We start from the raw sequence: 72,089 nt of genomic DNA, 5'->3' as shown, positions 1-72,089 counted from the left end.
GGTCCTTAAACAGTTTTGTTGGTATAGGATCAAATAAACAGGTTGTACTTTTTGTAGACGTTACGAGTTCCGTCAGCATGTCTAGTGAGATACTCTCAAATTCTGTAAATCTAGGTAATACCTCAGTAGTGGCGCCCACCTCAATAGCAGGGTGTAGTGGCTGGATTAAGGCATGCTGGGATATGTTTAACCTGATGTCTTCTATTTTCTTCTCAAAGTAATCCAGGAAATCTTGTGCTGTAAAAGGAGAGCGAACTACAGGTGGTTGTCCATGAATAAGTGTTGCCACCATGTCGAACAAGAACTTTGAGTTATGCTTGTTTTTGTTGATCAAATCAGAGTAATAGGTCCACTTTGTAGCCAGTAGTGCATGTTTATAGTCTAAGACAGCATCACGCCATGCGAAGTGGAATACTTCTAATTTTGAACTACAATAATGTGTCAAATGTCTACAGATTAATGCTAACGGTAATGTTAGCTCTTTAAACAGAAGGTATGCACTGCACGTCATCAAGACACGTGTAGCAAGATGAAGTCCGGATTGAAAAGACGTTCTCGCTAGCTTGGCTAACAGGGAATTCCCCTTTGGCTGACCTGGTAGAGTTCTGGTCTTTAGTTGGAGCAGTCCGGTGTAACAGTATAGTTCCCCCCTCTGGATAGCCCCCCCCCATTTGACAGGCAACATTCCACTCTTGGAACTCCGAAATGAGTTTAGACTGAAAGTGCTCGTGCCACTTAACACTCTTGATGGCTCTGACCTATAGATGTTTTACCTGATTGTATGATCTCCTTCAAGTGTCTGTTTTCTATGTAAATGTAACTGTGTGTGTGTGTGTAACTCTGCCTCTTGCCCTGGACACTCTTGAAAAAGTGATTCTTAATCTCAGTGAGTTTTAGCCTGGTTAAATAAAGGTGATAAGGCCCAGTCAGGACAGAGTAACCTTTAAACTCTATATTTCGTGGATGTTTTATGGTCCCAGATGAAGCAGTTTGATTGACGGTGAACAATATTGATATTCTTTCTGTATGTATCTATAACTATCTACAATAGTAACATTTCCTATTCTGAAGTATCTTTAAGTCCCCCTTCCAAATATACTCTACAAATATATGGACCTGATTTACAACCAGAAATATGTGATGGAAAATACTCCAATTTAGTTTTGCATAAAATATCCACAGTGTGTGTATAGAACACACAGTAGTGTGTGCACACACACAAATACATACACAGACACAATAGTCAATCAATCAATTTTTTTTTTTTTATATAGCGCCAAATCACAACAAACAGTTGCCCCAAGGCGCTTTATATTGTAAGGCAAGGCCATACAATAATGATGTAAAACCCCAACGGTCAAAACGACCCCCTGTGAGCAAGCACTTGGCTACAGTGGGAAGGAAAAACTCCCTTTTAACAGGAAGAAACCTCCAGCAGAACCAGGCTCAGGGAGGGGCAGTCTTCTGCTGGGACTGGTTGGGGCTGAGGGAGAGAACCAGGAAAAAGACATGCTGTGGAAGAGAGCAGAGATCAATCACTAATGATTAAATGCAGAGTGGTGCATACAGAGCAAAAAGAGTACAATAGTATGCAAAGAAACAATGAAAATGAGGGGCCTATAAGTTTTTAAGCTGAATTTAGTGTTTGACCTTCCTGTGACCTTGACCTTCAGCTTGATCCTTTTGTGTACTGCAAGGTACCTTACTAGGGCTGCTTATATGTGAACTTGCAAGAGTCTGCAATGTAAACTGAGCTGCACAGCAAGTTAAAGGTGAAAAATGCAATGATTACAAACAACATACATATTGACAAACATATCTTGCAAAACTTCCTTTTGGCAAGATATTGGGGTGGGGGGGGGTAAAATATCCAAGGACATGTCCCCTCCCAGCCACAAAGGTCCTACGGTCACAATTGGCATTGTCGGCAGGATGTGGGTAGTCACAGAACATGCTTAAATGCACCTGCGGCTTCGGGACTAAGTCAAAAATGGTGGGGACAGTCCGGGGTTCGATCCCACCTCCGTCCCGACCGCAAAGGTCCTCCGGTCACACGCCCTGAGAGAGTATACCGCCATGTTGGATGAAAAATGGCTGAAAGGAATCAATTGTTTACAGCAGCCCAAACATTCCAAAATTCTGCAATCGAAGAGCAAAACCCTTTTTGTGGTGAACACTGAGGATCGGTTTATGACCAACATTGTGCAGACTGAACTTCTGGACCCGTATTTTTTGCAGATGCATTCAGAGCTGCTGGTATGTGAATATGTCCCCAATAGTCAGCACCCGGACACCTGCAACTGTTTAGTCAGATATACAAGTATTTGTTATGGGGGTCTGTGAACAAGATCGTAGTAAGGTGTTATATACGAGGTCTGTTAGAAAAGAATCCAACCTTTTTATTTTTTGCAAAAACTATATGGATTTGAATCACGTGTGATTGCATCAGACAAGCTTGAACCTTCGTGCGCATGTGTGAGTTTTTTCACGCCTGTCGGTTGCGTCATTCGCCTGTGAGCACGCCTTGTGGGAGGAGTGGTCCAACCCCCTCGTCGGATTTTCATTGTCAGGAAATTGGCTGAGCGACTGCCGCTTTACTGCATCAAAATTTTTCCAGAAACTGAGAGACAGCCAGGTGGACACCATTTGGAAAATTCAGATGGCTTTCGGTGAAGATCTTATGGGGATCACACAGATTAAAGGAGCATTGCAACCGGATTAAAGACGGCCCACAGCGGTGGAGGGCGCGCTGCGCTCCGAGCAGCAATCGACAGGCTGAAACGACCAGATCATTTCCAAACTGAACGCTGTGTTGATCCGGGACGTTGTCTGACTACCAGAGAAATGGCAGAAGAGGTGGACATACCACTTTTTCGGCACATTACACTGTTACAGGAGATTTTGTAATGAAAGACGTGCAGCAGAATTCGCGCATCAGGACGGAGCCGCGTAATGGCACAGAACAAAAAGCAACGCCATGATGAAGCCTCACAGGACATGTTGTGGCATGTCCAGCTCGTCCACAATTTCTCGGATAGTCACACGACTGAAAAGCCACCGAAAGCCGTCTGAATCTTCCGAATGGTGCAAGAGCTGAGCATGTTAGGGCTTGTCCTGTGAGACCAACACGGAGGTGCTTTTGTCCTGCGCCATTAGCGGCTCCATGGCGAATTCCTCCGCTCCTCTTTCCATGACAGAAACTCCTGTAACAGTGGAATGTGACGAAAAAGTGCTATGTCCACCTCTTCTGCCATTTCTGTAGTAGTGAGACGACGTCCCGGATCAACACAGCATTCAGTTTGGAAATGATCTGGTCGTTTCAGTCTGTCGATGGCCGCTCGGAGCGCGGCGCGCCCTCCGCCGCTGTGGGCCGTCTTTAATCTGGTTGTAATGGTCCTTAATCTGTGTGATCCCCATAAGATCTTCACCGAAAGCCATCTGAATGGTTTCCACCTGGCTGTCTCTGTTTCTGAAAAAAGTTTGATGCAGTAAAGCGGCAGTCGATCAGCCAATTTCCTGACAATGAAAATCCGCTGAGGAGGCTGGACCACTCCTCCCACAAGGCGCGCTCACAGGCGAATGACGCAGCCGACAGGCGTGGAAAAAACTCACACATGCGCACGAAGGTTCAAGCTTGTCTGATGCAAGCGCATGATTCAAATCCATGTAGTTTTTGCAAAAAAGAAAAAGGTTGGATTCTTTTCTAACAGACCTTGTATATGTAGTAAGTCCCTTTGACTGCTCCTTTGCACTCAGGGTCACCACAGCAAATCCAAGGTGGATCTGCATGCTGAATTGGCACAGGTTTTACGCCGGATGCCCTTCCTGACGCAACTCCACATTACATGGAGAAAATGTGGCAGTGGTGGGATTTGAACCTGGAACCTTCTGAACTGAAACCAAGCGCATTAACCACGTGTGTGTATATATATATATATATATATATATATATATACACACACACACATATACACACACACAGACACACACACAGAGAGAGAGAGTTGCTTGTAAAAGTTTGGGCCCCCCTGATAATTTACATGATTTTATATAAATCATTGGTTGTTTGGATCAGAAATTTCAGTTAAATATATATCATATAGCAGACGAACACAGTGATATTTGAGAAGTGAAGTTTATAGTATTTACAGAAAGTGTGCAATAATTATTTAAACCAAATTGGGCAGGTGCATAAATTTGGGCACCCTTGTCATTTTATTGATTTACATTTAGCATTAATTACTGGAACATAAAATTGGTTAGGTAAGTTCACTGACCCTTGACCTCCTTACATAGGTGAATCCAATCATGAGAAAGGGTATTTAAGGTGCCATTTGCAAATGTTTCCCCTCTTTCCATCTCTTCTAATGAGTGGCAACATGGGAACCTCTAAACAACTCTCAAATGACCTGAAAACAAAGATTGTTCAACATCATGGTTTAGGGGAAGGATACAAAAAGCTATCTCAGAGGTTTCAGCTGTCAGTTTCCACTGTGAGGAACATAGTGAGGAAATGGAAGACCACAGTACTATTTAAGGCCCCAAGTGGCAGGCCAAGAAAAATCTCAGATGAGCTGAAGTGAAGGATGGTGAGAACAGTCATAATCAACCCACAGACTTGCTCCAAAGACCAACAACATGATCTTGCTGCAGATAGTGTCTCTGTGCATCATTCAACTATACAGCGCACTTTGCACAAAGAGATGCTGTAATGCAGAGGAAGCCTTTTCTGTGTACACACCAGAGTCGCTTGAGGTATGCTAAAGCACATTTGGACAAGTCAGCTTCATTTTGGAATAAGGTGCTGTGGACTGATGAAACTAAAATTGAGTTACTTGGACATAAGGGGCGGTATGCATGGCTGAAAAAGAATACAGCATTCCAAGAAAAACACTTGCTACCTACAGTAAAATTTGGAGGTGGTTCCATCATGCTGTGGGGCTGTGTGGTCAGTGCAGGTACTAGGAATCTTGTTAAAGTTGAGGGTCACATGGATTCCAGTCAATATCAGCAGATTCTTGAGAACAATGTTCATCAATCAGTGACAAAGTTGAAGTTGCGCTGGGGCTGGATCTTTCAACAAGACAACGACCCTAAACACTGCTCAAACTCTACTAAGGCATTCATGCAGAGGAACAACATTGTGGAATGGCCATCTCAGTCCCCAGACCTGAATACGTGGTCTGTCCATAAATTAACGGTCCTTTTTATTCTTTTTAAAAACTATATGGATTTCATTCATATGTTTTTACGTCAGACATGCTTGAACCCTGGTGCGCATGCGTGAGTTTTTCCACGCCTGTCGGTGACGTCATTCGCCTGTGAGCACGCCTTGTGGAAGGAGTGGTCCCACCCCCTCGTCAGATTTTCATTGTCTGGAAATGGTGGAATGAAAAGGACTTTTTTTCCATCAGAATTTTTTCAGAAGCTGTTAGAGACTGGCACCTAGAAACCATTCGAAAAATTTATCTGGCTTTCAGTGAAAATTTTACGGGCTTCACAGAGAATAAGGTCTAACAACAGCTTTAAGGACCCCTTTAAGGACGGTTGGTGCGCCGCGCTGCGAGCTGCGACGATGCGGCACAAACCACTGGATCATTTCTAAGCTGATGGCTCTGTGGATACGAGACCATCGTGTGCTCTTTCTCTGGGTATCACAAGAGCTGGACATCAGCCATTTTCTGGCAGATTTCACTTTTAACAAGAGATTTTGTCATGGAAAGCCGCGCGGAGGCTTCGCGCGTCACGACCGATTCGCTGATGAAGCGAGACAAAGGAACACCTCCGTTTCGGAGTGTTAGAGGACAAGTTGGGACATGTCTCTCTCGGCTTTCAGTGCTTACCAGTCGAGTGAGTATAAAAGAACTTGTGGAGAGCTAGACATGCCCCAACTTGTCCTCTAACACTCCGAAACGGAGGTGTTCCTTTGTCTCGCTTCATCAGCGAATCGGTCGTGACGCACGAAGCCTCCGCGCGGCTTTCCATGACAAAATCTCGTTAAAAGTGAAATCTGCCGGAAAATGGCTGATGTCCAGCTCTTGTGATAACCAGAGAAAGAGCACACGACGGTCTCATATCCACAGAGCCATCAGCTTAGAAATGATCCAGTGGTTTGTGCTGCATCGTCGCAGCACCGACCGTCCTTAAAGGGGTCCTTAAAGCTGTAGTTAAAGTCCTTATTCTCTGTGAAGCCCGTAAAATTTTCACTGCAAACCAGATACATTTTTCAAATGGTTTCTAGGTGCCAGTCTCTAACAGCTTCTGAAAAAATTCTGATGGAAAAAAAGTCCTTTTCATTCCGCCATTTCCAGACAATGAAAATCCGACGAGGGGGCGGGACCACTCCTTCCACAAGGCGTGCTCACAGGCGAATGACGTCACCAACAGGCGTGGAAAAACTCACATGCACACAAGGGTTCAAGCATGTCTGACGTAAAAACATATTAATGAAATCCATATAGTTTTTGAAAAAAATAAAAAGGTACGATACTTTATGGACAGACCTCGTATTATTGAAAATCTGTGGTGTGATTTTAAGTGGGCTGTCCATGCTCAGAAACCAACAAACCTGAGATGTTTTGTAAAGAAGAATGGTCCAAAATACCTTCAACCAGAATCCAGACTCTCTTTGGAAGCTATAGGAAGTGTTTAGAGGCTGTTACTTCTGTAAAAGGAGGATCTACTGAATATTGATGTATTTTTTCTGTTGGGGTGCCCAAATTTATGCACCTGCCTAATTTTGTTTAAAGAATTATTGCACACTTTCTGTAAATCCTATAAACTTCATTTCACTTCTCAAATATCACTGTTTGTCTGCTATATGATATATTTAACTAAAATTTCTGATCAAAACAACCAATGATTTATAAAGGAAAATCAGGGAAATCATCAGGGGGCACAAACTTTTACATGCAACTGTCCACATTAAATACCTTTCATACCAAAGTAATTTGATTTATGCAAGTTTCTGTGTTTATTGATGTTCATTCACAAAACGCTGGTTTAACTTCCACGATTGTTAATTAAACAGCCTGATGGAGCTCCGACAGACAAACGGTTTGATTCCTGCTGTCACATGTTGACGGACCCGTTGTGAGATTCGACATCACAGTTCATGAAGGAGCAAACACAGCTGCCGTCGCTGCACTACCTCATGTCCACAAGCTCAGGACAGCAGGACTAATGTCTACAGATGCATGCTAACGCCAAGTCATATTTAACTTTTGCTTCAAGTAACAGTTGATCTCATTTTAGCAAACTGAAGCTAACAGACTGACGGGTAAAGACGCCCCACGTGTCAGTTAATTTGTCCCCTGATCAAGTGTCATCTCTTGTTCATGTTTGTTCATTCGTGGGGAAAAAAAAAAACAGCTTAAGTCATTTTTGAAATAAAAGGGCCCTCATGTTGATGGTGGACACTAAGTGAACAAGACTCATGGTCTTTCCAGAGACTTGGTCACACTGTCCTTGGATGAGAACCTTCATCGTCTCAGTGGTACCGGCCTCAGACTCTAGGGGGAGCTGGAACCTACAGAATCCAGGGACAAGAACCGACACCAACAGGCGTCAAGGCTCGCGGATGACTTCCTGTTATGTGTAAAATGGCCAAAAAAAAAAAAGATTATTAAATCTGCTGAATTTCTGGTTTTGAGCTTTTCAGTTGGGGCAGGGGAGGAGGCAGCACTCAAAGAGTTAGTTTCTGTGATATTTTTATCAACCATGACCGAGACAACAGCTGTGGCTTTGTTCTGGTTCTGAAGCCGTCAGTCACCACCCAACCCCCTACTTGCTCCCTGCATATAGGGTTTATATATATATATATATATATATATATATATATATATATATATATATATATATATATATACACGCAACCCCTGGCAATAATTATGGAATCACCGGCCTCGCAGGATGTTCATTCAGTTGTTTAATTTTGTAGAAAAAAGCAGATCACAGACATGACACAAAACTAGTCATTTCAAATGGCAACTTTCTGGCTTTAAGAAACACTATAAGAAATCAGTAAAAATAATTGTAGCAGTCAGCAAGTTACTTTTTTAGACTAAGCAGAGGGAAAAAAATATGGAATCACTCAATTCTGAGGAAAAAATGATGTAATCATGAAAAACAAAAGAACACTCCAACACATCACTAGTATTTTGTTGCACCACCTCTGGCTTTTCTAACAGCTTGCAGTCTCTGAGGCATGGACTTAATGAGTGACAAACAGTACTCTTCATCAATCTGGCTCCAACTTTCTCTGATTGCTGTTGCCAGATCAGCTTTGCAGGTTGGAGCCTTGTCATGGACCATTTTCTTCAACTTCCACCAAAGATTTTCAATTGGATTAAGATCCGGACTATTTGCAGGCCATGACATTGACCCTATGTGTCTTTTTGCAAGGAATGTTTTCAGTTTTTGCTCTGTGGCAAGATGCATTATCATCTTGAAAAATGATTTCATCATCCCCAAACATCCTTTCAATTGATGGGATAAGAAAAGTGTCCAAAATATCAACGTAAACTTGTGCATTTATTGATGATGTAATGACAGCCATCTCCCCAGTGCCTTTACCTGACATGCAGCCCCATATCATCAATGACTGTGGAAATTTACATGTTCTCTTCAGGCAGTCATCTTTATAAATCTCATTGGAACGGCACCAAACAAAAGTTCCAGCATCATCACCTTGCCCAATGCAGATTCGAGATTCATCACTGAATATGACTTTCATCCAGTCATCCACAGTCCACGATTGCTTTTCCTTAGCCCATTGTAACCTTGTTTTTTTCTGTTAAGGTGTTAATGATGGCTTTCGTTTAGCTTTTCTCTATGTAAATCCCATTTCCTTAAGGCGGTTTCTTACAGTTCGGTCACAGACGACTCCAGTTTTCTCCCATTCCTTCCTCATTTGTTTTGTTGTGCATTTTTGATTTTTGAGACATACTGCTTTAAGTTTTCTGTCTTGACACTTTGATGTCTTCCTTGGTCTACCAGTATGTTTGCCTTTAACAACTTTCCCATGTTGTTTGTATTTGGTCCAGAGTTTAGACACAGCTGACTGTGAACAACCAACATCTTTTGCAAAATTGCGTGATGATTTACCCTCTTAAGAGTTTGATAATCCTCTCCTTTGTTTCAACTGACATCTCTCGTGTTGGAGCCATGATTCATGTCAGTCCACTTGGTGCTACAGCTCTCCAAGGTGTGATCACTCCTTTTCAGATGCAGACTAACGAGCAGATCTGATTTGATGCAGGTGTTAGTTTTGGGGATGAAAATTTTCAGGGTGATTCCATAATTTATTCCTCAGAATTGAGTGATTCCATATTTTTTTTCCCCCTCTGCTTGGTCTAAAAAAGTAACCGTAATTGACTGCCACAATTTTTTCCCTGATTTCTTATAGTGTTTCTTAAAGCCAGAAAGTTGCCATTTGAAATGACTTTAGTTTTGTGTCATGTCTGTGATCTGCTTTTTTTCTACAAAATTAACCAACTGAATGAACATCCTCCGAGGCCGGTGATTCCATTATTATTGCCAGGGGTTTTATATATATATATATATATATATATATATATATATATATATATGTGGAGAGCTGGGCATGTCCCAACTTGTCCTCTAACACTCCAAAACGGAGGTGTTCCTTTGTCTCGCTCCATCAGCGAATCGGTCATGACGCACGAAGCCTCCGCGCGGCTTTCCATGACAAAATCTCTTGTTAAAAGTGAAATCTGCCAGAAAATGGCTGATGTCCAGCTCTTGTGATAACCAGAGAAATTGCACACGACGGTCCCGGCTCCACACAGCGATCCGTTTAGAAATGATGTGGTGGCGGCTCGATGGTGGCTTGGAGCGCGGCGCGCCGTGTGCCATTGTGGGCCGTCCTTAAAGCAGTAGTAACACTCCTTATTCTCTGTGAAGCCCGTAAAATTTTCACCGAAAGCCAGATAAATTTTTCGAATGGCTTCCAGCTGCCTGTCTAACAGTTTCTGAGAAAATTCTGATGGAAAAAAAGCCCAAATCATTCCGCCATTTCCTCGCAATGAAACGACGAGAGGGGTGGACCAGTGCTCACTCAAAGCCTGCTCACAGGCGAATGACATAACCGACAGGCGTGGAAAAACTCACGCATGCGCACGAAGGTTCAAGCTTGGTTGATGTAAAAACATATGAATCAAATCCATATAGTTTTTGAAAAAAATTAAAAGGTACCATACTTTTCTAACAGACCTCGTGTATATATATATATATATATATATATATATATATATATATATATATATATATATATACACACACACGAGGATTCCTCCATGCAGATCTCCTCTAGAGCAGTGATGTTTTGGGGCTGTCGCTGGCCAACACAAACTTTCAACTCCCTCAACAAATTTTCTATGGGGTTGAGGTCTGGAGACTGGCTTGGCCACTCCAGGACCTTGAAATGCTTTTTACAGAACCACTTCTTCATTGCCCGAACGGTGTGTTTGGGATCATTCTCATGCTGGAAGACCCAGCCACGTTGCATCTTCAATGCTCTCACTGATGGAAGGAGGTTTTGGCTTAAAATCTCATGATACATGGCCACGTTCATTCTTGCCTTAACACGGATCAGTCGTCCTGTCCCCTTTGCAGAAAAGCAGCCCCAAAGCCTGATGTTTCCACCCCCATGCTTCACAGTAGATATGGTGTTCTTGGAATGCAACTCAGCATTCTTTTCTTCCTCCAAACACGACGAGTTTTACTAAAATGTTCTATTTTGGATTCATCTGACCTCATGATATTCTCCCAATCCTCTTCTGGATCATCCATATGCTCTCTGGAAAACTTCAGACGGGCCTGGACATGTACTGTCTTAAGCAGGGGGACACGCCTGGCACTGCAGGATTTGAGTCCCTCTCTACGTAGTGTGTAGCCTTTGTTACTTTGGTCCCAGCTCTCTGCAGGTCATTCATCAGGTCCCTCTGTGTAGTTCTGGGATTTTTGTCCACCGTTCTCATGATCATTTTGACCCCACAGGACGACATCTTGCGTGGAGCCCCAGATCAATGGAGATTATCAATGGTCTTTTATGTCTTCCATTTTCTTACAATTGCTACCACAGTTGATTTATTCACACCAACCTGCTTGACTATTATAGATTCACTCTTCCCAGCCTGGTTCAGGTCTACAATGTTCTTCCTGGTGTCCTTCGACAGCTCTTAGGTTTTGGCCATGGTTGAGTTTGGAGTCTGACTGTTTGAGGCTGTGGACAGGTGTCTTTTATACAGATAATGAGTTCAAACAGGTTCCATTAATACAGGTAACAGGTGGAGGACAGAAGAGCTTCTTAAAGAAGAAGTTACAGGTCTGTGAGAGCCAGAAATCTTGCTTGTTTGTGGGTGACTAAATACGTATTTTCCACAATCCATCCATCCATTTACTTCTGTTTTATCCGGAGTTGGGTCACGGGGGCAGCAGCTCAAGCAAAGCTGCCCAGACCTCCCGAACCACACACACCTCCCCAAGCTCCCCCGGGGGAGCCCCAAGGCGTTCCCAAGCCAGCTGAGAGATGTCGTCCCTCCAGCGTGTCCTGGGTCTTCCCCGGGGCCTCCTCCCAATGGGACGTGACTCCCAATTTTCCACCATAATTTACAAATAAATTCTTTAAAAATCCTACAATGTAATTTCCTGGATTTTTTTTTCCTCATTTTGTCTCTCACAGTTGAAGTGTACCTATGATGAAAATTACAGGCCTCTCTCATCTTTCTATGTAGGAGAACTTGAACTATCAGGGACTGACTAAATACTTTTTGGCCCCACTGTATATACACACACCAGTTTATTAGGTACCTGCGTTTGTTAACACAAATAGCTATTCAGCCAATCCCAAGGTAGCAACTCCATGCATTTAGGCATCTTGATGTGGTGAAGACTCACTGAAGCTCAAAGTGAACATCAGAACAGAGAAGAAAGGATTTAAGTGACTTTGAATGTGGTGTGGTTGTTGGTGTCAGACGGGCTGGTCTGAGTGTTTCACAAACTGCCGATCTACTGGGATTTTCAACCACAACCATCTGTGGGGTTTACAGAGGATGGTGGTGCAAAAAAGAGAAGATATCCAGTGAGCAGCAGTTGTGTGACTGAAAATGTCTTGTTGAGGTCAGAGGTGAATGGGCGGACTGGCTGAATGGACTGACTGTGTGATGATATCATGTCAATATGGACCAACATCTCGGGACAGTTTCCTTGTTGAATCTATGCCACCAAGAATTAAGGCAGTTCTGAAGGCAAAAGGGGTCCAACCCAGAATTCGTCAGTCACTTCACAAGCAACCTTTGAACTGGGATGGCAGCGTTGCACCACTTATGTGTGACCTTTAGTGCCCCTTCACACACAACACAATGTTGGACAAAAGACGCAGAAACCGGAAAAAAATCCGCTAACAAAAAATGAAATGGGAAACAGTGAAACATTCCACCTGCTGTCAGGTTGAACAGGTGCGCACAATAATGTTGGGGTATCATGCATGGTACTGCGGTAACAGTGCAAGCACCCAGAAAATCATGCACATAGCAGCAGAGCAAAATATAAAAAAACAAAAACAAAAAACACACAATTTATACTTAAGTCCTGTTATAAGTAGAGGACTTTGCTTCTGCCTGGACGTACACCAGGAAGTAATGAAATGACGTGGATTACTGTTCCTCCTTTTGTGTTTTACACGACTTACCTGATGTGCCCCTCTCATGAAGACATCAGCTGGGCTCCTGTGTCATGAACACATCCACCAGCATGGTGTGTCCAGCGCACAGTGATCCGCTGGTGACTGCGTTGCAAATGTGTTTATGTGCTTTAATTATTACAATGTGGGGAAATCCCGCAGTGACACGCATCCCGCGGTCATTCTCAGCATGGGACGATATTCACCAGTGTTGCGGTGCGCTGATGCGGCGGTCAGCTGAGGTGATGCGTTTTAATTTACTTCCACGTGATGACAACATGCCGACATCCGCGCCTCACGGTAAAGTTATGCAATGTCATATCCTACGAGCTACTACAGGTGGTCTCCAGCACAGATATCTCAACAGCCGCAGGGGGACACGCCCACCTCTGTCTGCGGACATCACCAGCTCACTGAAGCAATGATGAAGTCACGCAACACTCGTGTTGCACTTTGACAATTTTTACAAACAGCGGGAATGTGGTCGCCTGCTCTCTGCTCTCAGGCTGGGAGCACGAACAGCCCCGCCTTCTTTAAGTGCCCAGCAAGTGGTGCTGGAAGTTCGTGTGCGACACCTGGAATTTGGCTGACACCTGCCGAGAGACAGTCGCATAGACACTTGCTGTCTTTTGGCAACTGGTGTGCGTGAGCAGTTGTAGCGACATCTGTATGAGACGTTTGAGGCGGCTCCGATTTTTGATGAGTGGCATTTGATTCCTCCTTTGTGCGCCATTCTGCCTCAATCATGTTATGTGTGAAGGGGCCCTACACAGGAACAAAATTAAGTCAACATGTGCATACTAATGTGGAAAGAACAAAGGTTTATTTACAAAGAATTCAAACTTAAAAAACTGGACTTGATGTAACAAAAGGGGGTGGGGCTCCGAAGACAACTTCAGATGAGATCAGCCACTGCAGTGAGAGAGAGAAAAAGAACCAATCACAGGAGAGTCCTGCTGGGTGGAGTCAAAGGAGAACTCAAAGTGCTCACTGTTCTAATTGGCTGTGATGTCGTACCGTTCATGGGCATTTCATCAATCTGGGTGGAGTAGTACTGCTCGATGTCTCTCAGGATCCGGATGTCGTCGTTCTTCACAAAGTTGATGGCCACGCCCTTACGACCGTAACGACCTGACCGACCAATCCTAGCAGAGGTCAAAGGTTACATCAGACCATTCAAAACATGATCAGAACTGGCACAAGAGCACACAAAACAAATGTCAGCATGTGGACACGGGGCTCCAGAGTGCTACATCGCTAACCAAACGTTAGCTTGATGAAACAATGTTTGGCTGAATTTTTAAACAACTCAGTGGATAACTATTTAAGACAAAGTTGTGCAAATTCAGTACATTTCAGAGTAAGAATTATACTCCTGAGATACACACACACACACACGAGAATATGAACAAAGTGAAGTAAACAGCCAGTGAGTCCAGATAATCTCTTTATGAATCCCTTGGGATAACTCCCCCAGGAGGTTTGGCTGATGTGTTCTGACAACTACTCTGGATATACAAAAAAATAAAAAATACACCTAACATGAACACATGCAACAAAACAGGAAAACTGCAGTTTGTGTTGCTGAAAAAGCACCGATTCAATACATCATACAACCAGCAAAAAGAACAATGCAACAGAAAACTGCACAAAACAGACCTATTGATAGATGCAATAATTCTGGCCTGTAGATCACAATCAACCTAAATCCGACGGCCTCTTAAATATCTGGGGAAGAGGAAAAAGCGTGGCTCCAGGAGAGGTGCGAGGCACAGACTGTGGAGACGCCGCAGCAGATTCCCGCTGCCTGTCATCACTGTCTAATGTCCGCTCGGTAAGCAACAAACTGGATGAACTTGTGCTGAGAGCCCAGCATGACAGTGAATTTACAGAGTAATCTTGTGTGTTTGACGGAAACATGGCTTAAAGTTCCCATGATGCACTGTTTCTTTTTATTCACATCTTTTTGCTCTGTATGCACCACTCTGCATTTAATCATTAGTGATTGATCTCTGCTCCCCTCCACAGCATGTCTTTTTCCTGGTTCTCTCCCTCAGCCCCAACCAGTCCCAGCAGAAGACTGCCCCTCCCTGAGCCTGGTTCTGCTGGAGGTTTCTTCCTGTTAAAAGGGAGTTTTTCCTTCCCACTGTCGCCAAGTGCTTGCTCATAGGGGGTCGTTTTGACCATTGGGGTTTTACATAATTATTGTATGGCTTTTGCCTTACAATCTAAAGCGCTTTGGGGCAACTGTTTGTTGTGATTTGGCGCTATATAAATTAAATTGATTTGATTTGATTTCACATTGACGTATTTGTAGAGCTGCTCATTGTAGTGTATTGTCTACGCCAAGTTTAGCAGCTCTACGTCGGGTTTTTTCTCCCTACGCAGCAGTATGTTGAGGGCTACGTGGGTAGGATGGAAGAAATTAAACATGTTTAATTTTGTTCAGCGTAGAGCGCTGGACACAGTTTTAAGCAGGTCTGCGCAGCACAGGGTTACTGCATGCAAGTCTGTGCAACACGGTGCTCCTGTATACAACCAAAAACTGAGTGCATGAATCCAGAGGAATCAGCTGGAGAAGAGGATTATGCAGCTGCACCGCCTCTGTGTGATCAGAACAGCTGATGGATGTGTGTGCTCATAACAGGGAATCAGACCTCAACTCATAAATCCAGAAACAGAACCGAAACAGCAGGGGTCTCTCTCTCTTTCGCTCTGTCTGTCTGATCAAACAATAAGCGCTGTGACTTTAAAATAAAAGTGCACTCACTGCATGTCGGTGCGATCATCAAACGCCCTGATCGATCAGGTCTGATCAAACCAGAGGACCTGATCGGAGCAACCGGAGCTTTAAAAGTTTAGAGTCACAGCGCTTTATTCACAGCAGCCTTGACCACAGCCACACTTGGCATCATCAATCAATCAATCAATTTTTTTTATATAGCGCCAAATCACAACAAACAGCTGCCCCAAGGCGCTCCATATTGCAAGGCAAGGCCATACAAGAATTATGTAAAAACCCCAACGGTCAAAACGACCCCCTGTGAGCAAGCACTTGGCTACAGTGGGAAGGAAAAACTCCCTTTAAACAGGAAGAAACCTCCAGCAGAACCAGGCTCAGGGAGGGGCAGTCTTCTGCTGGGACTGGTTGGGGCTGAGGGAGAGAACCAGGAAAAAGACATGCTGTGGAGGGGAGCAGAGATCGATCACTAATGATTAAATGCAGAGTGGTGCATACAGAGCAAAAAGAGAAAGAAACAGTGCATCATGGGAACCCCCCAGCAGTCTACGTCTATAGCAGCATAACTAAGGGATGGTTTAGGGTCACCTGATCCAGCCCTAACTATAAGCTTTAGCAAAAAGGAAAGTTTTAAGCCTAATCTTAAAAGTAGAGAGGGTGTCTGTCTCCCTGATCTGAATTGGGAGCTGGTTCCACAGGAGAGGAGCCTGAAAGCTGAAGGCTCTGCTTCCCATTCTACTCTTACAAACCCTAGGAACTACAAGTAAGCCTGCAGTCTGAGAGCAAAGCGCTCTATTGGGGTGATATGGTACTACGAGGTCCCTAAGATAAGATGGGACCTGATTATTCAAAACCTTATAAGTAAGAAGAAGAATTTTAAATTCTATTCTAGAATTAACAGGAAGCCAATGAAGAGAGGCCAATATGGGTGAGATATGCTCTCTCCTTCTAGTCCCCGTCAGTACTCTAGCTGCAGCATTTTGAATTAACTGAAGGCTTTTTAGGGAACTTTTAGGACAACCTGATAATAATGAATTACAATAGTCCAGCCTAGAGGAAATAAATGCATGAATTAGTTTTTCAGCATCACTCTGAGACAAGACCTTTCTGATTTTAGAGATATTGCGTAAATGCAAAAAAGCAGTCCTACATATTTGTTTAATATGCGCTTTGAATGACATATCCTGATCAAAAATGACTCCAAGATTTCTCACAGTATTACTAGAGGTCAGGGTAATGCCATCCAGAGTAAGGATCTGGTTAGACACCATGTTTCTAAGATTTGTGGGGCCAAGTACAATAACTTCAGATTTATCTGAGTTTAAAAGCAGGAAATTAGAGGTCATCCATGTCTTTATGTCTGTAAGACAATCCTGCAGTTTAGCTAATTGGTGTGTGTCCTCTGGCTTCATGGATAGATAAAGCTGGGTATCATCTGCGTAACAATGAAAATTTAAGCAATACCGTCTAATAATACTGCCTAAGGGAAGCATGTATAAAGTAAATAAAATTGGTCCTAGCACAGAACCTTGTGGAACTCCATAATTAACTTTAGTCTGTGAAGAAGATTCCCCATTTACATGAACAAATTGTAATCTATTAAACAAATATGATTCAAACCACCGCAAAGCAGTGCCTTTAATACCTATGGCATGCTCTAATCTCTGTAATAAAATTTTATGGTCAACAGTATCAAAAGCAGCACTGAGGTCTAACAGAACAAGCACAGAGATGAGTCCACTGTCCGAGGCCATAAGAAGATCATTTGTAACCTTCACTAATGCTGTTTCTGTACTATGATGAATTCTAAAACCTGACTGAAACTCTTCAAATAGACCATTCCTCTGCAGATGATCAGTTAGCTGTTTTACAACTACCCTTTCAAGAATCTTTGAGAGAAAAGGAAGGTTGGAGATTGGCCTATAATTAGCTAAGATAGCTGGGTCAAGTGATGGCTTTTTAAGTAATGGTTTAATTACTGCCACCTTAAAAGCCTGTGGTACATAGCCAACTAACAAAGATAGATTGATCATATTTAAGATCGAAGCATTAAATAATGGTAGGGCTTCCTTGAGCAGCCTGGTAGGAATGGGGTCTAATAAACATGTTGATAGTTTGGATGAAGTAACTAATGAAAATAACTCAGACAGAACAATCGGAGAGAAAGAGTCTAACCAAATACCGGCATCACTGAAAGCAGCCAAAGATAACGATACGTCTTTGGGATGGTTATGAGTAATTTTTTCTCTAATAGTTAAAATTTTGTTAGCAAAGAAAGTCATGAAGTCATTACTAGTTAAAGTTAATGGAATATTCAGCTCAATAGAGCTCTGACTCTTTGTCAGCCTGGCTACAGTGCTGAAAAGAAACCTGGGGTTGTTCTTATTTTCTTCAATTAGTGATGAGTAGAAAGATGTCCTAGCTTTATGGAGGGCTTTTTTATAGAGCAACAGACTCTTTTTCCAGGCTAAGTGAAGATCTTCTAAATTAGTGAGACGCCATTTCCTCTCCAACTTACGGGTTATCTGCTTTAAGCTACGAGTTTGTGAGTTATACCACGGAGTCAGACACTTCTGATTTAAAGCTCTCTTTTTCAGAGGAGCTACAGCATCCAAAGTTGTCTTCAATGAGGATGTAAAACTATTGACGAGATACTCTATCTCCCTTACAGAGTTTAGGTAGCTACTCTGCACTGTGTTGGTATATGGCATTAGAGAACATAAAGAAGGAATCATATCCTTAAACCTAGTTACAGCGCTTTCTGAAAGACTTCTAGTGTAATGAAACTTATTCCCCACTGCTGGGTAGTCCATCAGAGTAAATGTAAATGTTATTAAGAAATGATCAGACAGAAGGGAGTTTTCAGGGAATACTGTTAAGTCTTCTATTTCCATACCATAAGTCAGAACAAGATCTAAGATATGATTAAAGTGGTGGGTGGACTCATTTACTTTTTGAGCAAAGCCAATAGAGTCTAATAATAGATTAAATGCAGTGTTGAGGCTGTCATTCTCAGCATCTGAGTGGATGTTAAAATCGCCCACTATAATTATCTTATCTGAGCTAAGCACTAAGTCAGACAAAAGGTCTGAAAATTCACAGAGAAACTCACAGTAACGACCAGGTGGACGATAGATAATAACAAATAAAACTGGTTTTTGGGACTTCCAATTTGGATGGACAAGACTAAGAGACAAGCTTTCAAATGAATTAAAGCTCTGTCTGGGTTTCTGATTAATTAATAAGCTGGAATGGAAGATTGCTGCTAATCCTCCGCCCGGCCCGTGCTACGAGCATTCTGACAGTTAGTGTGACTCGGGGGTGTTGACTCATTTAAACTAACATATTCATCCTGCTGTAACCAGGTTTCTGTTAGGCAGAATAAATCAATATGTTGATCAATTATTATATAATTTACCAACAGGGACTTAGAAGAGAGAGACCTAATGTTTAATAGACCACATTTAACTGTTTTAGTCTGTGGTGCAGTTGAAGGTGCTATATTATTTTTTCTTTTTGAATTTTTATGCTTAAATAGATTTTTGCTGGTTATTGGTGGTCTGGGAGCAGGCACCGTCTCTACGGGGATGGGGTAATGAGGGGATGGCAGGGGGAGAGAAGCTGCAGAGAGGTGTGTAAGACTACAACTCTGCTTCCTGGTCCCAACCCTGGATAGTCACAGTTTGGAGGATTTAAGAAAATTGGCCAGATTTCTAGAAATGAGAGCTGCTCCATCCAAAGTGGGATGGATGCCGTCTCTCCTAACAAGACCAGGTTTTCCCCAGAAGCTTTGCCAATTATCTATGAAGCCCACCTCATTTTTTGGACACCACTCAGACAGCCAGCAATTCAAGGAGAACATGCGGCTAAACATGTCACTCCCGGTCCGATTGGGGAGGGGCCCAGAGAAAACTACAGAGTCCGACATTGTTTTTGCAAAGTTACACACCGATTTAATGTTAATTTTAGTGACCTCCGATTGGCGTAACCGAGTGTCATTACTGCCGACGTGAATTACAATCTTACCAAATTTACGCTTAGCCTTAGCCAGCAGTTTCAAATTTCCTTCAATGTCGCCTGCTCTGGCCCCCGGAAGACAATTGACTATGGTTGCTGGTGTCGCTAACTTCACATTTCTCAGAACAGAGTCGCCAATAACCAGAGTTTGATCCTCGGCGGATGTGTCGTCGAGTGGGGAAAAACGGTTAGAGATGTGAACGGGTTGACGGTGTACACGGGGCTTCTGTTTAGGGCTACGCTTCCTCCTCACAGTCACCCAGTCAGCCTTTCCCGACTGCTCGGGATCTGCCAGGGGGGAACTAACGGCGGCTAAGCTACCTTGGTCCGCACCGACTACAGGGGTCTGGCTAGCTGTAGAATTTTCCACGGTGCGGAGCCGAGTCTCCAATTCGCCCAGCCTGGCCTCCAAAGCTACGAATAAGCTACACTTATTACAAGTACCGTTACTGCTAAAGGAGGCCGAGGAATAACTAAACATTTCACACCCAGAGCAGAAAAGTACGGGAGAGACAGGAGAAGCCGCCATGCTAAATCGGCTAAGAGCTAGTAGCTACGCTACCTAGCAGATTCCTAAAAACACACAAAGTGAATAATGTGTAAATAATTTAGAGGTGATTCAGCAGAAGGAGTGCTTTAGTTAAGGCACCAGACAGGCCATGAAGCAGTACAGGTAACGCACGGCAACAGTGCTAAAAAATAAAATAAAAATCCACCAGACAGGCTGTGGAGCAGCACAGGTAACGCACGGCAACGGTGCTAAAAAAATAAAATAAAATAAAAATCCACCAGACAGGCTGTGGAGCAGCACAGGTAACGCACGGCAACAGTGCTAAAAAATAAAATAAAAATCCACCAGACAGGCCATGGAGCAGCACAAGTAACGCACGGCAACGGTGCTAAAAAATAAAATAAAATAAAAATCCACCAGACACGCTGTGGAGCAGCACAGGTAACGCACAGCAACAGTGCTAAAAAATAAAATAAAAATCCACCAGACAGGCCATGGAGCAGCACAAGTAACGCACGGCAACAGTGCTAAAAAATAAAATAAAAATGAAAGCGTTAGCAAGCTAGTTAGCTTGCTAAAAAAAAAAATTGATATGGCCAAAAAATTGAAAAAAGTGCTCCGTCGCGACGTTTCGACCGTTAGAGGTCTTCTTCAGGCGTTGGAGCACGGTGAAAAAGTCTTGAAAAAGACTGTTAGTTCAGAGTCCAAAGCAGCAGGTAGCAGTCTCTGTGTAAACAGTTCGGCGTTCGGTGCGGAAAGACACAGGAAGTCGGTGTAATCATCTGTACACAATGAAAATGATCCACCAAGACAAAATAATAAAAAATAATAATGTTACATGACTGTTTCTGACGTGCACCACCGTGCAGGAGAGAACAGCGCGCTTACACAGAGGCAGAAAATAGCAGCTTTGGCTACATACATGGCAGTAATTCAACTGTAAAAACCTCATGATACAGTCCACTGTTTGTTCTGCACAGCTGGCAGGAGTGAACTGGTTTTAAATAGCGGCAAGGTACATGTGACTGTGTGAACACATTAAAAAGCGAGCACAGGCAGCTGCAAGCAGATCTACGAACACGGAAAAAGGCTGAGTACACGCGCATTTCAGGCGTATTTAAATGAAACACAGTGCCACAATACGCAGCTCTGCGAATACGCCGGTGTGAAAGGTGCTTTACATGAAGTTCTGTGAGGATAATGTGTCAGAGAATAAGACTGAAAATATTCCCAAATAACAAACCCTGGGTGTCCAAACAATTGAAAATCTGTCTTAATGAAAAGAAGGTGGCCTTCTGCTCTGGTAATGTGCAATTAAGGCAGCAAAAAAAGGAGACAGCTGAGAGGGAACATACGAGGTCTATTAGAAAAGTATCCGACCTTATTATTTTTTTCAAAAACCATATGGATTTGAATCACGTGTGATTACATCAGACATGCGTGAACCCTCGTGGGCATGCGAGAGTTTTTTCACGCCTGTCGGTTACGTCATTCGCCTGGGGCAGTCTTTGAGTGAGGAGTCGTCCACCCTCTCATCGTTTTTTTCATTGTTTAGGAATGTCTCAGACTGCTGCTTTGTTTGATCAAAATTTTTCCAAAACTGAAAGGCACAACTGAGTGGACACCATTCGATAAATTCAGCTGGTTTTCGGTAAAAATTTTAACAGCTGATGAGAGATTTTGGTCTGGTAGTGTCGCCGTAAGGACGGCCCACGGCGCCTGATGGCGATCTGCGCTTCGAGGCGGCAGCGTCTCGCCGTTTCAAGTTGAAAACTTCCACATTTCAGGCTCTGTTGATCCAGTAAGTCGTCAGAGAACAGAGAACTTTCAGAAGAAGTCGGCATGAGGAGTTTATTCGGACATTCCATTGTTAACGGACATTTTGTAATGAAAGAACGTGCAGGCAGAGTCGCATGTCGGGCCGGACCCGACCGCGGGGGGTCGCGACAGGAAAAACACCTCCGTTGGAAACCTTAACGGACAAGTTGGAACATGCCCAAGCTGTTAAACAATTTCTCAGTTACTCACTTGTTGAAAGCCATCAAAAGCCGCCTGAATTTTACAAATGGTTTTCAACACGGAGGTGTTTTTCCTGTCGCGGCGCACACAGATTCGCCGAGTCGTCACGGAAACGACTCGGCGAATGTGCGCGCACGTCTTTCATTACAAAATGTCCTTAAACAGTGGAGTGTCCGCATAAAGTCCTCATGCCGGCCTCTTCTGAATCTTCTCTGTTCTCTCACGACGTCCTGGGTGAATTAAGCCTTAAATTAGGATGTTTTCAGGTCGAAACAGGCCGACGACGGCGCCTGGAAGCGCTGCACGACGTCCCGCTCTGTGGGAAGTCCTTACACCGACAGAAACACCCCATAATCTCTCATCAGCTGTTAAACTTTTCACCAAAAACCAGCTGAATTTCTCGAATAGTGTCCACTCGGATATTCCTCACAGGTCCAGAAAAAATTTTGATAAAGCAACGCGCGCCGTCTCGAGCAGCGTGTGAAACAAAGGAATTCAGCCGAGAGGGCGGGACCACATCTCACTCAAGGCCTGCCCACAGGGAAATGACGTCACTGACACGCATGAAAAAAAACGCATGCACACGAGGGTTCAAGCATGATTGGTGTAATCGCATGTCATTCAAATCCATATAGTTTCTTTTTATAAAACTGCCGGTTAGTTTTATAAGATACCTCGTATTTAAGGCAAAAACTGAGTACAAGAATAAAGTAGAAAGTACATTTTTCAGTGGCAACATAAAACAAGCCTGGGAAGGTCTAAATACACTGATGGGCAAATCCAGTAAGAAATGTGATGCTCCTACAAGCATCGATCAATGTTTTGTTGATGAGTTAAAGCAGTTATTCTGTAGATTTGATAAAGTGGATGATAAACAGGACTGTGATGAGATCTGTAAAGTCTCCCTGCAGGAGCACCCACAGCCGTCACTGAGGATGTCACGGCTAAAAGTCTGTTTAAACTGAAGCCAAACAAGCCCACTGAAGCCCGTTACTCAAAGACTGAGCTCCTCAATTCAAAGGAGTCCTCTCCAGACTCTAATTCCCTCCTTGTCACAGGACTGCCCAAATCCTGGAAATTCTCCATAATAAAGCTGATCCTAAAAAAGCCAGGAGCAAGCAAACCTGAAGATCTTCGGCCCATTGACATAACCTCCATATTATGTAAAACTATGGAAAGAGTTTGAGTTGACCTCCGGTGACCCTCTGCAGCTGGCCTATAAGAGGGACAGAGGTACTGATGGACATGATGTCAAAGCAGCGTCCGCTTGTTAAAGCACACGCTCGGGTTTTGTTTGTAGACTTCAGTGCAGCTTTTAACTCTATGAAATGACACGTTCTTCTGAAAAGGCTGATTTAAATGTTGAAAAGGGCCTGATGCTCTGGATCAGAGACTTTCTGTCCTGTCGCCCTCAAAGGGTCTGTCCTAACAACATTCTGTCACTCATCAGCACTGGCTGCCCACAGGGTGGCGTCCTTTCACCGTTACTCTTCTCTCTTTTTACAAACAAATTTGCAGTGAATGACAAACTTTAAAGTGATTAAATATGTGGATGACACAGCCCTAGTCGGCCTGCTACAGGACTCTGAGTCCTCTGGCGAAGCCTCCTATCTCGCTCACACTAAGGCTCTTGAAGCTTGGTGTCTCAACAGCCAGCTGGAAATCAATGTGTCTAAGACAAAGGAGCTTGTTTTTCACACAAAGCAAGAACTGACTGTGCAGCCAGTTTCACTCGATCGCCAGCTTGTTGAAACGGTTGAAACTTTTAAATATTTCGGTACAGTTCTCGACAGTCACTTGAGCTTCTCTGAAAACACTGATTTTATCTTTAAGAAATGTTCACAGCAACTCAGTCTGCTTAGAAGATGAAGCTGTCTTGGTGTCAATCTGCAGATTTTAGAGCCTGTGTGTTCTGCACATATTGAGAGTATTTTAACATTTCATCTTTGTGTTTGGTCACTTGAGTTGTAAATGTAAAGACAAATTAAACAGAATTGTAAAACCATATTCACAGTGAGAGGACAAGGAGGAGCTCAGAGAGTCCTGACAGACAGATCTCATCCTCTGTCCTGTCAGTTTGAGCTCCTGAAGTCTGGGAGGCGCTACAGAGCTCCTCTGGCCAAAGGTTCTTTTAAAAAAAAAATCTTTTATACCAAATGGCGTCACCATAATGAACTCAAAAAAGTGACCACTCCACAGATAAAACCTGAACTGCTTTACTTGCATTTTATTTATCTTACTAGGTCTTATACTACTTCTTCCTTTATTCCTACACTTTTATTATATCTTATCTTTGTTTTACTGGATTTATTATATATTTTTATGCATGACAATGTCTGTATTTTAGTGTTGTGTTTTTTGTGCTGGTGAGCCAAAGACAATGTTCCACCTCGGTGGACAAAAAAAGAATTATTCTATTCTAAACCACACCACACTGCAATATTCCATTTTCCCCATGAAGACAGTTTACACGCCGCCGTCGTCCTACAGATTTGCTGTTTAACCATGATGGCTAGTGGACACACTGAGTGAGGCGGCGCTCTTATTTGAACACAGTTCACCTCCTCAGGCCTCCTCATGTTTTTGGCAAATGCATATGTGCTGCTTAATCGCGTCACCAAGCGGCGCTTTGATTCACTGTGAGAACACATCCAGGAAAAGGTCCAATCAGGACTCTTGTCTCTTGTGACAAACAGGGCCTGTTTACCAAAAGAAATGAAACACATGGTTCGTCCACAAGCCGTGGCCCCGAGCATAACCCCCCACCCTTCGTATTTACACTGATCTCAAAAACGTTTCCCAGAGAGACAAAAAAAAAAAAAAAAAGAAAGCAGACAGAAACACACAAAGCACAGAGGCGCACTGCCATTTACACACTGAACAGTTTGTGTGCGGTCAGATCTGTTGCTTGCTGGCTGCAGTAGTGATGCCACGCCCCTTTCCAAAACATTCAAAGATTTTCCAAAAGTGCTCAGACCACCCACAGAGTCAATAAATGGGGGGGTACCTGTGGATGTAGAGCTCTCTGTTGTTGGGCAGGTCGTAGTTGATGATCAGAGACACCTGGGGGACGTCCAAACCTCGAGCCCAAACGTCCGTGGAGATCAACACGCGGCTACAAACACACACACAGTACATCACGTGACTCGACAGCAGTTGGCGATTGGTCCACGGGGCGGGGCGTGGTTTTACAGGATCAGGCCTGGGATCTCATGGCGACCACAGGCCAACCATTACCTGGCTCCAGATCGGAACTCCTTCATGATGGACTCCCTTTCCTTCTGGGGCATGTCTCCATGCATGGATGACACGGTGAAGTTCGCCTCCCTCATCTTCTCAGTCAGCCAGTCAACCTGAACACAGACTCACACACTCAGCTTCCCACAAGGCTTTGCTGCTGCAGCTTCACTGACAACCTTCAAGTCACCCTCCTCAGTGTGCCGCTCTCGTTGGAGTGGCAACACCCACAATGTGTCTCTTTGTCCCAGATTGATCTCTTTCAGTGTAGCTTCTTGTTCTAACTTTAACACCAAGTTTTTTTGGAGTAGGGAGATGAAAATTGGTACACGTGTGACTTGCATAGACGTACAAAAACGTCTCTTGCACCATTGGTCTACTCTAAACAGGAAGCCAGCCATTTTGAATTTTCTTCTCATTCTGGCACACGTATTTGAACAAACTCCTAGGGATTTTGTCCAATGCACTTCAAATTTCTTTCACAGCATCCAGAGATGATACTGATCAGAAGTTATCAAAAGCTTTTCTCTATGTCGAAGGGTGTGGCTGCTATGGCGCCGCAATTTTGACTAGGGATGGGTATTGATAAGATTTTATCGATATCGATGCCATTATCGATTCTGCTTATCGATCTGATTCCTTATCGATTACCTTATCGATACCTCGTGAATTTTGTACTAAAAGTAGGCTTTACAGGTTTTCTATGTATTTCCTTGAGTCTTAAAGTAAATAAATATGAAATTAGTCACTGTATCCTTGATCTCTGGACATAAATAAAAATAAACAAAACTGTGTTTCGCTTTGAAGTTATTAATTCAGACTGGACTCTATCGTTCTATCTTGACTTGTCAGAGAGCCGCGCAACGTTTGGAGCTGTGTGAACAGAACGGAGGATGATTCTTGTTTCTTTCTCGCAAGGAGACAGGAGTCCCAGTTAGTAACTTTAATCCGCACAAAAGTGAATCACAACTCATATTCAGGGATGAAAGTGGTGAAAAACAAAAAAAGCTGAAACCCAAAATTACCCCCCAACACCACCTGCAGGAAAATGTTTCAATTCTAGAAGCTCTGAAATGCAATCTGGGACTATTCCAGACAATAAACTGGAGTGAGTGCTAGGGGTGTCGGAAAAAATCGATTCACGTCCAAATCGCGATTCTTATTTATTACAATTCAGAATAGATCCAAAATGTCCAAGAATCGATTTTTTAAAAGCATTTTTTAAACATAATCTTACTTACTCGCTGCGTGTACTGTTTGTCAGGCAACGGCTTCCGTATTACAGCATCTCCGCGAGGGTGGTCCGGCGTGATTCAAACACTCGTGAGCTGCAGAGTTCAGTGGCTGTAGCTTAGCATGGCGGACGAAGCGCTAATTCAGCCAGCACCGTCTTTGCTGAAGGCAAATGTTTGGGCGCATTCTGGATTTTATTATTTGCTGCGTAAGAAGGAGCTTGACATGACTTACGCAGTGTGCAGAATCTGCGAAATGAAAGTCAAGTACTTCGGAAACACTTCAACTCCGCAAGCCCACATGCTACGCTATGACCCGGAGCTAAAAGGAGCGGAGCAGCATTATCTGCCGACCAGCGCTTCACAAACCTGCCAGCCAACTCCGAATGAGCAAAGCAGATAAGTAAATTTACATCTAGAATCACTTGATTAACCTTGTAAAGCTGCATTTCCTTGAATGTAAACATTTTGTAATATAACTATTTCTCACAGCTCTTTGAATCGAAAATCAATTCTGAATCGAATTGTCACCCCAAGAATCGGAATCGAATTGAATCGTGAGTTGTTGTACGATTCACATCCCTAGTGAGTGCAGCATCCATTTAGGTGAGAGGAAAAAAAAATATATATATACAACTTTCCTTATTCAAATTCATTCCAGTAGTATTCTGCTCTTACTAGGATGCAGCAGTTTGGCAGATAGTTCTGGAGGAAATCACTGAAGAAATTAACAAACTGAAAATATGGTTTGACCGAAACAAACTGTCATTAAACTTAAACAGGGATGAAATGGAGGTGTGAGAGTCACTCGGTGTTCACAGGAAACATTTATTTATTTCTGTATGTATTTAAGTATTTATTTATATTCATTGTTAGTTGCTATTATATATTTTCTGTTGTGTTTCTATTCAGGTTCTTTTTGTCTCTTTCTCTAAAATTGTATATAATAATCATTAGATTATTAATATATAAGCAAAAATAAATTTAAGGAATATTACAATTTGAAAACAAATGCACCCGAACGTGATGACGGCTGCAATTGCTAAATGCTAACTTTTAACATTGAAAATGCCATAGACATGCTAACACGTTAGCGTCGCTCCCGTTTTTAAGTTATAAAATACATCTATCAACTGTTTCAGAAGACCATAACAGGTCGGTTTAACATAGAAAAGGTAAATAATACTCACAGACGTATGCTCTTTAGGGTTTTAGCGGGGGAAAATTAAGCGAAAGAAAGAAATAAACAAAGCAACCGATCGAAGCATTGCTTCAATCTGCGAACCACTGCTTCGATTGGTTCAAGGTTCAAAGCAAAGCCATGCCGCAGAAAAGTTGATTAAGGTCCCGCTGCAGGGTCTGTAATCAATGTAGAGAAATGATCATTTTGCTGACAAACACCCGCCAAAACAACGGCCACTCTGAAGGACCGAAACAGAATCGTTAAGCACAAAGCTTATTGATGTCATGGAAGACATACAGGGGGGCGTCATTTGCTGCTATCGACAGATCTGTGTGTGGTCTTCGGAGTGACATTGCATCAGAATTTTGGCTCTCTGTTGGGACTGTTTACACAGAGACTGCTACCTGCTGCTTTGGACTTGAACTAACAGTCTTTTTCAAGACTTTTTTACTTATTTACTTTTTTACCTTTTTACTCTTTTTTTTAACTTTTTTACTGTGCTCCAACGCCTAAGGAAGACCTCTAACGGTCGAAACATCGCGACGGAGCACTTTTATCAGCTAACTTTCATCAGCGTTGGCAAGCTAACTAGCTTGCTAACGCTTTTGTTTTTATTTATTTATTTATTTTTTTTTAGCACTGTTGTCGTGCGTTACCTGTGCTGCTCCACAGCGTGTTTAGTCGATTTTTATTTTATTTTAGCACCGTTGTCGTGCGTTCGCTGTTGTTGTGCGTTACCTGTGCTGCTTCATGGCCTGTTTGGTGCCTTAATTAAGGCACTCCTTCTGCTGAATCACCTCTAAATTATTTACACATTATTCACTTTGTGTGTTTTTAGGAATCTGCTAGGTTGCGTAGCTACTAGCTCTTAGCCGATTTAGCATGGCGGCTTCTCCTGTCTCTCCCGTACTTTTCTGCTCTGGGTGTGAAATGTTTAGTTATTCCTCGGCCTCCTTTAGCAGTAACGGTACTTGTAATAAGTGCAGCTTATTCGTAGCTTTGGAGGCCAGGCTGGGCGAATTGGAGACTCGGCTCCGCACCGTGGAAAATTCTACAGCTAGCCAGGCCCCTGTAGTCGGTGCGGACCAAGGTAGCTTAGCCGCCGTTAGTTCCCCCCTGGCAGATCCCGGGCAGTCGGGAAAGCAGGCTGACTGGGTGACTGTGAGGAGGAAGCGTAGCCCTACACAGAAGCCCCGTGTACACCGCCAACCCGTTCACATCTCTAACCGTTTTTCCCCACTCGACGATACACTCGCCGAGGATCAAACTCTGGTTATTGGCGACTCTGTTTTGAGAAATGTGAAGTTAGCGACACCAGCAACCATTGTCAATTGTCTTCCGGGGGCCAGAGCAGGCGACATCGAAGGACATTTGAAATTGCTGGCTAAGGCTAAGCGTAAATTTGGTAAGATTGTAATTCACGTCGGCAGTAATGACACTCGGTTACGCCAATCGGAGGTCACTAAAATTAACATTAAATCGGTGTGTAACTTTGCAAAAACAATGTCGGACTCTGTTGTTTTCTCTGGGCCCCTCCCAATCAGACCGGGAGTGACATGTTTAGCCGCATGTTCTCCTTGAATTGCTGGCTGTCTGAGTGGTGTCCAAAAAATGAGGTGGGCTTCATTGATAATTGGCAAAGCTTCTGGGGAAAACCTGGTCTTGTTAGGAGAGACGGCATCCATCCCACTTTAGATGGAGCAGTTCTCATTTCTAGAAATCTGGCCAATTTTCTTGGATCCTCCAAACTGTGACTGTCCAGCGTGGGGACCAGGAGTCAGAGCTGTGGTCTTATACACCTCTCTGCAGCTTCTCTCCCCCTGCCATCCCTCATTACCCCATCCCGTAGAGACGGTGCCTGCTCCCAGACCACCAGTAACCAGCAAAAATCTATTTAAGCATAAAAATTCAAAAAGAAAAATAATATAGCACCTTCAATTGCACCACAGACTAAAACAGTTAAATGTGGTCTATTAAACATTAGGTCTCTCTCTTCTAAGTCCTGTTAGTAAATGATATAATAATTGATCAACGTATTGATTTATTCTGCCTAACAGAAACCTGGTTACATCAGGATGAATATGTTAGCTTAAATGAGTCAACACCCCCGAGTCACACTAACTGTCAGAATGCTCGTAGCACGGGCCGTGGCGGAGGATTAGCAGCAATCTTCCATTCCAGCTTATTAATTAATCAAAAACCTAGACAGAGCTTTAATTCATTTGAAAGCTTGTCTCTTAGTCTTGTCCATCCAAATTGGAAGTCCCAAAAAAACAGTTTTATTTGTTATCTATCGTCCACCTGGTCGTTACTGTGAGTTTCTCTGTGAATTTTCAGACCTTTTGTCTGACTTAGTGCTTAGCTCAGATAAGATAATTATAGTGGGCGATTTTAACATCCACACAGATGCTGAGAATGACAGCCTCAACACTGCATTTAATCTATTATTAGACTCTATCGGCTTTGCTCAAAAAGTAAATGAGTCCACCCACCACTTTAATCATATCTTAGATCTTGTTCTGACTTATGGTATGGAAATAGAAGACTTAACAGTATTCCCTGAAAACTCCCTTCTGTCTGATCATTTCTTAATAACATTTACATTTACTCTGATGGACTACCCAGCAGTGGGGAATAAGTTTCATTACACTAGAAGTCTTTCAGAAAGCGCTGTAACTAGGTTTAAGGATATGATCCTTCTTATGTTCTCTAATGTCATATACCAACACAGAGCAGAGTAGCTACCTAAACTCTGTAAGGGAGTTAGAGTATCTCGTCATAGTTTTACATCCTCTTTGAAGACAACTTTGGATGCTGTAGCTCCTCTGAAAAAGAGAGCTTTAAATCAGAAATGTCTGACTCCGTGGTATAACTCACAAACATCGTAGCTTAAAGCAGATAACCCGTAAGTTGGAGAGGAAATGGCGTCTCACTAATTTAGAAGATCTTCACTTAGCCTGGAAAAAGAGTTTGTCGCTCTATAAAAAAGCCCTCCGTAAAGCTAGGACATCTTTCTACTCATCACTAATTGAAGAAAATAAGAACAACCCCAGGTTTCTTTTCAGCACTGTAGCCAGGCTGACAAAGAGTCAGAGCTCTATTGAGCTGAGTATTCCATTAACTTTAACTAGTAATGACTTCATGACTTTCTTTGCTAACAAAATTTTGACTATTAGAGAAAAAATTACTCATAACCATCCCAAAGATGTATCGTTATCTTTGGCTGCTTTCAGTGATGCCGGTATTTGGTTAGACTCTTTCTCTCCGATTGTTCTGTCTGAGTTATTTTCATTAGTTACTTCATCCAACCATCAACATGTTTATTAGACCCCATTCCTGCCAGGCTGCTCAAGGAAGTCCTACCATTATTTAATGCTTCAATCTTAAATATGATCAATCTATCTTTGTTAGTTGGTTATGTACCACAGGCTTTTAAGGTGGCAGTAATTAAAACCATTACTTAAAAAGCCATCACTTGACCCAGCTATCTTAGCTATTATAGGCCAATCTCCAACCTTCCTTTTCTCTCAAAGATTCTTGAGAGGGTAGTTGTAAAACAGCTAACTGATCACCTGCAGAGGAATGGTCTATTTGAAGAGTTTCAGTCAGGTTTTAGAATTCATCATAGTACAGAAACAGCATTAGTGAAGGTTACAAATGATCTTCTTATGGCTTCGGACAGTGGACTTATCTCTGTGCTTGTTCTGTTGGACCTCAGTGCTGCTTTGATACTGTTGACCATAAAATTTTATTACAGAGATTAGAGCATGTCATAGGTATTAAAGGCACTGCGCTGCGGTGGTTTGAAATCATATTTGTCTAATAGATTACAGTTGTTCATGTAAATGGGTGAATCTTCTTCACAGACTAAAGTTAATTATGGAGTTCCACAAGGTTCTGTGCTAGGACCAATTTTATTCACTTATACATGCTTCCCTTAGGCAGTATTATTAGACGGTATTGCTTAAATTTTCATTGTTACGCAGATGATACCCAGCTTTATCTATCCATGAAGCCAGAGGATTCGCACCAATTAGCTAAACTGCAGGATTGTCTTACAGACATAAAGACATGGATGACCTCTAATTTCCTGCTTTTAAACTCAGATAAAACTGAAGTTATTGTACTTGGCCCCACAAATCTTAGAAGCATGGTGTCTAAACAGATCGTTACTCTGGATGGCATTTCCCTGATCTCTAGTAATACTGTGAGAAATCTTGGAGTCATTTTTGATCAGGATATGTCATTCAAAGCGCATATTAAACAAATATGTAGGACTGCCTTTTTGCATTTACGCAATATTTCTAAAATCAGAAAGGTCTTGTCTCAGAGTGATGCTGAAAAACTAATTCATGCATTTATTTCCTCTAGGCTGGACTATTGTAATTCATTATTATCAGGTTGTCCTAAAAGTTCCCTAAAAAGCCTTCAGTTGGTTCAGAATGCTGCAGCTAGAGTCTGACGGGGACTAGCAGGAGAGAGCATATCTCACCCGTGTTGGCCTCTCTTCATTGGCTTCCTGTTAATTCTAGAATAGAATTTAAAATTCCTTCGTCTTACTTATAGGTTTTGAATAATCAGGTCCCATCTTATCTTAGGACCCTCGTAGTACCATAGTTAACCACCATTAGAGCGCTTCGCTCTCAGAACTGCGGGCTTACTTGTAGTTCCTAGGGTTTGTAAGAGTAGAATGGGAGGCAGAGCCTTCAGCTTTCAGGCTCCTCTCCTGTGGAACCAGCTCCCAATTCAGATCAGGGAGACAGATACCCTCTCTACTTTAAGATTAGGCTTAAAACTTTCCTTTTCGCTAAGGCTTATAGTTAGGGCTGGATCGGGTGACCCTGGACCATCCCTTGGTTATGCTGCTGTTAGACGTAGATTGTGGGGGGGTTCCCATGATGCATTGTTTCTTTCTCTTTTTGCTCCGTATGCATCACTCTGGCATTTAATCATTAGTGATCGATCTCTGCCCCCCTTCACGGCATGTCTTTTTCCTGTTTTTTTTCCCTCAGCCCCAACCAGTCTCAGCAGAAGACTGCCCCTCCCTGAGCCTGGTTCTGCTGGAGGTTTCTTCCTGTTAAAAGGGAGTTTTTCCTTCCCACTGTGAGCCAAGTGCTTGCTCATAGGGGGTCGTTTTGACCGTTGGGGTTTTTTTATAATTATTGTATGGCCTTGCCTTACAATATGGAGCGCCTTGGGGCAACTGTTTGTTGTGATTGGCGCTATATAAGAAAAAGTTGATTGATTGATTGATCATTTCTTAACGATACCCGAAAGGAACCGGTTCTCAATACCCATCCCCTAATTTTGACCCTTTGCCATGGAACACTCAAGTCATGATAACTCCTTCATGCTTTGCCTGATTGCTTGAAACTTCACATGTGATGGACAGTTGGCCTCTGAACACACCTGGCCCTCTGTTTTGTGTTCTGAGCGCCCCCTAATGATGAACAATCGACCGCTCATAAATCCTTCATGCTTTTACCAGATTGACTTGAAACTTCACATGTGTAATGAGTGTCAGCCCCTTACCACAACTTGCCCCTGTTTGTACACTGAGTGCACCCCTAGTGGATGAACTATGAACATGTCATAACCCCTTCATGCCATTGTGTGATTTGCTTGAAATTTGAGCTGTGTGATGAGTGGTGCCCCCCTGTACGCACATGTCCACATCTGGTCACAAGGGGATGCGCTGGCCTCGGTAGGCGGTCGCGTGGAACGAGGGGCCCGATATGACTGCTTGCAGTCCTAGTTGTTATTGTTTTTGGTGTTGTGCAGTGAGTTTGTCTGGTGGGTTTTTTTTTTTTTAATTTATACTGTCTCTGTTGGAAGTGTGCATATTATATATGGGGGTGTTTGTGCACTTTGTTGTGTCAGAACCTTTCGCTTGTGTTGCAGAAGATGACAGCCTGTGTTATGGTCAGAGTATCGTAGAGGTAACACAATGTGTCAAACTTCACTCCTCTCTCTCCACTGCCACGAAAACTGCTTTATCCCTCCAGAGTCAACTCATCACTGCAGGTGAGAGACGGAGACACACAGACAGACATTTAGCATTATTCTAAAATCACACAATACACCGAGTTACAAAAACAAACACACATTCTGGACCTGAGCACAGGGACACACGGGGTCCACGCCCCTGACCCCAATCACCTTCAGGCCTCGTTGGGATGATGCAACTTTAGGGACGTGACCTGACCTTCAGAGCTCGGCGAGCGATGGCCTCAAAAGGACAAATTTTAGGCAGAGACTTTGGTACTTTTTCAGCATGTCCAATGGCTCACAGGACGGCCTTCTCTGCAACCTACAGCTATCAAAGTTCACTTCAGATCATTGACTCCGCTTTCAACAGGGATGAAAGTGGTGAAACACCCACACATACACAAAAAAGCTGAAACCCAACCCCCCCCCCCTTTTTTTTTTTTTTTTAATTCTAGAAGCTCTGAAATGCAATCTGGGGCTACTCTAGACCAATAAAATGCAGTGTGAGTCCAGCAATCCATTTCAGTGAGAATAAACCCAGGTCGTCTTATTCAAAATCACTCCTCCAGTAGCAGTAGTTTGGGACTCCGGCGAGGGGCGGTTGCATCTCCTCCTCTCTCCTCCTGTTTGTTGCTATCTCTGCCTCAACCTTCAAAGTCCCAACTTCACCAGACTGAGAATTCTTCGAACTGCATTCAGAATAACCACAGAATTGATCAGCTGGTCTCAACGCTATTGACACCATCTTTTCAACAAGGAATCAGGATGGAGGGACCCTGCGTGCCCAGAACGAACCTATCCTGCAGGCTACGTTCTCGACACCTGGAAGAATTGGCGCGTAGCATGCTTGGTGCCACTCTCGGTGGAAAATGTCGAGGATTGTTCCTATTTGTTGTCGTGGTAGGAGGGCTTCTGCTACTAGGATTAGGCACTGCACTGACCTACCGGAAAACTGGCAAGACGGCTGCCATCAAAACCACAATCCCACATCTGTCCATCATAATTACCAAGGTTGGCAAGGCTGTACAATCTCACACTGCATTAACTTTTGAACTTAAACGCAAGATGGAAACCATCTCAGAGCAGTTGTCTGCCCTGCAAAGGAACTGATGTTGGAAACCAGTGAATATTTACACAGTTGGATCTGGACAGTTAAGAGAAGCCATATTGTAATTCTGTTTGTCTGCTTAAACCAAATACCTTTTCTGCATACACGCCACAAATGGAGTCACTTGAGGTATGCTAAAGCACATTTGGACAAGCCAGCTTAATTTTGGAATAAGGTGCTGTGGTCTGATGAAACTAAAATTGAGTTATTTGGACATAAGGGGCTGTATGCATGGCTGAAAAAGAATACAGCATTCCAAGAAAACACTTGCTACCTACAGTAAAATTTGGAGGTGGTTCCATCATGCTGTGGGGCTGTGTGGCCAGTGCAGGTACTGGGAATCTTGCTAAAGTTGAGGGTCACATGGATTCCAGTTAATATCACCAGATTCTTGAGAACAATGTTCATGAATCAGTGACAAAATTGAAGTTGCTCCGGGGCTGGATCTGGCTGGATTCAACAAAACAACGACCCTAAACACTGCTCAAACTCTACTAAGGCATTCATGCAGAGGAACAACGTTGTGGAATGGCCATCTCAGTCCCCAGACCTGAATATTATTGAAAATTTGTGGTGTGATTTTAAGTGGGCTGTCCATGCTCAGAAACCAACAAACCTGAGATGTTTTGTAAAGAAGAATGGTCCAAAATACCTTCAACCAGAATCCAGACTCTCATTGGAAGCTATAGGAGAGTTTAGAGGCTGTTATTTCTACAAAAGGAGGATCTACTGAATATTGATGTATTTTTTCTGTTGGGGGCCCAAATTTATGCACCTGCCTAATTTTGTTTGAACAATTATTGCACACTTTCTGTAAATCCTAGAAACTTCATTTCACTTCTTAAATATCACTATGTTTGTCTGCTATATGATATACTTAACTGAAATTTCTGATCCAAACAACCAATGATTGATAAAGGACAATCATGAAAATCATCAGGGGGGCCCAAATCTTTACATACAACTGTAGATGGGATGTAAATTGAATGGGTTAATGAAAATAAGTTGCCTGGGGTAATAAAAGATGAGTAAATCATTTGGAAACAACACATCACATACAAAGCAAATTCTCAAGAAGCATTTCAGTTTATATAAAAAAAAAAAAAGAATCACTTCTTCACAAATCACTGCACTTATTTCTTTTGTTATGTTCAAAATAAACCTTCAAATAGTTCAACAGTGAACATCCAGGAGTCACCACGTACATTTGAGATGTTCACTGTGAGGATCACTGTGAAACTATGGCTGTCACGATTAGGAATTTCTGGAGACGATTAATTGTCAGACAAATAATTGCGATTGTTGAATATATTGTCTAACCCAGAAATGCTGAAGGCTCTGGATGTGGAGGGACTGTCTTGGATGAGATGTCTCTTCAATACTGCGTTGAGGTCTGGGACAGTGCCTAAGGAGTGGCAAACTGGGGTGGTGGTCCCCATATTTAAGAAGGGGGACCAGAGAGTGAGTGCCAACTACAGGGGCATCACACTACTCAGCCTCCCTGGTAAAGTCTACTCCAGGGTGCTGGAAAGGAGGGTTCGGCCGATAGTCGCACCTCTTGATTGAAGAGAAACACTGCAAGTTCCGTCCTGGTCATGGAACAACTGACCAGCTCTTTACTTTCACAAGGATCCTGGAGGGGGACCTGGGAGTATGCCCACCCAGTCTACATGTGTTTTGTGGACTTGGAGAAGGCGTATGATCGGGTACTCCGGGATATACTGTGGGAGTATGGAGTGAGGGGGTCCCTTCTCAGGGCCATCCAATCTCTATACTCACAAAGTGAGAGCTGTGTTCGGGTGCTCGGTAGTAAGTCAGACTTGTTTCCGGTGGAGGTTTGCCTCCGCCAGGGCTGCACCTTATCACCAATCCTGTTCATGATATTCATCGACAGGATATTGAGGTCTAGTTAGGGGAGGAGGATTTCAAGTTTGGTGGGCTCAGAGTGTCATCACTGCTTTTTGCAGATGATGTGGTCCTGTTGGCTTCATCGGCCTGTGACCTCCAACACTCACTGGATCAGTTCGCAGCCGAATGTAAAGGGGCTGGGATGAGGATCAGCACCTCTAAATCTGAGGCCATGGTTCTCAGCAGGAAACCGATGGATTGCCTACTCCGGGTAGGGAATACGGCCTTGCCCCAAGTAAAGGAGTTCAAGTACCTCGGGGTCTTGTTCACAAGTGAGTGGACAATGGAGCGTGAGATTGGCCGGAGTCGGCGCAGCAGGGGCGGTATTGCATTTGCTCTACCGCACTGATGAAAAGGGAGCTGACCCAAAAGGCAAAGCTCTTGATCTGCTGGTCAATCTTCATTCCTACCCTCACCTATGGTCATGAGTGTTGGGCCATGACCGAAAGAACTAGATCACGGGTACAAGCGGCCAAAATGGGCTTCCACAGGAGGGTGGCTGACAAGCTCGGTCATCCGTGGGGAGCTCGGAGTAGAGTCGCTGCTCCTTCGCGTTGAAAGGAGCCAGCTGAGGTGGTCCAGGCATCTGGTAAGGATGCCTCCTGGGCGCCTCCCAAGGGAGGGGTTCCAGGCACGTCCATCTAGGAGGAGACCCCAGGGAAGACCCAGGACTAGGTGGAGAGATTATATCTCCACAATGGCCTGGAAACGCTCCGGGATCCGCCAGTCAGAGGTGGTCAATGTGGCCTGGGAAAGGGAAGTCTGGAGTTCCCTGCTGGAACTGTTGCCCCCGCGACCCAAACCCAGAAAAGCGGTTGAAGATGAATGAATGAATGAATATATTGTCTATTTTTTTCCCTTTATATTCTACTATCGTAGTATAATTAGCTTTAATGATACACATTCTGTGCTCTACACTTTAATGAATAAGAGCAATTTAACGTTTTGAATGTCAAGAAATAGACAAAGACATTAGTATCTTCTCCATTCCTTAAGAGGATTTATTGTGATCAATCTGCTGCATCAGGGCAAACACTGAAGCAAACTCATATTCACCAAGAGCCAGTTGACTGGATGCACCAGCTGCTGATGCATCAGCTGGCGATTGTGCTGGTGTGGTCTTCCCAAGTTCAGCGTATTGCTGTGGGTGGTGGGTCTGTAGACGTTTCAGATTTGTTGCCTTAGCGCTTTTGACCAGCACTTACTACGGCGAAGTTTACATATCACTTCCTCCAGGTTACTGGGCTCTCCCTTATCGTTAGGCTTAAAACTGAAATGCTTCCACAGCTGTGCCATGGTGCGTGGCTTTGGAACCAGAACCTCCTCACCCTCCATGTTATATCCTAGCCTCGCTAACTTCCGACCAAGACGAGAGGGAAATGGAGTAAGTGAGTGAGGCTGCGATGCTGCAGCACGATGACATCAGATTCTGAGTCGTTTTATGCAACTTTGTGGATAAAATAAATAATTCATGGTAATCACAAATATGAAAATCATGACTGGCAAATACTGTAATAATTGTGTCTGCCCTATGTGAAACTACAATATATAAATAAAAAAAATTACAATTAGGGATGGGTATCGAGAACCGGTTCCTTTCGGGTATCGTTAAGAAATGATTCGATCCACCGACATCAATAAGCTTTGTGCTTAACGATTCTGTTATCGGTCCTTCAGAGTGGCCGTTGTTTTGGAAGGTGTTTGTCAGGAAAATGATCATTTCTCTACAATGATTACAGACCCTGCAGCAGATCTGTAACCAACTTTTCTGCAGCGCGGCTTTGCTTTGAACCTTGAACAAATCGAAGCAGTGGGTTGCAGATTGAAGCAATGCTTCGATCTATTGCTTCATTTATTTATTTATTTCGCTTAATTTTCCCCCGCTAAAACCCTAAAGAGCATACATCTGTGAGTATTATTTACCTTTTCTATGTTAAACCGACCTGTTATAGTCTTCTAAAACAGTTGCTAGATGTATTTTCTAACTTAAAAACGGGAGCGATGCTAACGCGTTAGCATGTCTATGGCATTTTCAGTGTTAAAAGTTAGCATATAGCAGTTGCAGCTGTCATCACGTTCGGGTGCATTTGTTTTCAAATTGTAATATTTCTTAAATTATTATATACAATTTTCAAGAAAGAGACAAAAAGAACCTGAATAGAAACAACAGAAATATAAAAGCAACTAACAATGAACATAAATAAATAAGTGTTTCCTGTGAACACCTAGTGACTCTCACACCTCCATTTCATCCCTGGTTTAAGTTTAATGAGAGTGTTTCAGTCAAACCATATTTTTAATGTGTTAATTTCTTCAGTGATTTCCTCCAGAACTATCTGCCAAACTAGAAAACTGCTGCATCCTAGTAAGAGCAGAATACTACTGGAATGAATTTGAATAAGGAAGTTGGGTTTTTCCTCACTAAATGGATGCTGCACTCACTGCAGTTTATTGTCTGGAATAGTCCCAGATTGCATTTAAGAGCTTCTAGAATTGAAACATTTTCGTGCAGGTGGTGTTGGCGGTAATTTTGGGTTTCAGCTTTTCTTTGTTTTTCACCACTTTCATCCCTGAATATGTCAATCGTGAGTCACTTTTGTGCGGATTAAAGTTACTAACTGGGACTCCTGTCTTCTTGTGAGAAAGAAACGAGAATCGTCCTCCGTTCTGTTCACACAGCTCCAAACACTGTGCGGCTCTCTGACAAGTAAAGTTAGAATGATAGAGTCCAGTCAGAATTAATAACTTCAAAGTGAAACACCATTTCGTTTATTTTTATTTATGTCCAGAGATAAAGGATACAGTGACCAATTTCATATTTATTTACTTTAAGACTCAATGAAATACATAGAAAACCTGTAAAGTCTACTTTTAGTACAAAATTCACAAGGTATTGATAAGGAATCGGATCGATAAGCAGAATCGATAATGGCATCGATAGATAAAATCTTATCAATACCCATCCCTAATTACAATTTGTAATGCATTTGACTTTCACATCAACAAACGCCGAGTCATTAACTGTTACACTGAACAGAAATACAAACAAATGTGCTGACAGGCGACAGCTTAATGCTAACTTCAACACTGAAAATGCCATAGACATGCTAATGCGTTAGCATCGTTCCAAATTTAAGTTATAAAATACATCCAACTGTTTCAGGTAACGCACGGCAACAGTGCTAAAAAATAAAATAAAATCCCAGACAGGCTGTGGAGCAGCACAGGTAACGCACGGCAACGGTGCTAAAAAAATAAAATAAAATAAAATCCACCAGACAGGCGGTGGAGCAGCACAGGTAACGCACGGCAACAGTGCTAAAAAATAAAATAAAATCCACCAGACAGGCCATGGAGCAGCACAAGTAACGCACGGCAACGGTGCTAAAAAATAAATAAAATAAAAATCCACCAGACACGCTGTGGAGCAGCACAGGTAACGCACAGCAACAGTGCTAAAAAATAAAATAAAATCACCAGACAGGCCATGGAGCAGCACAAGTAACGCACGGCAACAGTGCTAAAAATAAAAAAAAATGAAAGCGTTAGCAAGCTAGTTAGCTTGCTAAAAAAAAAATTGATATGGCCAAAAAATTGAAAAAGTGCTCCGTCGCGACGTTTCGACCGTTAGAGGTCTTCTTCAGGCGTTGGAGCACGGTGAAAAAGTCTTGAAAAAGACTGTTAGTTCAGAGTCCAAAAGCAGCAGGTAGCAGTCTCTGTGTAAACAGTTCGGCGTTCGGTGCGGAAAGACACAGGAAGTCGGTGTAATCATCTGTACACAATGAAATGATCCACCAAGACAAAATAATAAAAAATAATAATGTTACATGACTGTTTCTGACGTGCACCACCGTGCAGGAGGAACAGCGCGCTTACACAGAGGCAGAAAATAGCAGCTTTGGCTACATACATGGCAGTAATTCAACTGTAAAAACCTCATGATACAGTCCACTGTTTGTTCTGCACAGCTGGCAGGAGTGAACTGGTTTTAAATAGCGGCAAGGTACATGTGACTGTGTGAACACATTAAAAAGCGAGCACAGGCAGCTGCAAGCAGATCTACGAACACGGAAAAAGGCTGAGTACACGCGCATTTCAGGCGTATTTAAATGAAACACAGTGCCACAATACGCAGCTCTGCGAATACGCCGGTGTGAAAGGTGCTTTACATGAAGTTCTGTGAGGATAATGTGTCAGAGAATAAGACTGAAAATATTCCCAAATAACAAACCCTGGGTGTCCAAACAATTGAAAATCTGTCTTAATGAAAAGAAGGTGGCCTTTGCTCTGGTAATGTGCAATTAAGGCAGCAAAAAAGGAGACAGCTGAGAGGGAACATACGAGGTCTATTAGAAAAGTATCCGACCTTATTTTTTCAAAAACCATATGGATTTTAATCACGTGTGATTACATCAGACATGCGTGAACCCTCGTGGGCATGCGAGAGTTTTTTCACGCCTGTCGGTTACGTCATTCGCCTGGGGCAGTCTTTGAGTGAGGAGTCGTCCACCTCTCATCGTTTTTTTCATTGTTTAGGAATGTCTCAGACTGCTGCTTTGTTGATCAAAATTTTTCCAAAACTGAAAGGCACAACTGAGTGGACACATTCGATAAATTCAGCTGGTTTTCGGTAAAAATTTTAACAGCTGATGAGAGATTTTGGTCTGGTAGTGTCGCCGTAAGGACGGCCCACGGCGCCTGATGGCGATATGCGCTTCGAGGCGGCAGCGTCTCGCCGTTTCAAGTTGAAAACTTCCACATTTCAGGCTCTGTTGATCCAGTAAGTCGTCAGAGAACAGAGAACTTTCAGAAAGAAGTCGGCATGAGGAGTTATTCGGACATTCCATTGTTAACGGACATTGTAATGAAAGAACGTGCAGGCAGAGTCGCATGTCGGGCCGGACCCGACCGCGGTGGGGTCGCGACAGGAAAAACCCCTCCCGTTGGAAACCTTAACGGACAAGTTGGAACATGCCCAAGCTGTTAAACAATTTCTCAGTTACTCACTTGTTGAAAGCCATCAAAAGCCGCCTGAATTTTACAAATGGTTTCAACACGGAGGTGTTTTTCCTGTCGCGGCGCACACAGTTCGCCGAGTCGTCACGGAAACGACTCGGCGAATGTGCGCGCACGTCTTTCATTACAAATGTCCTTAAACAGTGAGGTGTCCCATCCGCCCATAAAGTCTCATGCCGGCCTCTTCTGAGTTCTCTCTGTTCTTCACGACGTCCTGGGTGAATTAGCCTTAAATTAGGATGTTTTCAGGTCGAAACAGCCGACGACGGCGCCTGGAAGCGCTGCACGACGTCCCGCTCTGTGGGAAGTCCTTACACCGACAGAAACACCCCATAATCTCATCAGCTGTTAAACTTTTCACCAAAAACCAGCTGAATTTCTCGAATAGTGTCCACTCGGATATTCCTCACAGGTCCAGAAAAAATTTTGATAAAGCAACGCGCGCCGTCTCGAGCAGCGTGTGAAACAAGGAATTCAGCCGAGAGGGCGGGACCACATCTCACTCAAGGCCTGCCCACGGGAAATGACGTCACTGACACGCAATGAAAAAAAAACGCATGCACACGAGGGTTCAAGCATGATTGGTGTAATCGCATGTCATTCAAATCCATATAGTTCTTTTTATAAACTGCCGGTTAGTTTTATAAGATACCTCGTATTTAAGGCAAAACTGAGTACAAGAATAAAGTAGAAAGTACATTTTTCAGTGGCAACATAAACAAACAATGGGAAGGTCTAAATACACTGATGGGCAAATCCAGTAAGAAATGTGATGCTCCTACAAGCATCGATCAATGTTTTGTTGATGAGTTAAAGCAGTTATTCTGTAGATTTGATAAAGTGGATGATAAACAGGACTGTGATGAGATCTGTAAAGTCTCCCTGCAGGAGCACCCACAGCCGTCACTGAGGATGTCACGGCTAAAAGTCTGTTTAAACTGAAGCCAAACAAGCCCACTGAAGCCCGTTACTCAAAGACTGAGCTCCTCAATTCAAAGGAGTCCTCTCCAGACTCTAATTCCCTCCTTGTCACAGGACTGCCCAAATCCTGGAAATTCTCCATAATAAAGCTGATCCTAAAAAAGCCAGGAGAGCAAACCTGAAGATCTTCGGTCCCATTGACATAACCTCCATTATGTAAAACTATGGAAAGAGTTGAGTTGACCTCCGGTGACCCTCTGCAGATGGCCTATAAGAGGGACAGAGGTACTGATGGACATGATGTCAAAGCAGCGTCCGCTTGTTAAAGCACACGCTCGGGTTTTGTTTGTAGACTTCAGTGCAGCTTTTAACTATATGAAATGACACCGTTCTTCTGAAAAGGCTGATTTAAATGTTGAAAAGGGCCTGATGCTCTGGATCAGAGACTTTCTGTCCTGTCGCCCTCAAAGGGTCTGTCCTAACAACATTCTGTCACTCATCAGCACTGGCTGCCCACAGGGTGGCGTCCTTTCACCGTTACTCTTCTCTCTTTTTACAAACAAATTTGCAGTGAATGACAACTTTAAAGTGATTAAATATGTGGATGACACAGCCCTAGTCGGCCTGCTACAGGACTCTGAGTCCTCTGGCGAAGCCTCCTATCTCGCTCACACTAAGGCTTGAGCTTGGTGTCTCAACAGCCAGCTGGAATCAATGTGTCTAAGACAAAAGGAGCTTGTTTTTCACACAAGCAAGAACTGACTGTGCAGCCAGTTTCACTCGATCGCCAGCTTGTTGAAACGTGTTGAAACTTTAAATATTTCGTACAGTTCTCGACAGTCACTTGAGCTTCTCTGAAAACACTGATTTTATCTTTAAGAAATGTTCACAGCAACTCAGTCTGCTTAGAAGATGAAGCTGTCTTGGTGTCAATCTGCAGATTTTAGAGCCTGTGTGTTCTGCACATATTGAGAGTATTTTAACATTTCATCTTTGTGTTTGGTCACTGAGTTGTAAATGTAAAGACAAATTAAACAGAATTGTAAAACCATATTCACAGTGAGAGGACAAGGAGGAGCTCAAGAGTCCTGACAGACAGATCTCATCCTCTGTCCTGTCAGTTTGAGCTCCTGAAGTCTGGGAGGCGCTACAGAGCTCCTCTGGCCAAAGGTTCTTTTAAAAAAAAAATCTTTTATACCAAATGGCGTCACCATAATGAACTCAAAAAGTGACCACTCCACAGATAAAACCTGAACTGCTTACTTGCATTTTATTTATCTTACTAGGTCTTATACTACTTCTTCCTTATTCCTACACTTTTATTATATCTTATCTTTGTTTTACTGGATTTATTATATATTTTTATGCATGACAATGTCGTATTTTAGTGTTGTGTTTTTTGTGCTGGTGAGCCAAAGACAATGTTCCACCTCGGTGGACAAAAAAGAATTATTCTATTCTAAACCACCACACTGCAATATTCCATTTTCCCCATGAAGACAGTTTACACGCCGCCGTCGTCCTACAGATTTGCTGTTTAACCATGATGGCTAGGACACACTGAGTGAGGCGGCGCTCTTATTTGAACACAGTTCACCTCCTCAGGCCTCCTCATGTTTTGGCAAATGCATATGTGCTGCTTAATCGCGTCACAAGCGGCGCTTTGATTCACTGTGAGAACACATCCAGGAAAAGGTCCAATCAGGACTCTTGTCTCTTGTACAAACAGGGCCTGTTTACCAAAAGAAATGAAACACTGGTTCGTCCACAAGCCGTGGCCCCGAGCATAACCCCCCACCCTTCGTATTTACACTGATCTCAAAAACGTTTCCCAGAGAGACAAAAAAAAAAAAAAAAAGAAGCAGACAGAAACACACAAAGCACAGAGGCGCACTGCCATTTACACACTGAACAGTTTGTGTGCGGTCAGATCTGTGCTTGCTGGCTGCAGTAGTGATGCCACGCCCCTTTCCAAAACATTCAAAGATTTTCCAAAAGTGCTCAGACCACCCACAGAGTCAATAAATGGGGGGGTACCTGTGGATGTAGAGCTCTCTGTTGTTGGGCAGTCGTAGTTGATGATCAGAGACACCGGGGGAGTCCAAACCTCGAGCCCAAACGTCCGGGAGATCAACACGCGGCTACAAACACACACACAGTACATCACGTGACTCGACAGCAGTTGGCGATTGGTCCACGGGGCGGGGCGTGTTTTACAGGATCAGGCCTGGATCTCATGGCGACCACAGGCCAACCATTACCTGGCTCCAGATCGGAACTCCTTCATGATGGACTCCCTTTCCTTCTGGGCATGTCTCCATGCATGGATGACACGGTGAAGTTCGCCTCCCTCATCTTCTCAGTCAGCCAGTCAACCTGAACACAGACTCACACACTCAGCTTCCACAAGGCTTTGCTGCTGCAGCTTCACTGACAACCTTCAAGTCACCCTCCTCAGTGTGCCGCTCTCGTGAGAGTGGCAACACCCACAATGTGTCTCTTTGTCCCAGATTGATCTCTTTCAGTGTAGCTTCTTGTTCTAACTTTAACACCAAGTTTTTTTGGAGTAGGGAGATGAAAATTGGTACACGTGTGACTTGCATAGACGTACACAAAACGTCTCTTGCACCATTGGTCTACTCTAAACAGGAAGCCAGCCATTTTGAATTTTCTTCTCATTCTGGCACACGTATTTGAACAAACTCCTAGGGATTTTGTCCAATGCACTTCAAATTTCTTTCACAGCATCAGAGATGATACTGATCAAAGTTATCAAAAGCTTTTCTCTATGTCGAAGGGTGTGGCTGCTATGGCGCCGCATTTTGACTAGGGAGGGTATTGATAGATTTTTATCGATATCGATGCCATTATCGATTCTGCTTATCGATCTGATTCCTTATCGATTACCTTATCGATACCCGTGAATTTTGTACTAAAAGTAGGCTTTACAGGTTTTCTATGTATTTCCTTGAGTCTTAAAGTAATAAATATGAAATTAGTCACTGTATCCTTGATCTCTGGACATAAATAAAAAATAACAAACTGTGTTTCGCTTTGAAGTTATTAATTCAGACTGGACTCTATCGTTCTATCTTGACTTGTCAGAGAGCCGCGCAACGTTTGGAGCTGTGTGAACAGAACGGAGGATGATTCTTGTTTCTTTCTCGCAAGGAGACAGGAGTCCCAGTTAGTAACTTTAATCCGCACAAAAGTGAATCACAACTCATATTCAGGGATGAAAGTGGTGAAAAACAAAAAAGCTGAAACCCAAAATTACCCCCAACACCACCTGCAGGAAAATGTTTCAATTCTAGAAGCTCTGAAATGCAATCTGGGACTATTCCAGACAATAAACTGGAGTGAGTGCTAGGGGTGTCGGAAAAAATCGATTCACGTCCAAATCGCGATTCTTATTTATTACAATTCAGAATAGATCCAAAATGTCCAAGAATCGATTTTTTAAAAGCATTTTTAAACATAATCTTACTTACTCGCTGCGTGTACTGTTTGTCAGGCAACGGCTTCCGTATTACAGCATCTCCGCGAGGGTGGTCCGGCGTGATTCAAACACTCGTGAGCTGCAGAGTTCAGTGGCTGTAGCTAGCATGCGGACGAAGCGCTAATTCAGCCAGCACCGTCTTTGCTGAAGGCAAATGTTTTGGGCGCATTCTGGATTTTATTATTTGCTGCGTAAGAAGGAGCTTGACATGACTTACGCAGTGTGCAGAATCTGCGAAATGAAAGTCAAGTACTTCGGAACACTTCAACTCCGCAAGCCCACATGCTACGCTATGACCCGGAGCTAAAAGGAGCGGAGCGCATTATCTGCCGCCACCAGCGCTTCACAAACCTGCCAGCCACCTCCGAATGAGCAAAGCAGATAAGTAAATTTACATCTAGAATCACTTGATTAACCTTGTAAAGCTGCATTTCCTTGAATGTAAACATTTTGTAATATAACTATTTCTCACAGCTCTTTGAATCGAAAATCAATTCTGATCGAATTGTCACCCCAAGAATCGGAATCGAATTGAATCGTGAGTTGTTGTACGATTCACATCCCTAGTGAGTGCAGCATCCATTTAGGTGAGAGGAAAAAAAAAAATATATATACAACTTTCCTTATTCAAATTCATTCCAGTAGTATTCTGCTCTTACTAGGATGCAGCAGTTTGGCAGATAGTTCTGGAGGAAATCACTGAAGAAATTAACAAACTGAAAATATGGTTTGACCGAAACAACTGTCATTAAACTTAAACAGGGATGAAATGGAGGTGTGAGAGTCACTCGGTGTTCACAGGAAACATTTATTTATTTCTGTATGTATTTAAGTATTTATTTATATTCATTGTTAGTTGCTATTATATATTTTCTGTTGTGTTCTATTAGGTTCTTTTTGTCTCTTTCTCTAAAATTGTATATAATAATCATTAGATTATTAATATATAAGCAAAAATAAATTTAAGGAATATACAATTTGAAAACAAATGCACTCCGAACGTGATGACGCTGCAATTGCTAAATGCTAACTTTAACATTGAAAATGCCATAGACATGCTAACACGTTAGCGTCGCTCCCGTTTTTAAGTTATAAAATACATCTATCAACTGTTTCAGAAGACCATAACAGGTCGGTTTAACATAGAAAAGGTAAATAATACTCACAGACGTATGCTCTTTAGGGTTTTAGCGGGGGAAAATTAAGCGAAAGAAAGAAATAAACAAAGCAACCGATCGAAGCATTGCTTCAATCTGCGAACCACTGCTTCGATTGGTTCAAGGTTCAAAGCAAAGCCATGCCGCAGAAAAGTTGATTAAGGTCCCGCTGCAGGGTCTGTAATCAATGTAGAGAAATGATCATTTTGCTGACAAACACCCGCCAAAACAACGGCCACTCTGAAGGACCGAAACAGAATCGTTAAGCACAAAGCTTATTGATGTCATGGAAGACATACAGGGGGGCGTCATTTGCTGCTATCGACAGATCTGTGTGTGGGTCTTCGGAGTGACATTGCATCAGAATTTTGGCTCTCTGTGGGACTGTTTACACAGAGACTGCTACCTGCTGCTTTGGACTGAACTAACAGTCTTTTTCAAGACTTTTTTACTATTACTTTTTACCTTTTACTCTTTTTTTTAACTTTTTTACTGTGCTCCAACGCCTAAGGAAGAACCTCTAACGGTCGAAACATCGCGACGGAGCACTTTTATCAGCTAACTTTCATCAGCGTTGGCAAGCTAACTAGCTTGCTAACGCTTTTGTTTTTATTATTTATTTATTTTTTTTTTAGCACTGTTGTCGTGCGTTACCTGTGCTGCTCCACAGCGTGTTTAGTCGATTTTATTTTATTTTAGCACCGTTGTCGTGCGTTCGCTGTTGTTGTGCGTTACCTGTGCTGCTTCATGGCCTGTTTGGTGCCTTAATTAAGGCACTCCTTCTGCTGAATCACCTCTAAATTATTTACACATTAATTCCACTTTGTGTGTTTTTAGGAATCTGCTAGGTTGCGTAGCTACTAGCTCTTAGCCGATTTAGCATGGCGGCTTCTCCTGTCTCTCCCGGTCCTTTCTGCTCTGGGTGTGAAATGTTTAGTTATTCCTCGGCCTCCTTTAGCAGTAACGGTACTTGTAATAAGTGCAGCTTATTCGTAGCTTTGGAGGCCAGGCTGGGCGAATTGGAGACTCGGCTCCGCACCGTGGAAAATTCTACAGCTAGCCAGGCCCCTGTAGTCGGTGCGGACCAAGGTAGCTTAGGCCGCCGTTAGTTCCCCCCTGGCAGATCCCGGGCAGTTCGGGAAAGCAGGCTGACTGGGTGACTGTGAGGAGGAAGCGTATAGCCTAACACAGAAGCCCCGTGTACACCGCCAACCCGTTCACATCTCTAACCGTTTTTCCCCACTCGACGATACACTCGCCGAGGATCAAACTCTGGTTATTGGCGACTCTGTTTGAGAAATGTGAAGTTAGCGACACCAGCAACCATTGTCAATTGGTCTTCCGGGGGCCAGAGCAGGCGACATCGAAGGACATTTGAAATTGCTGGCTAAGGCTAAGCGTAAATTTGGTAAGATTGTAATTCACGTCGGCAGTAATGACACTCGGTTACGCCAATCGGAGGTCACTAAAATTAACATTAAATCGGTGTGTAACTTTGCAAAAACAATGTCGGACTCTGTTGTTTTCTCTGGGCCCCTCCCCAATCAGACCGGGAGTGACATGTTTAGCCGCATGTTCTCCTTGAATTGCTGGCTGTCTGAGTGGTGTCCAAAAAATGAGGTGGGCTTCATTGATAATTGGCAAAGCTTCTGGGGAAAACCTGGTCTTGTTAGGAGAGACGGCATCCATCCCACTTTAGATGGAGCAGTTCTCATTTCTAGAAATCTGGCCAATTTTCTTGGATCCTCCAAACTGTGACTGTCCAGCGTGGGGACCAGGAGTCAGAGCTGTGGTCTTATACACCTCTCTGCAGCTTCTCTCCCCCTGCCATCCCCTCATTACCCCATCCCCGTAGAGACGGTGCCTGCTCCCAGACCACCAGTAACCAGCAAAAATCTATTTAAGCATAAAAATTCAAAAAGAAAAAATAATATAGCACCTTCAATTGCACCACAGACTAAAACAGTTAAATGTGGTCTATTAAACATTAGGTCTCTCTCTTCTAAGTCCCTGTTAGTAAATGATATAATAATTGATCAACGTATTGATTTATTCTGCCTAACAGAAACCTGGTTACATCAGGATGAATATGTTAGCTTAAATGAGTCAACACCCCCGAGTCACACTAACTGTCAGAATGCTCGTAGCACGGGCCGTGGCGGAGGATTAGCAGCAATCTTCCATTCCAGCTTATTAATTAATCAAAAACCTAGACAGAGCTTTAATTCATTTGAAAGCTTGTCTCTTAGTCTTGTCCATCCAAATTGGAAGTCCCAAAAAACAGTTTTATTTGTTATCTATCGTCCACCTGGTCGTTACTGTGAGTTTCTCTGTGAATTTTCAGACCTTTTGTCTGACTTAGTGCTTAGCTCAGATAAGATAATTATAGTGGGCGATTTTAACATCCACACAGATGCTGAGAATGACAGCCTCAACACTGCATTTAATCTATTATTAGACTCTATCGGCTTTGCTCAAAAAGTAAATGAGTCCACCCACCACTTTAATCATATCTTAGATCTTGTTCTGACTTATGGTATGGAAATAGAAGACTTAACAGTATTCCCTGAAAACTCCCTTCTGTCTGATCATTTCTTAATAACATTTACATTTACTCTGATGGACTACCCAGCAGTGGGGAATAAGTTTCATTACACTAGAAGTCTTTCAGAAAGCGCTGTAACTAGGTTTAAGGATATGATTCCTTCTTTATGTTCTCTAATGTCATATACCAACACAGAGCAGAGTAGCTACCTAAACTCTGTAAGGGAGTTAGAGTATCTCGTCAATAGTTTTACATCCTCTTTGAAGACAACTTTGGATGCTGTAGCTCCTCTGAAAAAGAGAGCTTTAAATCAGAAATGTCTGACTCCGTGGTATAACTCACAAACTCGTAGCTTAAAGCAGATAACCCGTAAGTTGGAGAGGAAATGGCGTCTCACTAATTTAGAAGATCTTCACTTAGCCTGGAAAAAGAGTTTGTCGCTCTATAAAAAAGCCCTCCGTAAAGCTAGGACATCTTTCTACTCATCACTAATTGAAGAAAATAAGAACAACCCCAGGTTTCTTTTCAGCACTGTAGCCAGGCTGACAAAGAGTCAGAGCTCTATTGAGCTGAGTATTCCATTAACTTTAACTAGTAATGACTTCATGACTTTCTTTGCTAACAAAATTTTGACTATTAGAGAAAAAATTACTCATAACCATCCCAAAGATGTATCGTTATCTTTGGCTGCTTTCAGTGATGCCGGTATTTGGTTAGACTCTTTCTCTCCGATTGTTCTGTCTGAGTTATTTTCATTAGTTACTTCATCCAAACCATCAACATGTTTATTAGACCCCATTCCTGCCAGGCTGCTCAAGGAAGTCCTACCATTATTTAATGCTTCAATCTTAAATATGATCAATCTATCTTTGTTAGTTGGTTATGTACCACAGGCTTTTAAGGTGGCAGTAATTAAACCATTACTTAAAAAGCCATCACTTGACCCAGCTATCTTAGCTAATTATAGGCCAATCTCCAACCTTCCTTTTCTCTCAAAGATTCTTGAGAGGGTAGTTGTAAAACAGCTAACTGATCACCTGCAGAGGAATGGTCTATTTGAAGAGTTTCAGTCAGGTTTTAGAATTCATCATAGTACAGAAACAGCATTAGTGAAGGTTACAAATGATCTTCTTATGGCTTCGGACAGTGGACTTATCTCTGTGCTTGTTCTGTTGGACCTCAGTGCTGCTTTTGATACTGTTGACCATAAAATTTTATTACAGAGATTAGAGCATGTCATAGGTATTAAAGGCACTGCGCTGCGGTGGTTTGAATCATATTTGTCTAATAGATTACAGTTTGTTCATGTAAATGGGGAATCTTCTTCACAGACTAAAGTTAATTATGGAGTTCCACAAGGTTCTGTGCTAGGACCAATTTTATTCACTTTATACATGCTTCCCTTAGGCAGTATTATTAGACGGTATTGCTTAAATTTTCATTGTTACGCAGATGATACCCAGCTTTATCTATCCATGAAGCCAGAGGATTCGCACCAATTAGCTAAACTGCAGGATTGTCTTACAGACATAAAGACATGGATGACCTCTAATTTCCTGCTTTTAAACTCAGATAAAACTGAAGTTATTGTACTTGGCCCCACAAATCTTAGAAGCATGGTGTCTAAACAGATCGTTACTCTGGATGGCATTTCCCTGATCTCTAGTAATACTGTGAGAAATCTTGGAGTCATTTTTGATCAGGATATGTCATTCAAAGCGCATATTAAACAAATATGTAGGACTGCCTTTTTGCATTTACGCAATATTTCTAAAATCAGAAAGGTCTTGTCTCAGAGTGATGCTGAAAAAACTAATTCATGCATTTATTTTCCTCTAGGCTGGACTATTGTAATTCATTATTATCAGGTTGTCCTAAAAGTTCCCTAAAAAGCCTTCAGTTGGTTCAGAATGCTGCAGCTAGAGTACTGACGGGGACTAGCAGGAGAGAGCATATCTCACCCGTGTTGGCCTCTCTTCATTGGCTTCCTGTTAATTCTAGAATAGAATTTAAAATTCTTCGTCTTAAGGTTTTGAATAATCAGGTCCCATCTTATCTTAGGGACCTCGTAGTACCATATTACCCCATTAGAGCGCTTCGCTCTCAGACTGCGGGCTTACTTGTAGTTCCTAGGGTTTGTAAGAGTAGAATGGGAGGCAGAGCCTTCAGCTTTCAGGCTCCTCTCCTGTGGAACCAGCTCCCAATTCAGATCAGGGAGACAGATACCCTCTCTACTTTAAGATTAGGCTTAAAACTTTCCTTTTCGCTAAGGCTTATAGTTAGGGCTGGATCGGGTGACCCTGGACCATCCCTTGGTTATGCTGCTTTAGACGTAGATTGTGGGGGGGTTCCCATGATGCATTGTTTCTTTCTCTTTTTGCTCCGTATGCATCACTCTGCATTTAATCATTAGTGATCGATCTCTGCCCCCCTTCACGGCATGTCTTTTTCCTGTTTTTTTTCCCTCAGCCCCAACCAGTCTCAGCAGAAGACTGCCCCTCCCTGAGCCTGGTTCTGCTGGAGGTTTCTTCCTGTTAAAAGGGAGTTTTTCCTTCCCACTGTGGCCAAGTGCTTGCTCATAGGGGGTCGTTTTGACCGTTGGGGTTTTTTTATAATTATTGTATGGCCTTGCCTTACAATATGGAGCGCCTTGGGGCAACTGTTTGTTGTGATTTGGCGCTATATAAGAAAAAAGTTGATTGATTGATTGATCATTTCTTAACGATACCCGAAAGGAACCGGTTCTCAATACCCATCCCTAATTTTGACCCTTTGCCATGGAACATCAAGTCATGATAACTCCTTCATGCTTTGCCTGATTGACTTGAAACTTCACATGTGATGACAGTTGGCCTCTGAACACACCTGGCCCCTCTGTTTGTGTTCTGAGCGCCCCCTAATGGATGAACAATCGACCGCTCATAACTCCTTCATGCTTTACCAGATTGACTTGAAACTTCACATGTGTAATGAGTGTCAGCCCCTTACCACAACTTGCCCCTGTTTGTACACTGAGTGCCCCCTAGTGGATGAACTATGAACATGTCATAACCCCTTCATGCATTGTGTGATTTGCTTGAAATTTGAGCTGTGTGATGAGTGGTTGCCCCTGTACGCACATGTCCACATCTGGTCACAAGGGGATGCGCTGGCCTCGGTAGGCGGTCGCGTGGAACGAGGGCCCGTATATGACTGCTTGCAGTCCTAGTTGTTATTGTTTTTGGTGATTGTGCAGTGAGTTTGTCTGGTTGGGTTTTTTTTTTTAATTTATACTGTCTGCTGTTGGAAGTGTGCATATATATATGGGGGTGTTTGTGCACTTTGTGTGTCAGAACCTTTCGCTTTGTGTTGCAGAAGATGACAGCCTGTGTTATGGTCAGAGTATCGTAGAGGTCACACAATGTGTCAAACTTCCACTCCTCTCTCTCCACTGCCACGAAAAACTGCTTTATCCCCTCCAGAGTCAACTCATCACTGCAGGTGAGAGACGGAGACACAGACAGACATTTAGCATTATTCTAAAATCACACAATACCCCGAGTTACAAAAACAAACACACATTCTGGACCTGAGCACAGGGACACACGGGGTCCACGCCCCTGACCCCAATCACCTTCAGGGCCTCGTTGGGATGATGCAACTTTAGGGACGTGACCCTGACCTTCAGAGCTCGGCGAGCGATGGCCTCAAAAGGACAAATTTTAGGCAGAGACTTTGGTACTTTTTCAGCATGTCCAATGGATCACAGGACGGCCTTCTCTGCAACCTACAGCTATCAAAGTTCCACTTCAGATCAATTTGACTCCGCTTTCAACAGGGATGAAAGTGGTGAAACACCCACACATACACAAAAAGCTGAAACCCAACCCCCCCCCCCCTTTTTTTTTTTTTTTAATTCTAGAAGCTCTGAAATGCAATCTGGGGCTACTCTAGACAATAAAATGCAGTGTGAGTCCAGCATCCATTTCAGTGAGAATAAACCCAGGTCGTCTTATTCAAAATCACTCCTCCAGTAGCAGTAGTTTGGGACTCCGGCGAGGGCGGTTGCATCTCCTCCTCTCTCCTCCTGTTTGTTGCTATCTCTGCCTCAACCTTCAAAGTCCCAACTTCACCAGACTGAGAATTCTTCGAACTGCATTCAGAATAACCACAGAATTGATCAGCTGGTCTCAACGCTATTGACACCATCTTTTCAACAAGGAAATCAGGGATGGAGGACCCTGCGTGCCCAGAACGAACCTATCCTGCAGGCTACGTTCTCGACACCTGGAAGAATTGGCGCGTAGCATGCTTGGTGCCACTCTCGGTGGAAAATGTCGAGGATTTGTTCCTATTTGTTGTCGTGGTAGGAGGGCTTCTGCTACTAGGATTAGGCACTGCACTGACCTACCGGAAAACTGGCAAGACGGCTGCCATCAAAACCACAATCCCACATCTGTCCATCATAATTACCAAGGTTGGCAAGGCTGTACAATCTCACACTGCATTAACTTTTGAACTTAAACGCAAGATGGAAACCATCTCAGAGCAGTTGTCTGCCCTGCAAAGGAACTGATGTTGGAAACCAGTGAATATTTACACAGTTGGATCTGGACAGTTAAGAGAAGCCATATTGTAATTCTGTGTTTGTCTGCTTAAACCAAATACCTTTTCTGCATACACGCCACAAATGGAGTCACTTGAGGTATGCTAAAGCACATTTGGACAAGCCAGCTTAATTTTGGAATAAGGTGCTGTGGTCTGATGAAACTAAAATTGAGTTATTTGGACATAAGGGGCTGTATGCATGGCTGAAAAAGAATACAGCATTCCAAGAAAAACACTTGCTACCTACAGTAAAATTTGGAGGTGGTTCCATCATGCTGTGGGGCTGTGTGGCCAGTGCAGGTACTGGGAATCTTGCTAAAGTTGAGGGTCACATGGATTCCAGTTAATATCACCAGATTCTTGAGAACAATGTTCATGAATCAGTGACAAAATTGAAGTTGCTCCGGGGCTGGATCTGGCTGGATTCAACAAAACAACGACCCTAAACACTGCTCAAACTCTACTAAGGCATTCATGCAGAGGAACAACGTTGTGGAATGGCCATCTCAGTCCCCAGACCTGAATATTATTGAAAATTTGTGGTGTGATTTTAAGTGGGCTGTCCATGCTCAGAAACCAACAAACCTGAGATGTTTTGTAAAGAAGAATGGTCCAAAATACCTTCAACCAGAATCCAGACTCTCATTGGAAGCTATAGGAAGAGTTTAGAGGCTGTTATTTCTACAAAAGGAGGATCTACTGAATATTGATGTATTTTTTCTGTTGGGGTGCCCAAATTTATGCACCTGCCTAATTTTGTTTGAACAATTATTGCACACTTTCTGTAAATCCTAGAAACTTCATTTCACTTCTTAAATATCACTATGTTTGTCTGCTATATGATATACTTAACTGAAATTTCTGATCCAAACAACCAATGATTGATAAAGGACAATCATGAAAATCATCAGGGGGGCCCAAATCTTTACATACAACTGTAGATGGGATGTAAATTGAATGGGTTAATGAAAATAAGTTGCCTGGGGTAATAAAAGATGAGTAAATCATTTGGAAACAACACATCACATACAAAGCAAATTCTCAAGAAGCATTTCAGTTTATATATAAAAAAAAAAAGAATCACTTCTTCACAAATCACTGCACTTATTTCTTTTGTTATGTTCAAAATAAACCTTCAAATAGTTCAACAGTGAACATCCAGGAGTCACCACGTACATTTGAGATGTTCACTGTGAGGATCACTGTGAAACTATGGCTGTCACGATTAGGAATTTCTGGAGACGATTAATTGTCAGACAAATAATTGCGATTGTTGAATATATTGTCTAACCCAGAAATGCTGAAGGCTCTGGATGTGGAGGGACTGTCTTGGATGAGATGTCTCTTCAATACTGCGTTGAGGTCTGGGACAGTGCCTAAGGAGTGGCAAACTGGGGTGGTGGTCCCCATATTTAAGAAGGGGGACCAGAGAGTGAGTGCCAACTACAGGGGCATCACACTACTCAGCCTCCCTGGTAAAGTCTACTCCAGGGTGCTGGAAAGGAGGGTTCGGCCGATAGTCGCACCTCTTGATTGAAGAGAAACACTGCAAGTTCCGTCCTGGTCATGGAACAACTGACCAGCTCTTTACTTTCACAAGGATCCTGGAGGGGGACCTGGGAGTATGCCCACCCAGTCTACATGTGTTTTGTGGACTTGGAGAAGGCGTATGATCGGGTACTCCGGGATATACTGTGGGAGTATGGAGTGAGGGGGTCCCTTCTCAGGGCCATCCAATCTCTATACTCACAAAGTGAGAGCTGTGTTCGGGTGCTCGGTAGTAAGTCAGACTTGTTTCCGGTGGAGGTTTGCCTCCGCCAGGGCTGCACCTTATCACCAATCCTGTTCATGATATTCATCGACAGGATATTGAGGTCTAGTTAGGGGGAGGAGGATTTCAAGTTTGGTGGGCTCAGAGTGTCATCACTGCTTTTTGCAGATGATGTGGTCCTGTTGGCTTCATCGGCCTGTGACCTCCAACACTCACTGGATCAGTTCGCAGCCGAATGTAAAGGGGCTGGGATGAGGATCAGCACCTCTAAATCTGAGGCCATGGTTCTCAGCAGGAAACCGATGGATTGCCTACTCCGGGTAGGGAATACGGCCTTGCCCCAAGTAAAGGAGTTCAAGTACCTCGGGGTCTTGTTCACAAGTGAGTGGACAATGGAGCGTGAGATTGGCCGGAGTCGGCGCAGCAGGGGCGGTATTGCATTTGCTCTACCGCACTGATGAAAAGGGAGCTGACCCAAAAGGCAAAGCTCTTGATCTGCTGGTCAATCTTCATTCCTACCCTCACCTATGGTCATGAGTGTTGGGCCATGACCGAAAGAACTAGATCACGGGTACAAGCGGCCAAAATGGGCTTCCACAGGAGGGTGGCTGACAAGCTCGGTCATCCGTGGGGAGCTCGGAGTAGAGTCGCTGCTCCTTCGCGTTGAAAGGAGCCAGCTGAGGTGGTCCAGGCATCTGGTAAGGATGCCTCCTGGGCGCCTCCCAAGGGAGGGGTTCCAGGCACGTCCATCTAGGAGGAGACCCCAGGGAAGACCCAGGACTAGGTGGAGAGATTATATCTCCACAATGGCCTGGAAACGCTCCGGGATCCGCCAGTCAGAGGTGGTCAATGTGGCCTGGGAAAGGGAAGTCTGGAGTTCCCTGCTGGAACTGTTGCCCCCCGCGACCCAAACCCAGAAAAGCGGTTGAAGATGAATGAATGAATGAATATATTGTCTATTTTTTTTCCCTTTATATTCTACTATCGTAGTATAATTAGCTTTAATGATACACATTCTGTGCTCTACACTTTAATGAATAAGAGCAATTTAACGTTTTGAATGTCAAGAAATAGACAAAGACATTAGTATCTTCTCCATTCCTTAAGAGGATTTATTGTGATCAATCTGCTGCATCAGGGCAAACACTGAAGCAAACTCATATTCACCAAGAGCCAGTTGACTGGATGCACCAGCTGCTGATGCATCAGCTGGCGATTGTGCTGGTGTGGTCTTCCCAAGTTCAGCGTATTGCTGTGGGTGGTGGGTCTGTAGACGTTTCAGATTTGTTGCCTTAGCGCTTTTGACCAGCACTTACTACGGCGAAGTTTACATATCGCTTCCTCCAGGTTACTGGGCTCTCCCTTATCGTTAGGCTTAAAACTGAAATGCTTCCACAGCTGTGCCATGGTGCGTGGCTTTGGAACCAGAACCTCCTCACCCTCCATGTTATATCCTAGCCTCGCTAACTTCCGACCAAGACGAGAGGGAAATGGAGTAAGTGAGTGAGGCTGCGATGCTGCAGCACGATGACATCAGATTCTGAGTCGTTTTATGCAACTTTGTGGATAAAATAAATAATTCATGGTAATCACAAATATGAAAATCATGACTGGCAAATACTGTAATAATTGTGTCTGCCCTATGTGAAACTACAATATATAAATAAAAAAAATTACAATTAGGGATGGGTATCGAGAACCGGTTCCTTTCGGGTATCGTTAAGAAATGATTCGATCCACCGACATCAATAAGCTTTGTGCTTAACGATTCTGTTATCGGTCCTTCAGAGTGGCCGTTGTTTTGGAAGGTGTTTGTCAGGAAAATGATCATTTCTCTACAATGATTACAGACCCTGCAGCAGATCTGTAACCAACTTTTCTGCAGCGCGGCTTTGCTTTGAACCTTGAACAAATCGAAGCAGTGGGTTGCAGATTGAAGCAATGCTTCGATCTATTGCTTCATTTATTTATTTATTTCGCTTAATTTTCCCCCGCTAAAACCCTAAAGAGCATACATCTGTGAGTATTATTTACCTTTTCTATGTTAAACCGACCTGTTATAGTCTTCTAAAACAGTTGCTAGATGTATTTTCTAACTTAAAAACGGGAGCGATGCTAACGCGTTAGCAAGTCTATGGCATTTTCAGTGTTAAAAGTTAGCATATAGCAGTTGCAGCTGTCATCACGTTCGGGTGCATTTGTTTTCAAATTGTAATATTTCTTAAATTATTATATACAATTTTCAAGAAAGAGACAAAAAGAACCTGAATAGAAACAACAGAAAATATAAAAGCAACTAACAATGAACATAAATAAATAAGTGTTTCCTGTGAACACCTAGTGACTCTCACACCTCCATTTCATCCCTGGTTTAAGTTTAATGAGAGTGTTTCAGTCAAACCATATTTTTAATGTGTTAATTTCTTCAGTGATTTCCTCCAGAACTATCTGCCAAACTAGAAAACTGCTGCATCCTAGTAAGAGCAGAATACTACTGGAATGAATTTGAATAAGGAAAGTTGGGTTTTTCCTCACTAAATGGATGCTGCACTCACTGCAGTTTATTGTCTGGAATAGTCCCAGATTGCATTTAAGAGCTTCTAGAATTGAAACATTTTCGTGCAGGTGGTGTTGGCGGTAATTTTGGGTTTCAGCTTTTTCTTTGTTTTTCACCACTTTCATCCCTGAATATGTCAATCGTGAGTCACTTTTGTGCGGATTAAAGTTACTAACTGGGACTCCTGTCTTCTTGTGAGAAAGAAACGAGAATCGTCCTCCGTTCTGTTCACACAGCTCCAAACACTGTGCGGCTCTCTGACAAGTAAAGTTAGAATGATAGAGTCCAGTCAGAATTAATAACTTCAAAGTGAAACACCATTTCGTTTATTTTTATTTATGTCCAGAGATAAAGGATACAGTGACCAATTTCATATTTATTTACTTTAAGACTCAATGAAATACATAGAAAACCTGTAAAGTCTACTTTTAGTACAAAATTCACAAGGTATTGATAAGGAATCGGATCGATAAGCAGAATCGATAATGGCATCGATAGATAAAATCTTATCAATACCCATCCCTAATTACAATTTGTAATGCATTTGACTTTCACATCAACAAACGCCGAGTCATTAACTGTTACACTGAACAGAAATACAAACAAATGTGCTGACAGGCGACAGCTTAATGCTAACTTCAACACTGAAAATGCCATAGACATGCTAATGCGTTAGCATCGTTCCAAATTTAAGTTATAAAATACATCCAACTGTTTCAGAACAGATCAGTTTCACATAAAAAGGTAAATATTACTCACAGACAGGGTTTAGTAGGGAAAAAAAAAATGAAGAGAATGCAAAACAAAAACAGCTTTGCTCTAAAGGCCCCTTGCTGCCCAACAACGCACCCGATGGGAAAAAAGTGGACATTTTTCATCCCTGTTTCAATCAAATGTCAACAACTCACACACAAAGGTCAGAAGGGGCAGTTGAAAATATTCCATTTATTTATACAGCACCAAATGAGTAAAGTCCGACTTTACTCAGCCCTCGAACATGCGGACTGGCAACGGTAATCAGGAAAAACTCCCTCCTTTTTATTTTTCTTTTTGATTGTAGGAAAAACAAAAAACAAAAACAAACAAAAAAAAAAAAACACTTGAGCAGACCAGACTCAGTGAGGTGACCATCTGCCAAGCTACCAACAAGGAAATATATGTTATACTAGTGTATTGTCTGTGGGGATCCACAGGCTCTAGATTGGGTCGTGTTTATAAAATAGGTAGTAATAAATTTAGTAATGAGTTGGAATGGCGTGAGTCCAGAATGTAACTGTCAATGTCCATTGTTCACTGTTGTTAGCTAATATTCATCATTTCTCCAATATTTGTCCTGTCAATGTTTTGTTTTAGCGACGTTCATCCTTGACCCAAAATACATAAACATACCAAATAGCAAACATCAGCTCTCCCCAGTTTGTCTGTGATCGAAGGTATACGCACAGAGGCCACTTGGCTTTTAATATATAAATGCATGTGGGTGGGGGGGAGCTGTAGAGACACACGGACAAAGGCGACGGACTTTCAGCTGCTTTGGCAAGAAAATTCTTCATACTATGCACTTTAAATGAGACAGAGTAAATGAGTTTTACAAATACCTAAAATCAAGTGACCCTAACTCAAAATGCCGAGAGGACACGGATCCAAGCCGCAACAGCACAAAGCCCAAGGACACAATCTGGACAGAGCACATTCAAACGACCAATCAGATGCGATTCACTCATTCTGTAACAGTGAGGGTTTTGGCCAAATCACATCGCTACCTCAAGGCGCTTCACATGATAAGGTCCAACCTCACCAACCCCCTGAGCAAGAACACAGGCAACAGCGGTAAGAATGTTTGTTTTTCCGACCTACCGTTTGACCAGGATGCGAATGGGGTCAGTCATGAATTTGTTGGTCATCTCCAGGATCTCGTGTGGCAGCGTGGCACTGATCAGAACCACCTGTGTGGCTGGAGGCAGGTAACGGTACACATCATAGATCTGCTCTTTAAAACCTGCACAGAACAGGACGAGCACGTTGTGAGTGACGCCCCCAGCAGGTCAGAAATAGAAGCCTTGATTAACAACTAAACTCACCTTTGTTCAGCATCTCATCAGCTTCATCCAGAACCAGCATCTTAATGGCCCGGGTCCTGAGACTCCTGCGACGGATCATATCTGAACAAAGCCACAGTGGAGAGGTGTCAGCTGTACAGAGCGTGTGGGAGGTCATGTGACTTCACCCACTAAAACCATCAAGCCGACAGCTTTTTCCACAGAGGACCACGCATGTCTGCCACGCCCCTGCCAGTCAACAAAAAACAACACTTCAGTTTTCACTTCCATTTTTTTCCACCAGCTGAAGTAAAGGGTTTTTTCCCCTCAAAATTTGTTGAAATGTGTGGAAAAACTGCTTGTGAGCACTTCACAAAGATAAGCCAAAACCACCTGATCCAGATCCACTTCATCCAGGAGGTGACTGAACGGCACGATTACTGCACAGATTTCTTTTGGACTTTTCACAATAACAGTCCACTTTTATAACGGTGTGATGTCATACATTTTGAGGCAGCGCATCATTAGTACGCCAACTGCAGGAACGCCCCTAAACCGAATGTTCTTCTCATCGTCACAAGACATCTATCTACAAAGTCTTTTCTGACTTCAGAGATAGACTGTGACAGCCGTGTGTGCCCGTGCATGAATGTGCATGTGTACAAGTAAGGTGTGTACTTTAACTTATTATCCGTTTTAATTGTAACTTATATTATGGAAAATGTGCACTATGCTTATGAATTTTCCACAGGCATGCAAGCAGCGTACTGTGTTGTTGTTGCATTGTATTTATTGATTTTTGAGACGGAAATGTTTGCAGAGCACTTGAAGTCCAAGACAAATTTCCCTTTGGGGACAATAAAGTGTATTGTATCATATCGTAGCCGGCGATCACCTTCGTATTTCTTCTGTTTTTCTTGTTGTTTAATGCTGACAAATTATACAGTATTTCTTGTCTTTCTGATGCCTGATTCTGTTTTTTCTCTCTGTTTAAGGTGCAGCTCCATCCAGAGATGAGTGTGGTATTTGTGCTGGAGACCCTCCTGTCCTGTGCACCAACAGCATTTCCTGTACATTCGTTTTGTGAATCGTTTTGTAATTTGTGTCTGTCTCATGGCCCAAGCAGAGGGTCACCCCTTTGAGTCTGCTTGAGGTTTCTTCCTCAGAGGGAGTTTTTCCTTACCACTGTTGCTCTGGGGGTTAGTAAGGTTCGACCTTACTTGTGTGAAGCACCTTGAGGCAAATCTGTTGTGATTTGGTGCTATACGAGGTCTGTTAGAAAAGTATCGGACCTTTTTATTTTTTTCAAAAACCTGATGGATTTGAATCACGTGTGCTTGCATGAGCCAACCTTGAACCTTCGTGCGCATGCATGATTTTTTTCACACCTGTCAGTTGCATCATTTGCTTGTAAGCATCCTTTGTGTGAGGATGGGTGGAGTCTCTCAGCGTTTTTTCTTTGCAAAGAAATGGCGGAACGACTGGAGCAGCGCGACTGCATCAAATTTTGCCTCAAATAGTGCAATAGTCAGGTGGAAGCCATTCGGATTATTCAGACAGCTTTCGGTGACGATGCTTTGGGCATCACACAGATTAAGGAACGGTACAACCAGTTTAAAGACGGCCGCACAACGGTGGAGAGCGAGCCGCGCTCCGGTCGGCCATCAACATGTTGAAATGACCAGATCATTTCCAAAGTGAACACTGTGGTGATGTGGGACCGTCGTGTGATTATCCGAGAAATTGTGGAAGAGGTGAGCATGTCACAGCATGTCCTGTGAGGCTTCAGCTCGGTGGTGCTTTTGTTCCGCCATCAGCTTTGTGCCGATGAATTTCACTGCAACTCTTTTCATGGCAAAATCTTCTGTCACAGTGGAATGTGCCAAAAAAGTGCTGATGTCCACAAGGTCTGTCTCCTTGAAAGTATCAATCTGCCGCCAAATGAAAAGTAGCACTGTCCTTTGCCTTCATAGCAGGTGAAGATGAGAGATGGGTATCATTTGGGCAGTGCATCTCAGGGTTGGCGGCGTATCTCAGGGTTGCTGCGTGGCCTTCACCCACTTGCCTCAATTTGGATAACGGACTTCTTCAAACTTAGTGCACATAAACAATGTCAAATGTGTATGTGCTGTCTTTAATTTTGATGTGTGCCATTATTACGGTAAACAAGTAATAATTGTGGACTAATTGCTGTCTGTGGTAATTGGAGTATAGACATAATTTCTCCACTCTGAGATCAATAAAGTATATCTCTCATGAACCGTTTTTTTGAGAATCGTTAAGAAATGATTCGATCCACTGGCATCAATAGTCTTTTTGCTTAATGACTCCCTTATTGGTCCTTCAGAGCGGCAGTTGTTTTTGAGGGTGTTTGTCGTGAAAATGAGCATTTCTCTATGTTGATTACAGCAGCGGTCAGCAATCAACCGCTTCTGCAGCATGGCATCGCTTTGAAGCTTGAACCACCGAAGCAGTGCTCCGATCCACTGCTTCGTAGTTTCTCTGCTTTGCTGCTTTTCAGAAACAGCAAGTCCACTTCTTAACTCCTCTCAAAGCCATTTAAAGATGTCAATCATGAGTCACTTTTGTGCAGATTAAAATCACTAACTGGGACTCTTGTTGCAGTCAACAAACAAGAATCATCCTGTGTTCAGTTCACACAGCTCCAAATGCTGCGCATCTCTCTGTCGAGTTCGTCCTGCTAGAATTAATAACTTCAACGAAAATCAGCTTAAATCAAATGACACCTCTTTCCAAACATTGTAATACAAACTACAGACAAATGTTTTTTCCCCTCCCAAAATGAGACATCCTGCATTCTTTATGAATTACACTGATGCTGACATGCAGCAGCTGGCTGAGCTCAGAGGTATGGAGAGACATTCATGCCATTAATGTTTCAAAGGAAATGTTTTGACAAAAACTAGATTTTGTTTATTTCTGTTTATGTGCAGAGATTAACGATCCCGTGACCAATTTCTATTTATTTACTTTAAGACTCAATAAAATATTATTGACATAGAAAACCTGTAAAGCCTACTTTTAGTACACAGAAAATTCACAAGAGGTATCGATAAGTGGAATCGCCAAAATCTTATCAATACCCATCCCTAGTGAAGATCAAGGGGAAGCCTGTGCTTCCTGAACAAAACAAATCACTTTCCAGCAAAGAAATGTGCTGTGATTTTGACACAGTACAGAAATAAAATATGCCATTTTTACTGAGAACTGCTTTCCTCACACAGGAAAAAAAAAATAGACACTCTTCCAAATGCTGTACGTGTGCATCTCACCGAACACACGCCCGGGTGTCCCAGCCACCACATGCTGGCCGTAGTCCAGCTTCCTGATGTCTTCGCCAACATTGGTCCCACCAATGCAGGAGTGGCACTGTACATTCATGTAGTCGCCCAGTGCCAGCAGCACCTGAACACCACACACACAACCAATCAGTACAGAGCTCATGGACCGTCACATGCCACCTACAGGGTGCAGCCTGTACCTTCTGGATCTGGCCGGCCAGCTCTCTGGTTGGAGCGAGGATCAGTGCCTGGGTCTCTCTCACCTGCAGACATTTAACATATAAAAGCCCACAACATCAAGTTACTCTGAAGGACCAGAACAGAAAAAGTCTGGGAAATACATGTGGAATCTGATCCTGGTCCCCAAAAGGTCAGTATTCTCCTCCAGTGATTCCACCGGATGGAGAGAAAACCTGTAGACCCTCCATGTTCTGGGCTGAACTCTGTTTTATAGAACAGCAGTAAATAGTCAAAGAAAACAGAATGAGTCAAGGGCGCGAGGGTTAGTTTGGACAAGGTGTACGACAGAGTCGCCCAACTGATTCAACACTGAAGTAACAGCTGCACATGAAAGCTGTGCCATGACGCTGGTTTCACCAGCGACAGCCACGTGACAGTGAACACCTTGTCAACACAAACCTGGATATCCAGGCACTGCAGCACGGACACACAGAAGGTGGCTGTCTTTCCTGTTCCAGACTGAGACCTAAACAGATCAGACAGCAACAGTCAGGTCCTGAATCCTGACACAGCACTGTAGGACTGAGGAGGGCGGGGCTACTTACTGAGCAATGACATCTCTGCCTTTGACAATCTGTTTGATTGCCCTCTGCTGGATGGCTGATGGCTTCTCAAAGCCTAAAGAAGAAGAAAACACCAGTTTTTGATTTGTTTTTTGATTCTGTGACAGACAAAATAAAATGGATAGCTTTTCTGCATGCACTCAAGGCCCTGTCACACCTTGACGATTTAGCCAGCGTACGCCGACTGTATTAAAAAACGCTGGCATACGTCTAATATGCTATGGGTAGGTTTTGTGTAAGTTAAGAGCACGTTGAAGAATGCTGATATATGCCGTAATACGCTGAGCATGCTGAAAATTTTCAAGGCATGCCAGCGTATGACTCATACGTTCTGCACATGCGGGACATAAGTTGGCACGTGTTTCTTGTAATTTACTCAAAAGCTGCAGTCTTCATACAAACAGACTGCTTCATTCATAGAGGGAGTAAATATAAAGTCTTAATCTGATCGTTTGTTTCAGTCGGATTCATCAACACAGTCTGATTAACACATATCCACATAAAGCCTCCTGCTTTTGGAAAACGACATCTGAATCTGAAAATACTTTGCGCCCCAGGGGACATCTGTGCTTCCTGAACAAAACAAATACTTTTCCAGTCTGAAAATATTTTAATTCCTTGTCATGGCTGGAAACGTAGCATTTTACACCAAGTCGCTCAGTAGTTTTTCTGCTCCAGGTGCGTTTCTCAGGGGGCGCCATGTCGCGGGGTGAACCAATCGGACCATGACTGGCACTCTGATCAGGCCCTCCCATCTGACTGATCGGGGGGGTAGTCTGATCTCAACCAGAGCGCTTCGTTCATTTACGACAACACTTACCACAGCCACAGTCGACTCATCAGCATTCTGGTCGTAATGAAATTGATCCACAAGGCTAAAAGTAAAATAAAATGTTAAATTACTTTGTTTCTGACCCGCAACATACAGTGCAGTACTGACCCGAACCACTCAGTGGAAACGGAGCTGTCGACATAAGCTAGCTAAATGTCAAGGTGTGACAGCCGCAGAGATGGGTACTGATAAGATTTTATCGATATCGATGCCATTATCGATTCTGCTCATCGATCCGATTCCTTATCGATACCTCTTGTGAATTTTGTACTAAAAGTAGGCTTTACAGGTTTTCTATGTATTTCACTGAGTCTTAATGTAAATTAATATGAAATTGGTCACTGTATCCTTGATCTCTGGACATAAATAAAAACAAAACGGTGTTTCGCTTTGAAGTTATTAATTCCGACTGGACTATCGTTCTAACTTGACTTGGCAGAGAGCCGCAGTCAAACTGATTAGGCATTTTTATATGCCTAACTAACCAGTTTGCTCTGTCCGTCAAAAATATAAACTAATATACATGCATATGCATACACACACACAGATATATAGTTTGGGCACCCCTGATAATTTTCATGATTTACCTTTATAAGTCATTGGCTGTTTGGATCAGCAATTTCAGTTCAATATATCATATAGCAGACAAACACACTGATATTTCAGAAGTGAAATGAAGTTTCTCGTATTTACAGAAAGCGTGCAATAATTCTTTAAATAGAATTAGGCAGGTGCATAAATTTGGGCACCCTTGTCATTTTATTGATTTGACTATATTTAGCACTAACTACTGGAACACAAAACTGGTTTGGTAAGCTCACTGACCCTTGACCTCCTTACACAGGTGAATCCAATCATGAGAAAGGGTATTTAAGGTGGCCATTTGAATAAACTAAATTTGACAATCTCCGTGATAACGCAGTGACACTGTGCCATTGCTTAGGGAGAGCCCTGGACTGTTGATGTTTTAAAACGCAAAAGTACTTTTTATCCGATTGCTCGATTAATCGCCAGAATAATCAATACTCGATTACTAAAATAATCAATAGCTGCAGCCCTAATTTGTTGTCTTTCTGATGCCGATTCTGTTTTTTTTCCTCTCTGTTTGAGGTGCGGCACCATCCACAGATGGGTGTGGTGTCCGTTTCTGTAACCCTCCTGTCCTGTGCACCAGCAACATTTCTGTATATTCACTTTGTGAATTGTTTTGTAATTTGTGTCTGTATCATGGCCCAAACAAAGGGTCACCCCTTTGAGTCTGGTCTGCTTGAGGTGTCTTCCTCAAATCAGAGGGAGTTATTCCTTAAGCACCTTTCACACCGGCGTATTCGCAGAGCTGCGTATTGTGGCACTGTGTTTCATTTAAATACGCCTGAAATGCGCGTGTACTCAGCCTTTTTCCGTGTTCGTAGATCTGCTTGCAGCTGCCTGTGCTCGCTTTTTAATGTGCACACAGTCACATGTACCTTGCCGCTATTTAAAACCAGTTCACTCCTGCCAGCTGTGCAGAACAAACAGTGGACTGTATCATGGGGTTTTTACAGTTGAATTACTGCCATGTATGTAGCCAAAGCTGCTATTTTCTGCCTCTGTGTAAGCGCGCTGTTCTCTCCTGCGTCAGAAACAGTCATGTAACATTATTATTTTTTATTATTTTGTCTTGGTGGATCATTTTCATTGTGTACAGATGATGCCGAGTGTGGCTGTGGTCAAGGCTGCTGTGAATAAAGCGCTGTGACTCTAAACTTTTAAAGCTCCGGTTGCTCCGATCAGGTCCGCTGGTTTGATCAGACCTGATCGATCAGGGCATTTGATGATCGCACCGACATGCAGTGAGTGCACTTTTATTTTAAAGTCACAGCGATTATTGTTTGATCAGACAGACAGAGCGAAAGAGAGAGAGACCCCTGCTGTTTCGGTTCTGTTTCTGGATTTATGAGTTGAGGTCTGATTCCCTTTTATGAGCACACACATCCATCAGCTGTTCTGATCACACAGAGGCGGTGCAGCTGCATAATCCTCTTCTCCAGCTGATTCCTCTGGATTCATGCACTCAGTTTTTGGTTGTATACAGGAGCACCGTGTTGCACAGACTTGCATGCAGTAACCCTGTGCTGCGCAGACCTGCTTAAAACTGTGTCCAGCGCTCTACGCTGAACAAAATTAAACATGTTTAATTTCTTCCATCCTACCCACGTAGCCCTCAACATACTGCTGCATAGGGAGAAAAAAACCCGACGTAGAGTTGCTCAACTCAGCGTAGAAGATACGCCACAATAAGCAGCTCTATGAATACGCCAATGTGAAAGGGGCTTTACCACTGTTGCCTGTGTCCTTGCTCTGGGGGTTGGTAAGGGAGCTGGAACATACCATTCAACGAGGCGAAGCAGAGTTGAATGGTATGTTCCAGCTTTCACCACATGAAATATTCATACCATTAAACTCAAACATTCATTATTTGTATAATGACAACATGGTAGATTTGTCTTTTACTCCAGTGGCATTTTAATGTTGGCTGTTTTTGTATCGTTTTTTGTTTTTACAAATGGCTGCTCAGATTAATGTTAAAGTGTTGTAAGCCTGTAAGATTTGTTATTAATTTAAAAAAAAAACAACTTAAGAGCGGTTAATTAGTGTTGTACATCAAAGATGGCGCACACTGGTGAATCAGAGAGGATGATGGGAAATCCGTGACGTCAACGAAAGCCACCAAATTGCGCATACGTTACATTAAAGAAATAAAATACATGGACTACACAAGAAAATGAAAACACTTATTTCCATCGAACATTTAACGACAGTGATTGGGTGAAACAAATCCTGACGGATACTTCAGTTGCGGCCTTGTTAGCTTCAGGCTCCGGGGCCGCGGCCTACCGTAGGCGTAGATGCCGCGCAGCAGGTCCTCCCGCAAGCCCATCGTGTCGAAAGTCGGCGTGACATCCACCTCCTCGCTGGTCTCAAACTCTATTTTGTCATATCCTCCTCCTTTAGGAGTCTCTTTCTGCTAACAGAAGCCATCGTCCGAGCGGTCTGTAAGCACTCCGAACGGCAGCAGCTTCTTCTTCTGTGACGTTTAATGGCAGCTTGCAATCTTTGTGTATTACCGCCATCTACTGGACGGAGGTGTGATCACTTTGGGATGTCAATGAACACTTAAATAAAATAATAAAAACTAAACTAAAGTCTCCTCACAAGTTGAGTTTTCTTCAGAAAATCTGTAACTGCTTTGTCTGTGCACTGTGTACCACGTAAGTTGTAACCAGTACTGTTTCTGCCTCTCTGCAGTGTGGACACATCCCGTCTATTGTGTGTAGACCGCTGCTCAGTGCTGTGTTTCCTCTTCTTAACCTGGTGAACCAGGTGTCCTCCTGACGCGTGAATGAACTGGATTTTTTAACCGTTACCGTTTGTTGAATACTGTATAGATGCCTGCCCTTCTCCTGCCTATCCCCTTTGTCTTGCCAACGTTTCTGAGTACCATCTTTAATAATTGCTTTGAATTCTGATTTACCAAGTGGGACCTGCACCTCTACTCGCTCTGCTGCAAGTGCCCGTTTTGCCAACTTGTCTGCCTTCTCATTGCCCTCAATGCCCGTATGTGCTGGAACCCAAGTGAAATGTAAAGTGAGTTTTAACTGAGTCAATCTAAAAAGCAACTGAAAAACTTTATCTAGAAGATCCTGTCTACGTGCAGAATGCCTAGTCTGGATGCTCATCATGGTCCTTTCTGTGTGGAGTTTGCCGCTGTTCCTTCTCCTTGTTGTCTTCAACCGCTGGTTCACAGAAATAAACGAGTCCAGTTGATCGGATTGAGTTGAGGACAGCACAGAGAAGCAACAGAAGAATCCAAAGACCCGCTGAACACTGCCACCTGCTGGACACTTCACGAATTACAGTAATTTGATATTCAATGTGCACTGTTAGTACGTGCATGTTTGTAACATGAAGACCAACGTTAAGTAACATTCTATTCTTTGACAGTATAGTTGCTCATTTTGATTAATGAATTATTATTCAGAGGGGGAAGAGTGAACCTTAGTGCGACCTTCGACCTTTGGCTGAGATGGCACGGTTTCATGTTTCCAGCCATTAGACTGATCCCTATCAAGTTTCACAGTTGGAGCCTTGATGACATCACACCTTTGATAACATGTCGTGTGCAACAGGCCACGCCTCCCATGGCAACACCTGAACCCATGTGATCTAGACACAAACCAGCCAGTCTCTCTGCTGTTCAAAGAAACTTTATTCACCCAAAAACACGATGGACCGTCACCATTTTGAAAGACACACAAAAACATCCACACCATAGCTCCGCCCACGGAGACAGACTTCATCCAATGAACTTTAGTGACTTTTACAAACAAACCTGTCAGATTTCACAGGCAGCCATGTTGACACCAGCCCGTGCTCGTTACTTTAGTACTTCAAACATTAAGCTACCCGTTAGCACGGTTAGCATGCTGACCAGTCATGTCGCCTAGCTTCATCCTTACACGCTAGGTGGTATATAGTGTGTAGCAAGGTGGGTGGGCGGAGCTGTGATGTAACTGACAATATGGGTGGGGTTGGGGGCGGGGCAGTACACTCGTGGGTGGGGACCAGGGCCCTGGCTTCCAGTTTGGAGCGCCCCCCAGTGGCTGGAGGCTGGGAGGCAGGGGTGATAGGGGGAGTAATGTGGAGGATGGGCAGGGTTAGGAAAAGAGGGTGTGGCAGAGGAGAGGTAGGCAGCAGGAGGCGGAGTCTCGTAAGGCAGGTGCACAATTGAGGGAGGTGGGAGGGGCTGTTGCTCTGCATACAGGAGTGCAGATGAAGGGGCGGAGCCTGGAGGGATAGAACTGATGGATGAGGTGGGAGAGGAGCCTTCCAGTGATGTAACGGGGCCTAATTAGTAAAACAACAAATAAGAACACGTGGTAAGGCTTCAGAATACTGACATCTGCTGGTCAAACAGATTAGAACACACTTACTACAACAAAAAGTTCTTGTGTGACTTCAAGTGTTGTACAAATGAAGGAGTGTTCAATTGTCATACAGAAACCTGCTGCCAGCCAATCAGAGACGACCTGAACACAGTTAGCCTAGTGTCAGTGTAACGGGAGCCAGCAGGTGGTGCTGTGCAGAAGAAGTTAAGTAAACCAAAAGACGCTGCCTGGAGCCTGTGAGTTTTATGCCGCATTCACACCGGACGCCACGCGAGCGACGGCGGCGAGAGGTTGCCATGTAATCCCTATGGAAGCACACATTGTGGTGCCATAAACGTCCAAGCCACACAATGCGATGCAAATAAAGCGATTTTGAGCGATCCGTGTGTTTGTGGCGCAATATCACGTTGCATTGCATCGAGTCGCCCTCTTCCCCAAGTTGAAAAATCTGAACTTTTTCGTCTTGTTGCGCCACGATGACTAATCAGGGACTGGATATGTAGTGACGCGGAGACGTCTGGAGTTTATACTTGATGTGGACATGTCCTATCTCTGGCAATCAGCCTGTCCTTTAACACAGTTATGACAGAGTTTGAGGGGAGAGCGAGCAGCAGCACTGCAGCAGACAGTTTTTTTTCATGTGCACACAAACGAATCATCCGTGAAGATAATTTTATTAACTACACAGATGTATAATAAAACAAATGGTGACTGGTTTATAACACAATTATGACAGAGTTAGCGGCAGCCATTTTTTTTATTGTTCACATGTGCGCGCGCAAACGGGACAGGAGGTCCTCAAACTGGGTCCTGGAGAGACGGAAATACCGCTGAAAGCGGCTGTCATCCAGGCGCAGCTCCTGCAGCAAATAATGAAACTCCCCGAATTGGGAATGTCTCATGAGGATGTTGTGAACCCAGGGACAGCGCCACTGGCGATGTTTGTCAGCTTTCCACAACAAAGAGCACAGCAACTCGCTCCGTGTGATCAAGGTCTGCCTTGTTGACTTGACGGCGAGCGGAATGGAAGCTCTTCCTATTTGATGACGCAATGGGGCAAAGAGTAACACACCGGGTGATGGTGGCGCGTCCCTCGCCTGGCGATGGATGCGAATTTGTGGCGTCGCGTGGTGTCTGGTGCGAACACGGCGTCAGCCTTGTGGTGTGAACACCTGCCTCCCATCCCGGACACCGAGTGGGAGCCCAGAGCGGAACAACGTGACACAGGTTACATCTGTCCTCTCGTCCTTCGACCAGATTCCCAAGAAGACCTTGGCACTGCATCGCTGCTCCAGTCTCCTTTCCTGAATCTCTGGCCAATGTTTCTGGATAAGTCGGCTTTCTAGATATTATTCTGGCTGACGGGCACCGGAGGAGGAGGATGGAGGACGTGGTTTGTCCTGTGGTATGACTGCAGTGGGCAGCAAACTGGAGTCGCTTTTGCTCGAGTTGCTGGGATCTGGGTGGGAATCCTGCATTTATACTT

General features: G+C 43.3%; 2 protein-coding genes across 2 annotated transcripts in view; both read right to left on the bottom strand.

Annotated features, from left to right (window-relative positions):
- Positions 1-13,504: 13,504 nt before the first annotated feature.
- eif4a3 (eukaryotic translation initiation factor 4A3) lies at positions 13,505-68,708 on the bottom strand. The gene is given in 13 exon segments (XM_034188403.1): positions 13,505-13,615; positions 13,721-13,848; positions 24,998-25,105; positions 25,228-25,343; positions 53,120-53,258; positions 60,557-60,698; positions 60,781-60,861; positions 64,032-64,164; positions 64,241-64,303; positions 64,680-64,746; positions 64,826-64,898; positions 68,553-68,651; positions 68,654-68,708. Coding segments are annotated over 13 exon segments (1,209 nt in total). The 5' UTR covers positions 68,697-68,708; the 3' UTR covers positions 13,505-13,598.
- Positions 68,709-69,906: 1,198 nt separating this feature from the next.
- The window catches only part of alg13 (ALG13 UDP-N-acetylglucosaminyltransferase subunit), a 39,279-nt gene continuing 37,096 nt past the window's right edge, over positions 69,907-72,089 (bottom strand). The window contains exon 24 of the mRNA XM_034187650.1: positions 69,907-70,562. Coding sequence (XP_034043541.1) covers positions 70,171-70,562 — 392 coding nt within the window. The 3' untranslated portion in view covers positions 69,907-70,170. The remainder of the gene's footprint in view (positions 70,563-72,089) is intronic.

This window comes from Thalassophryne amazonica, chromosome 15 (assembly GCF_902500255.1).
Source record: "Thalassophryne amazonica chromosome 15, fThaAma1.1, whole genome shotgun sequence".
NCBI classification, from domain to species: Eukaryota; Metazoa; Chordata; class Actinopteri; order Batrachoidiformes; family Batrachoididae; genus Thalassophryne; species Thalassophryne amazonica.
The sequence above is the reverse complement of the archived record's forward strand: the minus strand, read 5'-3'. Positions and strand labels throughout refer to the sequence as shown.